The 72,089-nt window shown below is 34.4% G+C and overlaps 1 protein-coding gene and 1 pseudogene across 1 annotated transcript; both read left to right on the forward strand.

The window, feature by feature from the left end:
- Positions 1-10,349: 10,349 nt before the first annotated feature.
- Positions 10,350-12,551, forward strand: LOC144250671 (52 kDa repressor of the inhibitor of the protein kinase pseudogene; annotated as a pseudogene).
- Positions 12,552-40,632: 28,081 nt separating this feature from the next.
- LOC144250672 (endogenous retrovirus group K member 5 Gag polyprotein-like) lies at positions 40,633-42,012 on the forward strand. The gene has a single exon (XM_077793623.1). It carries the CDS (start codon positions 40,633-40,635, stop codon positions 42,010-42,012), a length of 1,380 nt encoding a protein of 459 aa, XP_077649749.1.
- Positions 42,013-72,089: the final 30,077 nt, after the last annotated feature.

Here is a 72,089-nt window from a genome sequence, read left to right on the forward strand (position 1 = left end):
CTGGCATGCATGCAGCCTGGTTTTGATCCTCAGCACCACATACAAACAAAGATGTTGTGTCTGCTAAAAACTAAAAATAAATAAATATTAAAACTCTCTCTCTCTCTCTTTAAAAAATTATATATAGTTAACAATTCTCAGCTGCACCTACTCAAATCTCCTATAGCCTTCTGTCTGTCTAATTTCAAGACCACTAGCTCTTAAAGAAAAAATAAGACATAAATTGTACGTACTGTTTTTTTTTTCTCTCTTCCTAAACAGTGCCCCAGATGATTAATGTAGTGGGATGTTTGAATTTATACTTATGCAACTTTAAGTCCCATGCAACTTGTAAAATGATCCATAAAAATAATGACTTTGAGATTTTTCACTTTACATAGTATTGTCCCTCAAGATGAAATGTTATGATGAAAACAAATGAAAAAATTATACATGCACCAATTTTTGCCTCAAGTGAATATTGCAAATTATTTGTATCAATCCTTCTAGTTCTATTAGGGAATGATGTGAACCTGATACTTTGGTTCATGTTTTGAAACTCAAATTGAAACTACAAATAGTAAGTGGAACCTGAAAAAAAGGGCAAACACTAAATTAGAAAGATTTTGTATTTGAAGCAGTGACAATCCTAATCATGCATCAAGATAAAAATAAATTGTCTTCAGAATGGATCAATCTGTATCATCAACTGAATTCTGAAATAAATTTATTTCTCTACAGAGAATAAGTATATCATTTATGTGCACACAGATAATTAAAAACAGCTAGATATAAACCTCACATTAAAATATTTCATTTAACTGGTATACTAGAAAATAAATGAAAACATTATTTACTCAGGCATTACATAAAATATGATATCTTCTCATGTCTATGTGGCATAGTTTAGAACAAATTTCTCAGCTCACATATTCATGTCATATATATATATATATAAACAAAAAATCAAATACACACAGATAGATACACACACACACAAACATATATACACAGGTTGTATTTATATAATTGTAAAATATCAATTGTTATGAAAAATAATCTTTACTTTGTTAGAAAACTTATATTTTGAGTTCATATCACAAAAATTTAATACAACTTCATGAAATATATTACAAATTTTAAGTACAGTCCCTTATGATTTTTGAAGGTAGAATATACATCTGTATTGAAGGGCTGAGGTACAGAAAAACAAATCCAAGTTCTTCCCAGTCATTGTACATGTGAAACTATATGTGAGATCATAAAATTAATGGTTTATACCACATAGCTAGTAAAGAATAAAATTAAAAATCATAAAACAGGTGAATTTATTTGTTCAAATTCTCATTTAATGTCAATTATTTTATACAAATTATTCTGAGAAGTACTGATAACAGAAAATGAAATGTCATCCTTAATGGTAGAGGATATTTATAAAGAAATATGTACCTCCTTCCAAATGTCCAGTTGGGACTCATTCATGATCCTATGAAAACAACATGTTGCAGTACCCCGGCTAAACCTGGTCATAAAAAATTGAAATTGACAGAAACCAACCAAACAAAAATTCTTTGGATTCTCTCAACTTTAATTATGCCAGCTGTGATTTAGAGGATGAATGTATAGTAAATAAAAATAATCATTATATCTAAGAATTATTCATATTGGACCCTAGGTTATTTTTCATTATTATACTATAAAAAAAATTTTATCCAACACCCTTCGCCTGTAGGGTTAAAGATCAAGAGGATGCTTATAATTAAATGATCTAATATAGGCATAGATCAGCAATTATTTATGGTTATTTTATGTATTCCTCTTACTTCTTCATAACAATTATAAAATATCTTGAAATATGTGAATAACTGTTGGGAGCAGCAAATGGATTACAAGTTTCTTTGAACCATACCAAGGCAGATATGATGCCCTTCTGAAAACTCTCAGTGGAAACACACCAATTGAGACTGCTCAGTCACTGGTGATGCCCTGTTCAAAGGTGTTCTGTGCAGCTCACAGATTTATTGGCTCATGGCCTTTATTTCAAAATCCAATTGCCCAGAAATAGAATAGATTTGGGCACAAGCTGATAAGTTTTAATTGGGCTGTTTTTGCTCACAACTTCATTTTGTTTATCTTTAAGAAGTCTTTTCACAGTAAATCCTTTTGATGTGTAAACTATAAATAAAAGTTGCAGAGCCTGCTCGTGGCCAGTCCATCATGAGTTTGATTGGTCCAACAAATCCTGCTTTCTCTATATTTTATGTTTGTTTGTCTTGTTTCCAATCCTCTTTCTTCCCTGTTTGAGAAACTGAGGAAATGCAGCAACAAATAATATTCAGTTGTTTACTTATATACATTCTTTAATTCAAACAGAATCACTGCGACTTAAAATCAGCATAATTACTTAAAATAAGCCGAGTTCAATTGGTAGAACATGAAAATTCCTGAGACATAGACATAAAAAACTATTTAGCATCTGGTTTATATTTACATACAGTTTTTCTTTTTCTTTGACTTGAACCTAAGAGTGGTCAACCACTAAGTCGCATCTCCAACCCTATTTTATTTTTTGAGACAGGGTCTCACCAACATAGGGCCATGCTAAATTGCTGAGGCTGGCTTTGAAATTGCAATCCTCCTGCCTCAGCTCCCTGAGCTGCTGGGTATAAACCACTGAGCCCAGCTACATCCAGTTTTGAGTCCTCCAATACCTAAATCATTAAATGTGAAAATAGGTGCACATTACAAAATGTTGTCAATTAGTACATATTCAATATATTAAAATTATTGAGATCTACAGCAAGACACTGAATTTCTTTGTGTCATATTTTGAACTAATTTAGATAATTTTCCCCATCATTAAATAATCAATAGCAAAATACAACTTCAATAAGGAAATAAAAAATTAATGGTAGCATTAAGAAAATTAACTATGTATCTACCAAAACTGTTCAACTATAATTATACTTGTATCTTTATATATTTTACAAAGTATAACATAATATTTAAAAAAGGCAAGTGCTTCATCCCCCCCTCTATACACTCACACACACACACACATACACACACACACACACGAGTGTGTGTATGTGTTTGAAATTCTGCTTCTTTAAAGATCTCATTAAAATTTTTAAAATCAAAGCAAATATTATCTTATATAATATTAGCATCCTAAAGAAGAAGTAGTATCCTCAATTTCATTATCTCAGAGCACAATACCAGCACAATAGCATGTTTCTTCTATTTGTTGGAAGAATAAAACTTACCTAGTTTTCAGCCTGTTAACACTGCAAATATTTATCCATGTACGTACATTTTGCTCTGTGACTAAACATTAGTTGCCAGTTAAATTCTGTAATTAAAATATTCTTAATATACAAATACAAGTCTTTTTGTTTCTCATCATAAAATAATACATCACCTGAATGAGGTGTTGTGAAAATTAGTTATGTCAGTAGAAATTTCATGTTATATATCTCAAACATATTAGAAAACGTTGGTAGTAATTTATAGGTCATACTTTGACAAAACAGAGGATACATAATGTTCCAATTATTTTTATATAGAATAAAAATTTCAGAGATATGTTATTAAATGATAAAAATAAAAGACATGGTACAGAATTTTTGCATTAAATAAGTTAGACTTCACAATAAAAACACTAAAAGAATTTAACTTTCAAAGAACATATAAGGTCATCTTTGAATTCATTTCCCAGATCAAAAATGAATGAATACTTCTATTTGCATTTATATTATGCTCCCTGTTTATCTGCAGAGAATCTCAGAAGACTTAAACTTTGCTCATTGAAATCACATTATAACCACTGAAGTGTAGCCCCCTATGATGTGCAATGATATATGCATTTTTTTTTCTTGAGCAAAGATTAGGGAAATAGATATTCATGTCCTGAATTTCAGTGTTGGTTCTGAAGTTATCAGAGAGTTATCTATAATTCACACAGAAAAATATTTGTTTTTTTTTTTAATTTTAATATAAGTTCTGTGGAGTTCAAATGCAAAAAAGAATGAACACATGCAACAGCTGTATAAATAGAAACTCTACATTGAACAGATTATGGACTTTATCATTTGTAAAAAGTTTATTGTATGACTTAAATAATCTCTTTAAAATAAAGCCAATTTGTGATTTATGTATTGAGTAATTTTTATTTTAAGGAATATTCATTCCATGTAAAGTTTTGAAATGCTACAGCCTTATATTAAAGTATGAAATAAAAGAGAAAAACATAAATTTGAATTATTTAAATGTAAGAATCAAGAAATTTTTATGTATTTGGGATCATAGATATACTGTCTAGGATTTCATGTTCCTGACTGGTAAGAATGTGGAAATTTTTTTTCCACATATTTATTGGACATTTGTGTTTCTTCTTTTGAGAAATGTGCATTTAGTTCATTTTTCCATTTATTGATTGTGTTATTTACTTTTTTGTGTTAGGTCTTTTGAGCTCTTTATACATTCAGAATACATAAATGCTCTGTCTGAAGGGTAATTGGTGAAGATTTGTGCCCATTTTATAGGCTCTCTTCATGATTTTAATTATTTCTTTCATTGTGCAGAAATTTTTTAATTTAATACCATCCAAATGACTGACTCTTGATTTAGTTTCTTGAACTTTAGGTGTCTTGTTAAGGATGTCAATGCTTATACTTACATGTTGGATTGTTGACCCTATGTTTTCTTCTAGCAGTTGCAAACATTTTATCTCAACTCATTTTCTTACATTTTTATGCTCTACTATCAAAGGCTATTTTCACTTTAGTAATTTTGATGGAGACAATAGTTTTCCTAAAATTTTCTTTTTTTGTCTACCTATATAATATAAAATGTTTGCATTTTCACCAAATATATATATCATGCTGCCAAGTTGTTTTTTTCTTTTTTCCTCTGCATACATAGGACGAGATCTTTTAAGGTTAAAATTTTGCAATGCAATGTGGGTAAAATTTATATGTGTTATAGATGAACCTAATTCTTGTATATACTGCTGTGTGTCCGTTATATGTAGAATTTTTAGTTCTGTACTTTGGGTACATTTAAAATATATTCCTGTGATATATTCAAAGGTTGAAAATATTTGATTGAAAGGAAGCAATGCTGTCAAAGAGATCCCTTTCTTTTTTCTTTGTACAAGAACATTTCAGTATGACTACATAAAAAAATACCACCCACTTAACTTACAATTTACAGCCAAATAGAGGCTCTCTATCTCTAATTCAAGAAACAAAAAGTGAAGATAAAACCAAGTAATTTGTTACATTCAGATTGCATTTCATTGTTAGAGAATGTTAGATTTTCTTGTTGTATTATTTTGTTCTGTTTGCATTTGTTGTTTTCTGGAAAAAATGTTTTTATTAATCCTTGTGTTTGGGAAAAAATGTCCACATTTTTATTAATATTCCACAAGTCTCAATTTTCTTTTTTGTTGAAAGTTTTAATCTTTTTGGATCATTATACAAATTTACTTGAAAAAATAAACAGACTTCAAGGGGATGCATGTTCTTGAATGTGTATGCTACCCTAATAATATCAACTGGAATTATTTTTATGAAAGAAAAAAGTTGAACTACACCTTTTGGTAGATCAAGTTGACAAAAATTCATGATGAAAGGTTATCATTCAATTTCTGAAAACAATTTTGCAGATATTGAGTGTAGTATGCATAACTCAATGGAAACTTCATAAAAGGAACAATATATCTTTGCAAATTGAATTGTATTCACACCAACTATTTAGTAATAATATATAATACAAATAGTAAAAATAAAATTGTTAATATTTGATCACATGACAGTATTTTGAAAAATAATTCTTGCACTGAAAAATTTTTTAAAATACAGCATATGAAATTATAATTGCTTCATTTTACATTTAATTGGCATATTCAGTTATTTTGATTCTGTACTCCTGTACCCGATGTTTGTTACAAAAGTATAATATATTTTTACAAATATATTGTCAAAACTCTTCAATAATTCATTTGCATTAGCAGCATAAGACCATGCTGACATTTCCCCAGGGTACACTGTGTGAGGTTAAGCAGGATAAATGTCACAGTTAGTAATGTTGTCAAGATAAAGTTCTTCTAGTAAAACTACATATTAGTTTCCTGCTTTACGGCCATTAACAGTAACTTCAGAAATAGCCTTCCATTTTAAATGATGCATTGCATCACTAAGAATAAAATAAAGAGGGAAAATGTGACTCAAATGAACTTTCTTACTGTTGGATAAGAATATTTGAAAGGAGTAGTAATAATACATATGAAATGATAAATATCACCTCCAATATGCTTTCAGGAAGGAGAAAAAATGTGCATAATACAAATCTCATATTGTCTAGTTCAGACAAGGAAATAAATTTGAATGATGAGAACTTTGACATTTGAAATGTTCATTTCCTAAATTGCTTCTAATGGTCTACTTTTTTAATATATGGGAAAGGCTCTCAATGTAATTTTTTTCTTTTATATGAATGTTTGTGAGCTACAAATTTATAGTTTATATCTTATTTAGCAAAATAGCATGTAAAATAAAATAATTAAGACTAAACTGCTTTATTACTAGAATAATATTCTAGAACTGAGGTAGATCTATCAAACAGTGAGAAAAATCTCCTATACTACCAACCAGTTCTTTCTCAGATTATTTGATTAAATCTAGGTATCTAAGTAAAAGAAATGTTAATTAAATAAAAAAGCATAAGAATTTTATTAAATTTATATGTACATGAAAATATTCAGAAGAGAGTAATTTTGAAAAAATAACCTAAGAATAATGTGAAAATAACAACAATTAATTAAGAAAACTATAAAACTATGATGAAATGACATGACAATTGACGATCAGGATTAGGGAACTAAATTATAAGGTGGTTATCAAGAAATATATCAGGGGAGATGTCCAAACTAATAGAAGATAAGGGTTCCTTCAAGGAGTTAATTTTTTTGGTTCATTGCAGTCCCAATTATTGTTCTTTGGTTATCAAAGGTATTTTCCAGCTTTTGTGTGTGATTTACTTTTCTCCCCAAATTTCTTATGGCTTACTGCATGCAGGAAAGCACAGGCCAAATGTCTCTTTCTGATAGCACATTTCCTTAAGTGATTTCTTAGTGATGGATATACCAGCTTGACATATTTTGAGATGGCATGCCCTTAACTATTTTACCAACAAATATATGAACAAAACCTTAAAACTATTTTATGAAACAATAACTTCATACTGTCCCTTCTGCTATCCCAATGATCCAAATATAATCATTTGACTCCTTGATATTGCAATAGCCTGTTAAATGTTGAACCCTATATTTTGCAAGTCTTTGGTGGAACTTGGGTAGGTTTCCCATTTCCCTTATGTCACCACTCTGTGAGGGGCCACACCCTGTCTTATAGGCTTAACTCAGATCCCTGTTTGGGCCCCAGATTTATGGGTTCTCTTGTCCAGCAAGGAGGTTCACAGGACATGGTAGAGGAGAGTGTGGCTGTGGAGGACCTAATCAAGACCTCCGGAGACCAAGCTGGAAGCAGGTCTGATTTTATTGTGCAGTTGCCATGTATAAATACTCAGGCAGTAACTAAGCAGATTATAAGCAGCCACCAATGCAATTCTGCTAACTGGCCTGCAATGACCAATCGAGGAGTGGGCCATGGAGTAAGCACAGGGACTGCAACACATGGCCTCAAGCCCAGGATTGTGCCTACGGGATAAGCAGCCTGCCACTCACATGCCTAGCTTAACACCTTAATGTATAATATGGCATGATGCACTTGTCCACACAATAGGGCATTCTGTGGAAATCGCTAGAGTGAACTTATTAAACAGAAAGTAACTTCATAAAACTGGAAACATTCACTAAAACATTATCATATTATCTTTTTCTTATCAATTATTCTAAATTAATTATAATAAGTACATTTTACTTTTATTTTTAAAAGGGTAAAAAACTGTGCTAATTTTTGTTTAACTTGATAATCTTTGTCATTAAATTATAAAGGTTAATGCCTTAGATTTTTGAGTCCGAATACTATGTTTTAAATCCTAGCTTTGTCATTTACTGACTATGTGATTTTTATGCCAATTTACTAGCAAAATCTTCTTCAGTTTTCTCACTTTCTAAAATGAAGGCAGTTTCATTTTATTAAGATCAACTGTTGTAATGTTGATGAACCAGGTGCAAGAGTAAATAACATATCATAGATATTGTAGATATTATGCCAAAAAGTGAGATTGTTCTGTTCATTGTTGTTTTCAGCCCTTGCAACAATGCCTATGTAGCAAACATCTATTGAATAATGCAATTAAATGTTATCCATTGTATGTTAACTAAACCTGTTTAAAACAGTGGCATTACCTAATCTTGACAAATGGAACCATATAGCAGAACTTTAATTGTATTAATCTACTTCAATGCATAAGCTTCCCAGCTATTCTGAGAAGGCTATTTATTCTGGAAACTAAAAAACATACACATACATTTTGATCAATACATTTTAGGATATTGTAAGTTTGTCACAAAAATAGAAATATCTACATGAAAAGTTAATATATGTTGTCCACATTTACATTTTAGTGACTATCTTTTTACAGAATTGGTTTTAATTTCATTTAAATATTGTCTGAAATCTGCAGATCAATTTTAGAAATCTGCTTGCTAAGCATATGTTATAAATTTTTGGTTGTGTTTCCTCCCTATATTTGTTTTAAATCACAGAATTTCTTTCAAAAATTTGTGAATACAATCATATAAAGTTAAATGCAAAGGACAAGAAAAACAAGAAGTATATAGTGTTAATTTCTTGATACAATTTAAGCATAATTCCAATTTCATATGGTTTTCAAAAATACACAAGTATCTTTTATAAATGAAAGTGACTATATGAGTAAGAAAATTGAGTGAGGATGACTATTGAAACTAAGTGTTTATGAAATATCTTTGCTTGCTTTCTGTTCAAAATTAGGTGATTACAAAGAAAATTTTATATTCTCAGGTTCTTTCAATTTAACAATGGTCAAAGAGATAATTATTTATATTTATGGAATCTATAAATCAACAAATTTATTCAATACTCAGATTGGATAATGAATTTTATCAAACACAAGTTGACATTTAATACACAGTTAAAAACAGCTTGGAAAAAGTTGCTATCTTGCAGAGGAAAACGTGTGTGTATTTTTTTTTTTTTACCCTCCTTTCTAAAATTCTCATATAAGTTTGAGGAAAAAAATGCACATTTCAGTATTTTTTACACCAACATTAATAATAAGCATCAGAACATAGTGGCAATAAGAAGTGCTAATAAATTCAGGCTGCCTATGCAATATACCAGCACATTCAATTAATAGCCAACATGACTTTGGGCAAGTAATTTTATGTTTGTCTCATTGTTCTCATTTACAAATCAGTTCTGCAAATTGACATAATTTATGTTGGAATTTGAGTATTTAACAAGATTATGCATATAAAACACTTGGGACAGAACCTGAAACATATTGGTACTCAATATTTACTACAGTAGCAATATTAAGAAAGAAATTATTTGTTTATAATGAATATTATAAATATTTGCAAAGCTTGCATTTGTATCTTGAGGCTATTTAAGAAAATGAATATTTGATCCTGGTGTGGTGGTACATGTCTGTAATCACAGCTATTCCATAGGTTGAGGCAGAAGGATGGCAAGTTCTGAGAGACCATGTCTCAAAATAAAATAAAAAGTGCTATGATTGTGAATCAATGGTAAAGAGCCTCATGGTTCAATACCCAGGATCAAAGGAGGGAAAAATACATTTAAAATGTTTTGTAGGGATTCTTGGGTGTCTGCCCCACATCAGTGTAATGGCAAGTGTAATGGCAAGTCAGCCAATAGGGCTGGCCCCCCTCACAGGCCAGGATCTGCAGGATCCCACCAGATGCCAGAGTGGTTGGAGAATTTCAGGAGAGCTGACTTGAAAGATAAACATCTATTCAACTAAATAAACATTATAAATTATTTGTGAAACACTTCAAGGCCTCTTTAATCTATAGAAATAGTCAAGAGGACAATTCTTTAAGATAAGGCAATACAAACAATATGTGATGTTCATAATTATATTTACAATCCATCTAGTAGACACAGAAAACAAATTTAAAAAATTGAGTGAAGATGAACTCAGGACACTGAAACAGAAAAAAAGTGACAAAATTTCTGAACAGGAGCAAAAACATTAAGAAACAAACAACAGCAAAGTTCAGAATCACTGTGCAAAAGAAGGGAGTGATAAGCAGGATGAAAACATTTTATGTTTAACCCTTGATGAGAAGGAAAACAAAAAAATCCTTAAAGTCATCATCTGAAGTTTTGATCCTTATGGGAAAATAAAGTATATCTCAGGATAGGTGTGAGGCTGCTGAAATCCCAGAAGGTCTCTTCACTCTTGAAAACTTTCAAGAATTGCAAGAGTGCCAGATAAATTCTTGTGTAAAGGTCTCAAAAGCGCTTTGAGACCTTGGTGTTTAAAACGTTGTTGAGTTCAAAAACAACAGAATCAGATGCTAGAGATCTGTGAGAGCTGCATTCAGGAGAAAACCTTCAAAGAAGTGAGAGACTTATTCTTCTTTTCTGTTATCACTGACAATGCGGTAGACATAGAAAGGAAAGAGCACTTTTCCATGTTTCCCTTAATTGAGAGAAGAATTTGTGGCTTCTTGCTTTATGAAACTGATGCAGAAATTTTGGCTGTAAAATTTCATACTAGGATTGATGTAGGACAGATGATTTTGGACACCTAAGGAATTAGCAGGAAGCGGGTTTATTTTAGCAGTAGCAGTCCAGAGGGGCAATGCCTAAAAATCTCTGGACCCAAAGTCTGGAAATGTTTTGAATTTTATATCCAGTGTGGGGATTTACATGACACTGGGAGTTTACATGAAAGTAATTTTTGTCCCATATTCTTCAGCTGGACAGAGGTTTTCACAAGCTTTTATTATGAGAACAGAAACAGTAACTTTTGTACAGCAATAAGCTTGTTGGCAGAACTAACTTTTACAAGAAAAGGAAACCTGCCTTTTACAGGAAATAAGAAGCTCCAAACCACATAGAACCCTATGCAGAAATCTTGTTGGTATCCTGTTGATGCCCCTCGCATAATTCCATTGATAAGAAGTTTGATTCTGGGCAGGGTCCCTGGAGAAGTTTAAATATGACTTTTTGGTAAAGTGGGGGATGGCTGCTTCAGGATAACTGAAAAGTTGGAGCTTAATATGGAGTATTGTCCTATCCAGGCTTACATTGTGTCTAGATGATCCTCTTCCAAAATGGAATTTGCTTCCAGACATTTAGATATCCCCAAGCTATCTACCCACTCTGCTCTTCCTGTGCCTTACACAAATGGTTGGCAAAATCAGTGCCTGTGACGGGGGTTTCTCTTGCATTAGGAAGAATCAAGGAAGTTCTTTTTTCCATCAACCACCACAACTGCTTTTAGAACTGGACAATGTAATTTCTGTTTTTGGTTTGTTTGTTTGTTTGTTTCATAAAAGTAAGGAAACCAGTAAAGTGCTGAAGGAAATTTTCCATTCTCAGTGGACAGGCAGACATGATACTTTTGAAATGTTAGTGGACCTCCTTCAAGTGCTTGTTTTATGTTTAGATGATATAAATAGTGACACAAATATTAGATGTAATAACTGTATAATAGGTCAGGCATTTGTACTCTGTAGTGTAGTAACAGACTTTGATTTCATTGTTACCATTGTTGTTATTTAAAATGCCTTATGTTCTACAAGAGCTTTTGGGAAAAATATCCAGGACAAACTTCTGATGTCTTCTTTGCCTCCAGTAACTTAACTTTAACCCAATGAAGTCATGGAAAATACTGAAGTTTATCATGAGTTTTGGTTTGAGGAAGTAACAAATTTGGCAACCAAACTTGATATTTAGATGAAAATCCCTGAGAAATTCTGTAGGACTCATGAAGGTAACCTGGAATCTAAACTAACCTCTGAAAGTTACTATAAAGAAACCCTATGTTTTCCAATAGTGGAGCACATCATTCAGCAACTGAAATATAAAATTTCAGAATAGCACCTCCAACTTTTAAATGCTTACCTATGGTGCTCTTAGTCATGGAACAACTCAAATTCAATGCATCAGAGGAGCACCACACTGACATGTGCAGATGTGACTTGACTAATTCTGACATGTTTTTGCGGAGATTTACTGTTGGAGAATCTAATGTAAATAGAGAGGGAAAGATAGAGAGCTTCCATACACCATTTATGAAGCTCTCCATCTGAGCAATACCAAGTTTTATTCCTAATGGTCTTCTGTACTCTTCTTGTCATGAAGGGTGGAAATGAACTCTATGAAAATGGAAAAAGTGTCTCAAAGTATACTTGAAAAATTCTTTGACACCAGAGGTCAAGTGACTTGGTTTTGCTTAACATAAATTTTGATATAAAACATGATCTGCATTTAATGGTATATATATTTATCAAACTATACATGACTAAGTTAGAGCTTCCTACACATAATTCAGAAAATCTTCATATATACATGGCACCTGTTTGAGTTCTCATGCTTTGAAGACTTATCTGGTCTTCTAGAAGACAGCATTGGAAATACTACATTTCACATCTGCATGACCCCAGCTAGTGGCACTCTAGAACTGTTTTAGTTAAGTCTTTTAGATATAATATGAATTATCACCATGGATCCAGTTGTCAGGTATTGTTCAGTTGTCAGGAATTAATAAATAAATTTTGAGAAGATGTAAGAAAAGAATGCACCCTATGAAATGTTTCAAAATGAAGACTACCATTGATCTTTGATAATTAGGAGTTTTAAGTGTGTTAAAAATCTGTAATGGACACTTCAGGGAATTAACCAGAGACTTGTGAGCTCACCAGACAGAATTTAGTATAGATTTCTCTTTATAAAATGAACTTAAAGGAACAAGTTACAGAAAAAAAGTTTGAATGGAAGAGCCTGCCTTGTTGTTCCACATCTGATTTTTCCAGTTTACATTCTCTGTTGAGCATACATCTTCATAAGATTTTAAGGTAAATGTTGAACATTTCTGTTTCATGGTCAAGATAGAATCAAAGAACATTGATATAGGCATCCCACTGTCTATTTTCTTCTGTTTTATTTTTTCCATGACTGTATGTACTGCTTTGTCTTGATTTATAAGCAAAACTTGGGAAACCTATAAAATAAATGTTTTACAGATTATGTAGAATAAAATGTTTTAGAATCCAACTGATTCATTTATAGTTTTTCAAAAACTTCCTGGTATGCAGTACAAAACATATTCATATTCATATGTAAGTTTGCATTTAGATATTGGAAACAAGCTTATATATCTTGTAATATTATTTTAATCCTAAAATATTATTTTAAGTGACTTCAGGACATTTTATTTCATGGATACATCACGATTTGTTCAGCTCATCCTTCATTCTGAGACTTTTAAGTTGTTTAAAATTTAACAGTATTTCAAAAATTATGGAGAACAAAATGTATTTAATGAAATTGACAAGCATTCATTATAATATAAGAAAAATCCCAGATGAGTGCATTGCACTTACGTGTAGACACAGTAACTTCAATAAAAACCAAGAAAAGAAAATTTTATAAATTTGGAAATATTTCCTCAAAAAATTCTGAAACTACTGACATTAAGCATTGTATAACTTCTGTTACATGAAAAATAATACCTTCCTTGCAAGTTTTGTGTGTTAAATCTGTGTGTTCGTGTGTATGCGTATGTGTGTGTATTAGATATTCTTTTTTAAGATATATATAATGAAAGAATTTGGTATAACTTTATATTATTTTTTAGCTGATAGAATACAGCATGAGTTATGTTCTGTTGGTCCTAAGCTTTTCCTTTAAGACTTAAAGAGTGCTTCATATCTCTGGATACCAATTGTCATGTAAAACAAATGACTTCCTGGAGATCATCATGCTATGGAAAACCTAATATATATGGTGAGGCTATGAAACATGAAGTGCTATATATGGGCTGAGGTTGTGTTTCAGTGGTAAAGCGTATGCCTAGCATGTGTAAAGCATTGGGTTCAATATTCAGCACTACATGAAATAAAGAAAAAAAGAAAAGAAGGAAGAAAGAAAGTTATATATTGTATCCAACTAAAACTAAAAAAAAAACATTTTAAAAAATGGTGAGTTGCTATATGAATAGAGATTATAAGGAACATAGAGATGGTGAATTTGTAAGTAACAAAAACAATCCTTTTGGAATTAGATCCAACAATCTCAGTAGCCTAATGTGCAGATGGGGAACTAATATTTACTATGCTTCTACTAAGCTGCACCACATTATGTCAGGAAAATATAAATCAAGCTTAAGTAAAAGGTCATGAGATATTTTATGAAATATGGCTTGTTCTTGATTAGACATTCACTTCATGACTGCAGACAATTAACTGATTTCTAGAGCACTTATAAATTTAATTACACAGATTTAGAATTTTTAAGTGATCTATGAGAATATAAGGGTATTTGAACTTCCCAGTTGGCCATCTTACTTATTTCTCCAAGAGTTTTTATGTTTTTTCATGAAAGATGCTAACATATACCCATTGTTGAGAATCAAGGTAGTCAATAAATACTATCAACATCTGAAAGAGGAAACAGGTTTACTATCACCATTGCCATTTGACATTGAATAAGATGCATTTCCTTATACTTTAGAACATATCGTATTTAAAAATAGGTTTAAAAATTAAAATAAACACAAACTATGAAGGTCTTTTTTTTTTTTTTGGTTATACAACACTTCACATGCAATAGCCAGCATACTAAAAAAAAGTATACTGTAAAAGACGCATGTTCAACAAATATTCTGGATGAAACATCAACTTACAAATAGATGTTTACCCTCTTATACCACTATTACAGATTAGAATGTACATTAGAATTTAAGATAAAAAAGATGAACAGAGAGAGTGAGGAGGGAATGAAAACTGGAAGTACTGGGAATTGAAATGGGGCAAATTATATTTCATGTATGTAAGAATATGCTAAAATGAACTCCACTGTTATATAAAACTATCATTAGCTAATAAAAACATTGAAGTGTGAGCTGGGGTTGTAGCTCAGTGGTAGAGTGCTTGCCTCGCACACATGAGATCCTAGGCTCAATCCTCAACACCATATAAAAATAAATTAATTAATTTAAAAATATAAAAATACATTAAAATGTGATACTTGATACAAATATCAATAAAATTTAATCAAGATATTTTTAAGAATGCTAAATAATTTTAATAATTATAAATAAGAGATTTAAAAACAGGTGCCAAATGCATGAAATCACCTTAAAAGTTACTAAGTCATAGAACCAAACAATTATATATATATATATATATATATATATATATATATATATATATTTGTGTTGTTTGATTTGTATATATAAACCAAATAACACAACCATATTTATATGGTAATATAAAATTTAATGATAGACAAGTTACTTTTTTATGCATCCATATATAAATTACCTTTTAATATCATACAGTAAAACATTTTTCTTACATTGATCTGTGTATTGAGAAATTGGTGCTTCATATATGATTCCAGTATAATTGTATCAATAAATTATAATATTCAAAGGTGGATTTTAGATGAATTAAACCAGGATGTGAAAGTTAAAACCATTTAACAGGAATGAGGGTGAAAACAACAATTATAATCAATGTAATTTTAGTAATACCAGAAAAGATGTTTTCAACATCTAAACTGATTAACAATTAACATCCCAAATATTCAAGAAATTCCTTCAAATCAATAAAAAAATCAAGAAAAATGCAAAGTATATGAGTTATTAAAAAAGGAGTCATCACATTATACATATGCATACATATACACACATATATACAGAGACTCAAATAATATTTAAAAACTTATAAATTAATGCCTCCATGAGTCACAAATATACATTTAATACACTAAAAAATTGTATAAATGAAGATGACACCAAGTATAGCTGAGAATTGTGGGTAAATATGAATATTTGTGAAAATTACATTTCAGTCCTATGTCTATATCTCAGAGAGATTCACAAATGGGTCCATGACACATAAGGGAAGGAATACATTTTGAAATTGTTGGTATAAGCAGAAGGAACAATGTAGGTGGAAATCATTCAGCAGAATAGAACTTTAAAATGTCATGAAATTGATAATAAATGTGGAAAGAAACTGACCAATGACAATTGTGTGCCCAAACTGAAGACTATGACTAAGTTACACTGTCTTTAAGGAATTTGGTAGAAAAAAAAAAATACAAAAGGAAATTAAACATTCTTATTTCAGAATTCAGCCAATGGAAAAAATAAAATGTTTACTAAAATCTAAATTTGAAAAACAAAGTCAAAAATCTCCAATTATTGGACATATATGTGCAAACTCATATAAACAAATATGGAGTCATCCCTCTACCTGTGCATTTCTCATCTTAGTATGAAATTGCCATGGATGTCAAACATTTGAAAAAAGAAAGTTACAGAAAATTTCTGATGGTATTTAATAGATAGTACAGCATAATAATTGTTTATATGACATTTACATTGTAATGTGTATTATAACTAATCAAGAAGTTACTTCAAGTATAAAGAATGATGGGTGGGGATTGTATGCAAATATTATGCCAGTTTTTATACAGAAAATGAGCATAAGCAGTTCTTGATATCTGTAGAGGATCCTGGAGATAATTCTCCACAGATATAAAGGGTTGACTATAAGTGCATGTGGTGTATGTATATACATATTTACATAAACCCATATATATGTATATACACACAGAAAGACACACATTACTAAAACATAAAAAAACTAAAACCTATCAAAATGTATATAAAGATGATAATCATGATTTTTCTAAGAAGATATCTAGGATTTGGCAATTTTTATGGCACCATATTTCTCAGCATTTAAATAGTAAATGTCTATTATTTCTGCTTATAATTTAATAGTTATGAATAAAATGCTTTTGATTCCACTATCACAATTATTATACATTTTAATTCACATTTGTAATTTAATTTTCTAATAAAAAATAGACAGGAGCACTATTAGTGTCTTATGTTCTATGTTTAGAAGAATATTCATAGCTTAATGTTGGATTCATCATCCTGCTTTATAACACCACACCAATAAATATGGAGATTTGTGTTCAAGCTGAACAATGGTACTCAGTTTAATTATGAGTCAATAATTAATCATTTTTTTTCAAACATGGAATATATTTATTTTCTATTATTCTTGCATAACTATGTTTATATGAAATTAACGCATTTTATTATGTTCTGTACCATGCTGAAAATGAAAAGGCTTATCTAAAATATTTTATTATAATCTCTTCATGTATATTTGTAATTCCCTGATAACTATGGAAACTTAAATTGCCAAGAGTTAATTATGAAAAAGCACTGAGTGTATGGCTGTTTGATCAGGGAGGGGAAGCTTCCCTGTGGAATGCTGAAAGAAGGAACCATGAAAATTTCAAAACATGCAGATTCCACTACTGTGCAGGTAGGCTGTCTGAGTTTTAAAGACACTTAAATACTATGTAGCAAGATGGCATTGGAAAAGACATTATGGGCACTTTCCTACAGATTAATGAAGTCTCAGAAGGGACATCCATCTTAAAAGTAAGTTCATTGTCTAGGATGTTTGTGCAGGAGATCAAAAGTTTCTGCAATATTTTTTTCACTCTTATTTTTGGGGTTCCAAAGACACAATGAGTGGTAGGTGTCTGGATCAAAAATGATCCCAGTATCACAAATTATACTGTGGCATGAAATTTTTTGAGAATTCTGGACTATGGCAGGCTCAGTGCAGTTCGTTAAAAATTGGCACTCTAGATTTAGGTGTGTCTACAAACACCCCAGCTACGTTCCAGCACAATTTTCTTTTTCTTAATAGAGGGATTTTAAGTGTTGTGATTCATTAAGATACTTTCAAATATAATTTGGCTTCCCCAGCAAAGGGCAAGATAAGGTATTTACTGTAGTGTCAGGGACACAGGCATGCACACACCTACCACATTCTGGCAGTCTAATTAGACATAATAGAGAAATTTCAAGCTCTGTGATTCTACCAAGAATTATCAGAGCTACCTTGCCAGAAAAGATTAAGTTTATTATATGCACACTTAGCCCTGGAATTATGGGGTTTTCCATGGGGCACACAAAGCTATCCTCCCAGCCAAGGATTGATCTGGCCACAAGGCCACTGACACTCTTAACTCATTCCAATTGTCAATTCTGAGATTTATTAGATATCTGGAAATTCCAGAGAAATACCAGGATATCCAAGAATCAAGTAAGATGTACGCAGTTTTAAGTTGGTGTGGTTAAAGGCAAGAACCTCAGTTTGGGTCAGCTTTTGAAGCAGAATGCAGAATTAGACAGGTGAAGAACTAAATCTTTTCTTTCTCAAATTAGTGCAGATATGATTGATGCTGAAGTCACACAGTTAAGTCTACAGTAATGACTATACCTCACAATACCTGGTGTAATTTAAAACTATAAGGTCCAATCAGAGAGATCCAACTTGGTGGCAGGAGCTGAGAGATCAATTCTGTGACCTCTTCAGATGCACGGGCAAAGGGAGTCTTAAACCCACTGAATGCTGTTTTCTCAGGATAACTTGGCAATGGTGGGCTGAAGTGGACCACACCGAGCCTGGAGTGGGTGAATTCAGGCTCCCCATATGTAGTTTCTGGCTGATTGTCTGCATCTCTCCGACAAACTGCTGTGACTCAGTGCTACAGATGCTTCCGCGGAATAGAGAAACAACTCTTCATTTTCTCTGTGAACCTTTTGAGGTGATACTAACTGAGCCTTCATAGGCAGCGGGTCCAGAATTGAAACATGACCTGGGAGAGCAGGAACGGAACCACCCTTTGCATCGGACACCCGGCAAAGGGAACGAATGGCCGTCCTTGGCATTGGACACCACCATGGCAGACAACTGACGTCACCAGAATTCGGAGGAGGGAATAGCGTTATTGAAACCAGTGACTGCAGCAACTTCTTCCTTCCCCTTCTAATACCTTTCCTCCCAAGTATTACTACGCTGTTTATGTGTAATTTACTAAATGTGTATAGGTAAATATTCCGAGGTATTATATAGTGCTACCAATTGCCTAGCTACCTCCAAATACTCTGGTTCATTCTCCTGTTAATATGCCTCGTCAGTAGAGCAATCTTCCAAGATTGCCAAGATATACCAACCTCTATACCATCACATCACTCCACCTAAATATAAGTCCCAAGACAAAACCGCAGATTGCTATATGCCATCAGAATCCGTATGCATTTTATGAAGCAAATGAATCTGCTTTAAAGTGCAATAAAATTCATCATCTCTAGTCATAGTCTCTGATCACAAAGGAGAGACCCCAGAGATACACAAAACCAAAATAAATTTATAGGAGTAAACAGTCACTCAGCAGTCAAACAGAACCAGAAGTAACATGAGCAGCATGAAAAAGCAAGGAAGAAAAGGAGTACAAACAATGCAGGACAGCCTAAATCTACAGGAGAACCTAGACGCTCAGAAAAATGGTCAAATAAAGAACTCAAGTAATGCCTTATACAGATGGAATGGAATCTTAAAGAGGACATGAGACAACAAATTCAAACAATGAAAGAACACATTGAAAATGAATTACATAAACAGATTCAAGAAGCAAATAAGTAACTTTGCCAGGAGATAGAGATTATAAAAAAAAATCAAACAATAATCCTAGAAATGAAGGAAAACTATCTCAAATTAAAAACTCAAACAAGAGTATCACTAGCAGAGTGGAGCAAGTAGAAGTCAGAACATCAGACAATGAAGACAAAATATATCATCTTGAAAAGAGTCTAGCCAACTTAGAAACGCTGGTAATCAACCACGAGAAAAACATCCAAAAGATATGGGATAACAAAAAAAAACTTAAGAGTCATCCGGATAGAGGAAGGTATAGAGGTCCAAACCAAGGGAATGAGCAATCTATTGAATAAAAAAATTTTAGAAAACCTTCCAGATATAATAAAGGAAATGGATGTACAAATTCTAGATGCATAAGGGACACTGAGCATACAAAATCACAGTAGACCAACACCAAGACACATTGTTATGAAGATATCCAATATACAGAACAAAGAGAAAATATTATATACTGTTAAAAGGAACCATTCACCAACAAGACATAACAATTATCAATATTTATGCACCAAATAATGGTGCTGCGATGTTCATAAAACAAACTCTCCTCAACTTCAAGATTCAAATAGGCCACAACACAATAATTATGGGTGACTTCAACACACCTCTCTCACCATTGGACAGATCCTCCAAACAAAAGTTGAATAAATAAACTATAGAACTCAATAACAAAATCAATAACATAGACTTAACCAACATATATAGAATATATCAACCATCATCAAGTGGATATACTTTTTTCTCAGAATCACATGGATCCTTCTCAAAAAATAGACCATATATTATGCCATAAGGCAGCCCTTAGAAAATATAAAGGTGTGGAGATAATACCATGCATCTTATTTGATCATAATGGAATGCAATTGGAAATCAATGGTAAAAGAAGGAAGGAAAAATCCTACATCACTTGGAAAATGAACAATATATTACTGAATGATTAATGGGTTACAGAAGACAAAAACATATCAAAAAAATTGTGTACCATGATCAAATAAGCTTCATCCCTGGAATGCAAGGCTGGTTCAATATATGGAAATCAATAAATGTTATTCACCACATCAATAGATAAGAACCATATGATCATCTTGATAGATGCAGAAAAAGCATTTGACAAAGTACAGCATCCGTTTATGTTCAAAACACTAGAAAAACTAGGTATAACAGGAACTTACCTCAATATTGTAAAAGCTATCTGTGCTAAGCCCTGAGGCTCATTCTAAATGGCAAAAAATTGAAGGCATTCCCTCTAAAACCTGGAACAAGACAGGGATGCCCTATCTCACCACTTCTATTCAATATATTTCTCAAAATACTGGCCTTAGCAATTAGAGAGATGAAAGAAATTAAAGGCATAAAGATAGGAAAAGAGGAACTTAAATTATCACTATTTGCAGTTGACATGATCCTATACCTACCAGACCCAAAAAGTTCTACAAAGAAACTACTAGAGGTAAAAAATAAATTCAGAAAAGTGGCAGGATATAAAATCAACATGCATAAATCAAAGGCATTCCTGTATATCAGCAACAAATCTTTTGAAATGGATATGAGGACAACCACCCCATTCACAATATCCTCAAAAAAAAAAAAAAAACTTGGGAATCAACCTAAAAAAAGAGGTGAAAGATTTATACAATGAAAACTACAGAACCCTAAAGAGAAAAATAGAAGAATATCTTAGAAGATGGTATAATATAACCTGTTCATGGATAGGCAGAACTATCATCATCAAAATGGCGATATTACCAAAAGTTTTCTATAGGTTTAATGCAATACCAATCAAAATCCCAACGGCATTTCTTGTAGAAATAGAGAAAGCAATCATGAAATTCATATGGAAGAATAAAAGACCCAGAATAGCAAAAACAATACTAAGCAGGATGTGTGAATCAGGTGGTATAGCGATTCCAGATTTCAAACTATACTACAGAGGAATAGTAACAAAAACAGCATGGTATTGGTACCCAAACAGGCAGGTGGACCAATGGTACAGAATAGAGGACACAGAGACCAATCCACAAAATTACAACTATCTTATATTTGACAAAGGTGCTAAAAGCATGCAATGGAGGAAGGATAGCATCTTCAACAAATGGTGCTGGGAAAACTGGAAATCCATATGCATCAAAATGAATCTGAATCCCTTTCTCTCACCATGCACAAAAGTTAACTCATAATGGATCAAGGAGCTTGATATTAAATCAGAGACATGGCATCGGATAGAAGAAAAAGTTGGCTATGATCTACATACTGTGGGGTCGGGCTCCAAATTCCTCAATAGGACACCCATAGCGCAAGAGTTAACAACTAGAATCAACAAATGGGACTTACTCAAACTAAAAAGTTTTTTCTCAGCAAAAGAAACAATAAGAGATTTAAACAGGGAGCCTACATCCTGGGAACAAATCTTTACTCCTCACACTTCAGATAGAGCCCTAATATCCAGAGAATACAAAGAACTCAAAAAATTAAACAATAAGAAAACAAATAACCCAATCAACAAATGGGCCAAGGACCTGAACAGACACTTCTCAGAGGAGGACATACAATCAATCAACAAGTACATGAAAAAATGCTCACCATCTCTAGCAATCAGAGAAATGCAAATTAAAACCACCCTAAGATACCATCTCACTCCAGTAAGAATGGCAGCCATTATGAAGTCAAACAACAACAAGTGCTGGTGAGGATGTGGGGAAAAGGGTACACTTGTTCATTGCTGGTGGGAATGCAAATTGGTGAGACCAATTTGGAAAGCAGTATGGAGATTCCTCAGAACGCTGGGAATGGAACCACCATTTGACCCATCTATTCCCCTTCTTGGACTATTCCTCAAAGACCTTAAAAGAACGTACTATAGGGATACTGCTACATTGATGTTCATAGCAGCAAAATTCACAATAGCTAGACTGTGGAACCAACCTAGATGCCCTTCAATAGATGACTGGATAAAAAAAATGTTGCATTTATACACAATGGAGCATTACTCCGCACTAAAAAATGACAAAATCATGGCATTTGCAGGGAAATGGATGGCATTAGAGCAGATGATGCTAAGTGAAGCTAGCCAATACCTAAAAAACAAATGCCAAATGCCTTGTTATAAGGAGAGCAACTAAGAACAGAGCAGGGAGGAAGAGCATGAGAAGAAGATCACCATTAAACAGGGATGAGAGGTGGGAGGGAAAGGGAGAGAGAAGGGAAATTGCATGGAAATGGAAGGAGACCCTCATTGTTATACAAAATTACATATAAGAGGAAGTGAGGGGAAAGGGAAAAAAACAATGGGGGAAATGAATTACAGTAGATGGGATAGAGAGAGAAAATTGGAGGGGAGGGGAGATAGTAGAAGACAGGAAGGACAGCAGAATACAACATAAACAAGTATGGCAATATGAAAAAAAGTGTATGTGTAACCGATGTGATTCTGCAATCTGTATACGGGGTAAAAATGGGAGTTCATAATCCACTTGAATCAAATGTATGAAATATGATATGTCAAGAACTATGTAATGTTTTGAACAACTAATAAAAAAAATAAGTCCCAATCAGAAATGTCTATATCGCCAATAAAATATTTTGACAATGAGTAACTTTATATTCTTTAATGATAGTATTTTTATTTCACTGGTATTTTCTTCTGTATTGAATTGATAACTGTCCCATGCTATTTAATATTGCATACTTTAATCTAGTTTTTTGTACTTTTTCTCTAATATTGTAATGTGTTGTTTGGAGTTATTCACTCTGTCACTGTCCTTCTATATCCTTTTTTATATTCTTTCTTTTTTCTCTTCCCATTTTTTCTTCTTCTGTTTCTCTTGCAACACCACTCCCTTGATTTGCTGTTTTATTTTTTTAATGTGATAATGTCTTAACTGGATTTATTTATTCTATCTCTTATCTTCTTTTTTTGCCACATTTACTCCTTCTTCTTTTCTCTCATCACATTTTATTCCTAAGTCTCACTTTCCTCCCTCATCCATCTTAATTCTGCTTCTTATATCTTTTTTTATTTTCATCTTATATATAGTTTAATACATACTTTACTTTCTTTAATACACATTTTTCAGCTTAATATAGGTTATTACTCCACTTTTCCACTTCTAGTCTAAGGAAATTATAGAGAATATTTTAATATTTTATAAATAGTTAGTTTGTGGTTTGCTTTCAAGTGGTTGCCCTTATCTCTCAAAGCAGGGCTGGAAATTTTTCATAGATCTATGCACATATTGTGTGAAATTCTTGGCTCTGAGAAAAACTCCTGTTGCATAGCCCATTGAAAAGAGAAAAAAGTTTATAAAAATATCTCTCACATAATAGAGGAAGAGATATATATCTCAGTAGATGCCTGAGTTTCAATGTAGTAAGATCAGAATTGTGAGATAACAGGTGTTATGAAATGGACATGTGGTGTTCCCCAAAGCTCCCATGTTAATGCAGGAGGTTAAATATTTAGATTATGAGAGCTGCAACCTGATTGCTGGGTCAATCATTTGATGGATTACTAATTTGAATGGATTATGTGTGGTAATTATAGGCAGGTAGGGTGTGACTGGTGGAAGTGAGTAGATGGGGGCATGCCTTCTAGATTAGATATTTTGTCCCTGTCTCCTCCTACACATTGCTTCCCAGAAACCATGGCCAGAGCATCTTTCTTCTCTCATGCCTTATGTCATGATATTCTTCCTCAGTTTGGGTCCAGAGGAATGGAGTGAGTCATCCATGAAAAAGATCTCTGAAACCATGAACCCAAAATAAACTTTTCTTCTTCTAAGTTGTACTTGACAAATATTTTATTCACAAAGACAAAAGATGGCTAATGTACCAAGGTAATAAGATAACTCCAACATTCCATAGTTGTCCAATAATTCAATCATTCAATTTTGAATTGAAATATCTCAAAATGAAAAATTTACAATGTGGAGTGTTAAACAGATTAATGAACTAAAATAAGATGTAAAGAAGGAACTAAGAAATTCCAGAATATGAAAGACAATTTCAATAAGAAGATAGAGAGTCTAAAAGAAACACGCACAAATCCTGGTAATGAAAAAAATCAATTGAGTAAATAAAAACACAGTTGTCTTATCAATGGATCAGATCAAGCCGAATTTATTATTTCATAACATGAAGATAAGATATATAAATTAGTACATTCAGACAGTAATAAAATAATAAACAAAGATTAGAATATATGATCTCTGTGACAATATTAACATACCTCAATTAGGACTTGTAAGTCTTAAAGAAGGAGCAAAGGTTATTTTTTCAGAAAATACATTCATAGAAATAATAGCCCAAAGTTTTCTAACCATGTGTAATGCAAAGGACTTTAAGATTCCAAAGGAATTTAAAATTCTCAAAAAAGAAAAAGCCTGAACCTCTCCACAAAACTATAAAATTAAAATGTCAAAAGTCCAGAACAAAGAAAAAAATTAAACCTGCAAGGGAGAAGTACCATGTTACTTATAAAGGGAAATCAAACAGTAAAACAGCACATCTCTTGTAATAAACTTGTAAGATCATGAGGCTATGAAATGATAAATTTTAAGATTTGAAAAAATAAAACAAAATGAAATGAAACAAAACAAACAAACACCACCACCACCAAAAAAAAAAAAAAGCCTCCAACATAGCAAAGCTATTTCTTAGCAAAGGTATCCTTCAGAATAGAAAGAAAAATAAAAATCTTCATATATACACATAAACTAAAATAATTCATGACCACTAAGACATCTTTGAATATTTAATAGCAAAGCCCACTATTATAAAGAATTATAATTCACAAATTAAAAAATAATATACAGAAAACTGAATATACAAAGAGATAACAATATTTAAACTGTAATAAAAAGCCTCCCCAAAAGACAAACCTAAGATCAGATTAAATCACAGCTGAACTTTTATAGATCTTTAAGAAGAATTAACCCTAATGCCCCTAAATTATCCCACAAAATAGGAAGAGAAGAAACACTTCCAAACTCACTCTACAAATGGGGTATCACTCTGACACAAAAAGCTCATAAGAAAATATCAAGGAAAGAAAATTAGAAATCAATTTCCTTGATGAATATGAGTGCCAAATCTTTAACACAATATCTGTAATTAGAATTCAGAAAATCATTAAAAAGTTTACACTTCATGATCAAGTTGGTTTTATGCCTGGAATACAGGAATGATGCAATATTCACAATTAATTAAACAAAATACACCAGATAAATAAAATCAAGAACTAAAATTACACAATCGTCTCAATAGATACAGAAAAAAAATCAACTTTCCTTCTATCATGTGAAAGCTAGAAGAAAAAATGGAAACAAAGAAATCTCCTGAAAGTAGAAGGAAAACAAGGTAGAGAAAGTGGATCATATGGAGAGAGTGGGATAAAGAGAGGTGATGGAGATTGTGATTGATCTAGTTATGGTGTATATTTGTATGTCAGAATGAAATCCACTGTTCTTTATTGTTAATAAGCTCCAGTATAAAACATAGGTATACATATATACACATATAATTTTGACATTTATTAACAACTTTGATATATAGTACCTTCATTATCATACATTTTTAAGTATTTTATAATTTCACTGTGAATGTTTTAATCCTTAAGTAGTTAAGTGTACTGCCAAACATTCTGAGATATTTTATTTAATTTTTTGACTTCTTAACTTGTGCATCCTTTGCACTATGATTATAGTATATATCTGTATTATTTCAATATTATACTGTTTGTAAAAACTTCCTGTATGGTCCAGAATATGGCTTCTTTTCAAAATTTTAACTTTTCAACAAGAAAGGAGCAAGGCAAACAAAAATAGCATCCTTCAAGCTTGGCATAGCTATTAAAATATCCATAGTATGATGTAACCAAACCTGGACCCTTTGTTATATCTCACTTGCAGAAAGGGTTGACTTCCCTGATCTTCAGTACTATGATGGATGGCAGAGTACTGGAGGAGCTCATGCCTCACCCACATGTCTTAACTACTTGCAAAGCCCTTTGTATTATCTGAGTGAAAGAAAATAGGAGTATATAAACTATGTGAATGGTGCACTAACTATCATATGTGATGGAGTTTAGTTGAATGTTGCTGAGTTGTACTCCTTAGCCAGAATATCCATAGAAAAATAATCCAAAACACAGCACATTTGAACAAACTGGCAATCATCATCTTCACAGTTATTATGAACTATTGGGCCATTACCTATAAATTGTCCTTTTTAAATTTAAAATAATATATGCTGTCTCCTTCCTTACAGATAGTCTAACTACAAAATCACATATCTCCACATACATTAACACAACAATATAAGGTTTTGCTAGGATATTCTTTATTTCTTTCAGAGTTGAAGGCATCAGTGATAATAACAAAACCCATGTTTTAGGATAGACAATGCTGAATTCCTAAAAAAGACATTTAAATGAATTTTCTTGTCCTCATAATTCCCTGATAACTAGTTTAACTGATATATAGATAGATAGATAGATAGATAGATAGATAGATAGATAGATATAGACCTCCTCAAACAACATTTTTTCAAATTACAGTCCCAAAGTAAAATCCTTAAAGTTCTTTATCTAGTCATAAGTCTTAACATTTTTATATATACTTTTATATTACCCTCAACTCAAATATGATAGAAATAAGAGAACATAATAACCTGAGACTCATTAACCACACAAGTTGTTCCACAGTCCAGGTAGCCAATTTTATGAAACAGGACTAATTTAAGACAAAAATTTCAACAAAACAAAACAAATAAGAAGATCTTAAGTGAAAGGGTACACCATTTATTTAGCTTTTGGATTAATTAATTTCCTTGACTAATGTGATAAAGTATTTATTTACTATAGTGTGTGTAATTAATTCTCTGGTATGTTCATTTGCTTTTCTGCTGATGATTGCTCAGAGATTTCCTACAAAGCTTTGATACAATAAGTTTCCCACCATTTGATAAGGACCTTTTGTATTTAATAGCATGCCTTTAACACAAGGAACTTAAAATATATATTTTAGACCTCACTTCTTGCATGTGTAGATCATCAGGGTCAATTAGATTGAGGATTGGGGTGAGCATTACATTCCATTAGGCCATTACTTGTCATATAAATTTTCTCCATATACACAGGTTTTTTAGATCTCTGGGATTGTCAGAACTCTTCAAAGACCCCTAAGAACATTAAATCCCTGAAGTTTTCCAGAATGTATTTGGACATAATTTATTTTATTCAATCACACACTTCATCTTCAGGTAGCTGATGTATTAAATAATTGAAACTGTGTCTGAAAAATGCCCTGATTGAAGAGCTGCTATATACAGATATAACATCATGCAAATGAGACATTCCAGGGAGCTACAAGACAGAAAAAATTGTGAAAATGATCTTAGGTTAGGACTAGTTGAACAATCCCAAAACTACTCTACTCCCTGTAATGATTACCAAGCTGATCGTTTACACAGCTACTAAGGTAGGGAAGCTATTCTCCTCACTCATCAAGGCTCATGCAGATCTAAGGAGGGGGATGGGAGTAGCTTAAGATAAAATGAAATAAAACATAAGGTTCTTAGTGAGATCTGGAAATTTTTCCTTAATATATTAATTTAATCTTGCTTCAATTCTTGGTTAATTTCAAGAGTTTTAAAAATGTATATTTTGATATTACTTCTAAAATTTCTTTCATTTAATCAAGCAGATAATTTATGGAAGTTCTCAGCACAGCATTCTGCATGTCATTATCAAATTATCTCTCTATTAATATTGTTTACGTATATATTTCTCATTTTGACATATTTATAAAATTAATTACAGAAATATATGGGTCAATATTCAATAATTTTATTTACCATGTTCTATTTTAATATTAATTTCACTTAGATAAAATTTTACATAATTTTGAAAGGAATACATATTAAAAATCAGGTTTTCTGGTTATTAAATATGTTGCTTTATGGGGGATTTTCTAAATTCACAAAATACATCAAGTTTTTTATACTTTTCTAGGATCTAAGACATCTAGAAAACCCTAAATATTATATTTTCATTCAGATTTTAAAAATATGTTAACAGCAATTTTATTTTGAGTCATTTCACAAAATGTTTTAAATGTATTTTGTTCCATGCTTCTTATTATTTTTAGTTTCCTAATTCATAATAAGTCAAATTTAATCATGCATAATTTTAAATAACAATATTTAATTTTTTAGTTTATGTGTCTTCATTAAACCTATTTCAAGTATTATGTCAGGAAAATAGTAGACTAGGATGAACCAGAACATAATTCATCCTTTACATATTGATCAAACCACAAGATATAGGGCAAAATATCCCTGTAGGAATAATGGAAAATACTTAAAGTGTTTGGAAACAAACTTAGAAATAAGAAGAAGGCACAATTAAATTGTTGGAAAGTTCATGAAATTTTTCCTAATTTTTGCCCCTTTAGCTTCACAGTGTAGATGACTCAAATTGTAGGAAGCAGAGCAGACAGTATATGCAGCATTTTAAATTATATGGAGGCTTTTTGAAGGATTGGACTGTTTAACTTCACTCTAATCACAAGTAACTTTAAGTGACATAGCTCAGATTTAGGATGGTAAAAGACATAAATTTAGTTGTGAGCAGAGTGTGTAAAACTTTTAGGGAGACTACAGATCCACAGATGCATGGGGTAATAGATTATGATTTGAAGAACACAATATAACTTATAAGTTCCCAGGATGTATCTGGAGTGAGATTATTTGAGATAAGGTACTTATAAGAAGCCCTGAATAGTAGAATTTTGAAAACAGTAAGCATTGTATCCCAGTCAAAGTACATGTTCAACAAATAAGAGATTTTCAGCATTTGTCAGAGGGTGATCACAAAGGTTGGACAGTTTTCCCACTGAAAATATTATGAAAGTTGAATGCTTTTCCAAATATTCACTTTTTGAAAAGATATAAAATGGAATAAGGCAATCACAAAAAGAAGATCATGGAATATTCAAATGAATAAAATAAACTGGCAGAAACCATTATTAAATACAAGATCATCAGTTATACTAGAGAAATTATTTAAAACAACAATTAGACATATGTTCAAAGAGCTAAAAGAAAACATGAATAAGGAAAGAAGAGCAATAGGGCGCAATATATGAACAAACTGAAAACATCAACAAAGCACTAGTAATTTTATAAATAAACTAAAAAGAAATTCTGGAGCTGAAAAATATGATTGTATTAAAAAATTTAGAAGAGAGCCTCAAAGCTGAACTTGAATAAGCAGGAAAAAAAGTCTTCCAAATTGAAGAGAGTGAATTTTAAACTATCAAGTTTGAGGAATCCAAACAAAAATATGAAGAAATGTTAAGAAACCTAAGAACTTACCATCATGAGACTTACACTATGGAAGTCTCATAAGCAGAGATTAAAAAAATGGAAAGAGAAGTAATTTTATTAAATAATTATCACAAATTTCTCAAGTTTGATACAATATGTGAATATAAAAATGCAAATTTCTAAAATAACTTCAAGGATAATTAAGCCAAAGAAATTCAGGATGAGACACTTTAAAACCACATATATTTAAAGATAAAGACAAAGAGAATCTTGAAAGCTCCAAGAGAAAAGTAAGTTGTAATATATAAAGAATCCCTAATAAAATTATCAGTGGTTTTTCCAGCATAAATTTTACAGTATAAAAGGCAAATAAATTATATATTTAAAGCAATGTAAGAAGAAGAAAAAGCAACATAAATCAAGACTTTTTTAGCTGGCAAAGTTGAACCTCAAAGTGAGGGGGAAATTGAAACATTCCCAGACAAATGAAAGCTGAGAGTATTCATTGCTACTAAATGTATGCTACAAGAATACTAAAAGGAGTCTTTAAGTTGAAATAAAATAACTCATGGGAGCTTCTTTTTCTCTTCTATTACATGAGAACACAAGATAATACTTTATCTGTGAAAAAGAGAGCTCTCCCCAGAAACCAATTTGGTCAGCTCTTGATGTTAGACTTTCCAGCCTCCAGAACTATAAAAAATAAATTTCTGTTGCTTATAAATTGCTCATTAGAAAGAATTTTCTTATCACAGACTGGAAAAATTAAGATAGAAAAAAAGCAGTCATTGGGGAAGGAAGAAACTCTGGTTTCTACAGCTGTCTACATAATTTGAGGCTAATGTGTTGAAAAAGTTTTGTTTTACATTTGGAAAAAAGTGTACAAATTCATAAATTTGCGACTTCAAAAATTAAAAGATATTATAGTTTAGATCTGTAACATCCTGTTGAGCCCATAATCTGGAAAGTAGCCTATGTTGCCTATGTGAGGATTCTTAGGGCTCGGCACACAAGTCCAGATATCTGTGATCTGGAACACAGACTATGATCAAGCCCCATTACAGTGGTAACCTGGTGACACTCAGGCAAATAGCCTGTTCCTTTTCTTTCTGCTTTTTACCACTGACTTTCCAGCCCATCGGTAACCGCTCTTAAGGGTGTTGGTAGCTCATTGGATTATTAAAGTCCTCAGCTAATTTCCCCAGTAACAGGCTATGCATTAAAAGCTTGCCTATGCAATAATAAAGTAGATTGAGTTCTCTAAAACTGGTCTCCAGAGGTCTCTTTTTGACTGTGTCGCCACACCCTCCTCAGCTATTTGGTGAGCTTCAGCTGGACCCAGTGAGTGCACAATATCCACCAAAGGATCATATGATAAGTGCTTATTTCCCAACTATTTAACACTATCAGAAGGTCATGAAAATTGTACATGATGGGATTTATTTTGGGAAGTAAGTCCCTGGAGTCATGTCCTTGAAGGTTATATTGTGATTCTGGCTCCTTTCTTGCTTGCTCCCATTTTGCCTCCTTGCTACCATGAAATGAGCATCTTTTCTCTGACATAGAATAAGTGCCTCACCACAGATCCAAAAACAATGGAGAGAACTGGCCTTAGACTGAAATAGTAATACAAAATAAATCTTCCCCAGCAGTTCATGAGGCTAAGGCAGGAGGCTTGCTAGTTCAAATCTAGCCTAAGCAATGGTGAGGCATTAACCAACTCAGTGAGACCCTGTCTCTAAATAAATACAAAATAGGGCTGGGGATTTGGCTCAGTGATCAAGTGAATCCTCGCTAGCCCACACAAAATAAATAAAAAATAAATCATTTCTCCTTCAAGTTAATTTTCTCAGGAATTTTGTTACATTGATCAAAGTCTAACAGAAAATTAGTACTGAAAAGTGGTCATTACTTTTGTCTATACTTGACTAGGTGGTTCAGAAGCCCTTGAAACTCACTTATCGGAGCAATTCAGTTTTAGAAAAGTTTGGAGATGCACTATAGAGATACCTTAGCACACTTTAGGCAGAACTTGCTGAACAATACTGGTGGGAGCTCACAAGACCAGAATGCTGATAGGAATGTGTACAGTAAAGTTTGTCCTATTAGGGGTCAAGTGGAAATAGAAATTTTGGGGAAATTGGAATAGGGACCATATGTGTTAAACTCTGACAAAACCAATCAAAACAAAACAAAAATTGTCTTCCTAATATCTATTCTCTGAGACTCTGTATGAGGTTGAGTTTAAAGGTGCCAGAATATACTTTGCCAGAGGTAATATTAAGGAAGCATAACATTCAGGAGATTGCATGTCTATTCAATATTGCTTTTAATCAGATTTATTGTGAGAACCATGAGAAAGAGATAGAGAATAAAATTTGAAAAATTTACAATTTGGTCAGAAAGAAGGTGGGTGTAAAGTTTCAGCATAAGAGTGTGTGGTTGTTGAGAAGATTAGCTTTATTACAAATAAACCAAGTATTTGCACTGGAACAATGGGAAAGAGATGTTGAGGCCATATCAGGAATCAGCATGACCTTACTCCTCACAGGCTCAAAGATATAAAAGTTAAAACCTCTTCTTTGATCCAAAAGATCACTATGGGTGTCATTATTCCAGGATTTTTTTCACCATACTCAGTAATACATATAGTTAATGCTCACTGCAGCTATGGTCCAATTGGGACTGAGTACTATTTCAGATGAAGGCAAAATTTTGCATCATCCATGTGGTGCTTGTTTTGCATGCAAGGAGAACATGAGTTGTGGTGTCATGGACGCTTCAATTTAGATTTTTTTTTAATACCTGGGAGGTTATACAGTGAGTTGTAGGGTTGGGATACCTGAGAATAGTCCCTGAGCAGGTGATGTGCAAAGCTTGGAGAGTGAAGCTAAATCTACAATGGAGATGGTAGGAAGATAGATATGCTAGAAATATGGAAAGTCTTCTGAGGAAAACCATAGACAGCTAGTAGAACCAACCCAAGAAAGTAGCCATATGGGTTGCAGTGAGCAAAGTCATAGGTATAGGGCTGCCCAAGACCTTTGGAGGTCACAGCATTGCATTTTGGCACGGATATTAGAATTGGAGCTATAGGATTCAATGTTCTTCCTACTGGCCCTTAGTATTACTTTAGTCTTATTTCTCATTTTTTATTCTTATATTCTTATATTTCTCCTTTTTGGTTTGCAATGCTTACCACATACCATTTTATGTTGGAGATATGTATTTATAAGGGTTCACAGTTAAAAGATAACCTTAAGTCTCAGAGCAGACTTTTGCCATGGAGGTATGACACTTTCTGATTTAAAAATGTAATAATGTTACAAGAAACATAATAGTGTGGACTGGCACAAAAATAGACATATGCAGCAATTAAATAGAATAAGAAATCCATGAATAAACCTCATATACATAGTCAAATGGTTTTCAAGAAGAATAACAAGATCTTTTAATAGAGAAGAATTATCTTAGGTATTGTGTTAGAAGGAGGAAAATCTAACAGTATAAAAATGCCAACAAGCATACACACATTCACATGCATATATAATATACACATAAACATAATCATACCCATAAACACATGTAGAGAATGAAATTGAAAATTTCTATGATACACAGTAAAGGCAAATATGACTTCATTTCTAATGACATTTAAATGTCCTCTTGCATATCAGTACTGTTTTCAGTCAATAGTGAATCTTATATACAGACATTTTTATGTTGGCATATATTTTTATATTATTATGCTCTTACTTATTCAAACATAAGCAAAGTTATATATACAATTTTATATTGTCTATGTTGAAAAATGTTCCACCTAAAACAAAAAATAGGGGTAAAAATCCTCAATATATAAAATGATATGTGAAATATTTAAGTATGAGCTTGAGTTGAGAAGTGAGAAATCTGGATCCTACAATAATAGAAATGTTATAATCTATTTTCTTCATTTTTTCTTGAAATTTATACAGTATATACAATAATCATTACTTCAGATTTGAATGATAAAATTAAATAATTATTTTGAAAAATCTTTGAAAATTATGATAATGAATTCAAATAAATTATTGAAATTAAGTACTTTGGAAATAAAATTTGCAAGTTACTTCGTTTTACCTTTTGTTCATGAAAATTTTCATCTTGAAGTCTAGTATAGAAGCAGGGCTTTTGATTTGATATTATATATTATAAATGAATTATAAAAAATCTTTGTAGTCTGCTCTAGCAATATGAAATTATTATATGAAAGGTAGAAATACCTTTTCATAAACAACAATATTTTTCTTTTCAGGGTCATGTTTGCAAAATTCTGTTAACAAATAAAAATAAAAAAAATATGACATTTAACGTACACTAATTCAATGCCACATGTGAAAATTGGAAGAATTGCTTTACAATTGTCATGATTTAAGTTGTACATTCTTCATAGGTTAAAATTAAAATACATGTTGCATCACAGTATCATTAAAGGCTTAAATGGTTTATAGAAAATGAAGATAATATATATTAAAATGTACAAAATTACAAACAGAAAAAAAGAGGTGGAAATTTATTTTAATTGGGATGTAATTCAGCATAGAGAAATTGCCTAGCATGCAGAGGCCCTGGATTCTATTCACATAACACCAAGAAAAGAGGAGAAAATACTTAAATAAAAAATAAGAAAGTATAAGTCAATATAAGCAAAATATATTAAATATACTATGCTGAGGGCCATTGCCAAGTAGGAATGACGCATCGAAATTTCCTTGCCAGTGTACCCCATGTTGCTTAGAGGAAGGACTCATGGAAATGGACTTGCCTTGGACATTCGCTATGACATTGCATGTATGTTTGAGAAAGGTGACCCTGCTCAAGGACCAGGGTGGATCTGGGTTTAGGGAGGATCCTACTGGATTAGGGCAGATCCAGGTTTAGGGTGTATCCTGCAGGTTTTAGGGAGTATCCCGCTCCTTGAGTTTAGGGCGTTCCCAGTTTAGGACAATCTGGGTTTAGGGCGGTTCCAGGTTTAAGGTTATTCCTGCTGGGAATAGGGCGTATCCTGCTGCCTGAGTTCCCATTGAGTTCTAGTGGGATTCAGAAAATATTTGGGATTTAAAGCCTGGTGGAGTATGTGAATTTGGGCCCAGAACTTGGATTTCCCCAGAATGTGTGTAGAGGCCGGTGTGAGTTTGGGAACAAAGAATTGCTATTTGAATCTACAAAGCTGTGAGTGGCTCCTGATCTTGTGCCCAGCCAGACTGCGGCATTTGGTGGTCTGTATGCGGAACATCTGAAACTTGGAGGTAAGTGAAATTGCTCACCCCTGAGGGAAGGCAAGAGAATGGGTGACAATTTTAAAAAACAATGTGTTCTTGTTTTGATTTATTTTGTTTTTATTTCAAATTGCCTGTCCCTAGAAATTTCTCAGGCAAACTGGGAAAAATAGTTGGCTCAAGGTTTGAAGTTTGTCGGCCCTGAGGAAGAGAAAATTGATACAACGATTTTTTATTCTATTTTTGTTTCATTCAGTTTCGGTTTTGTTTCGTGTTATCTTATTGGGTTGCGTTATATTTATAGTAGATTAGAAATTAGTAAAAAACAAACCGAAAAGGTGTTAAGTAAATTGTTAGAGGTTCAGACCATGGAGAAAGACATTTTAGATCAAGCAAAAGAGAAGTTCTCTCCAGCTAGTCAGACAGAGGAAGAAAATTGAAAGGAAAAGGGGTTATTAGGAAAAAGGCCACAACAGGAGGCTGGTACTAACTCCGTTTTATTACCAGAGGGCATAATTCAACCAACAGCCCCACCGATGGAGACAGCTGAGTGGCCTTCAAACTCCGTCGTAGATAAATGGGATTATCAAAGATTACCATGCCCTGTACTTGAACAGGTAGGAGGGCATCGAATTCACTGTGCTTTAGATTTTAAAACAGTAAAGCAGTTAAAGGAGGCTGTAACAACCTATGGTCCCCAAGCTCCCTTCACGGTAAGCATGATCGAGTCCATTACTAACTTGGACATGACGCCAGCTGATTGGGCTAGCATGTGTAAATCTGTGCTAAATGGAGGACAATATTTGTTATGGAAGGTTGCCAATGAGGAATTTTGCACGGAGACAGCTAGGAGAAATGCAGCAGCCAGTTATCCTCAAAGAAATCTAGATATGTTGTTAGGAAAAGGACATTATGAGGGTCAACGGCAACAAATTGAATATGATCCTGCTATATATGCACAAATTGCTACAGAAGCAGTTAGGGCATGGAAGACTTTACAAGGACATGGAGATTTACAAGGTCAGCTATCTAAGGTAATATGGAGAACTAATGAACCTTATGCTGACTTTGTAGATAGGCTTATTCAAACAGTTGCCAGAATTTTGGGGGATACAGAACAAACAATGCCATTAATAAAACAACTGGCTTATGACCAAGCAAATCTTTGCTGCAGAGAGGTTATTAGACCATGGAGACATGAAGATTTAAACACATATATTAAATTATGTAGATATATTAATGAACAAGGGCAAGTCTTGACAGCTGCAATACAATAGGCTTTAGATGCCAGGCCAAAAACATGCTATAATTGTGAACAAACAGGACATTTTAAAAGGAGTTGCCCCATAGGAGGAGGGTTTAACAAAACTAGATATCAGGAATAGAATACCTGGTATTTGCCCACGATGCCATAGAGGGAGACATTGGGCTAATGAATGCCGTTCTCAAACCACCATAGAGGGTACTCCGTTATCAAAAAACTGACAAGGACCAGGTATTTACCCACAATATCGTGGAGAAAGGCATCAGGCTCCATTGCCAAAACATGGACTGGGGGGCCCAATGTTCCGGGGCCCACAACCACAAATATATGAGGCAGTGGGAGAACCCAGTAACACCATCACGGTGGTGCCCAGGACACATTGTCCATTAAATCCCTCATCAGACAAACCCGAGGGAGCGCAGGGTTGGACATTTGCGCCTCTGTCAGAGCAGTACTAACTCCAGAGATGGGAGTTCAAATCATTCCCAGAGGAGTAAAAGGACCTCTTCCCCAAGGAACAGTAGGCTTATTATTGGGAAATAGTTCATCTACATTAAAAGGACTTATGATAAGTCCTGGGCTAATTGATCCCGATTATGTAGGTGAAATAAAAATTATAGATAGTTCTCCAAGAGGTATATCAGTAATTTCACCTGGAGATAGAATAGCACAGTTGATAATAATACCCAGCCTACATAATAAATTCTCCAGTCGTAGTGAAAAAAGAGGTTCCAGGGGATTAGGCTCCACAGGTGTAGATTGGGCTATGCTGTCTTTAAATTTAGATTCTCGCCTAATGCTAAAACTAAATATTCAAGGACATGAGTTTAATGGGCTACTGGACACAGGTGCTGACCTTAGCATAATATCTCGTCAAGAATGGCCAAAACATTGGCCATTACAACAAGCCACTCAAACGCTTCGAGGCCTAGGAGTGGCGACTAATCCCCATAGAAGAGCAATGATATTAGATTGGAAGGATCCTGAAGGATGTGAAGGAACAATACAGCCATATGTATTGGATAATCTCCCTATAAATTTATGGGGACAAGATATCCTAGATCAACTAGGTTTGATGTTAACAAATAACATCAATCCTAATGTGCCCACTACTGGAGCTAGACAAGGTTTTAAGAAAGAAAAAAGATTAGGAGAACAAGAACAAGGTATAGCAGCACCAATTCAAATAGATCAAGGAATAAACAGACATGGGTTGGATTTTCAGAAAGGGCCACTGAGACAATCGAAATTACTTGGAAATCAGAAAGACCAGTATGGGTTCCTCAGTGGCCCCTGACTAAAGAAAAGATACAAGTAGCCCATGATCTGGTCAAACAACAATTTGTGGAAGGACATATCCAACCTTCCGTATCTCCCCATAATACTCCCATTTTTGTCATCAAAAAGAAATCTGGTAAATGGAGATTATTGCAAGATTTAAGAGCCATTAATAATGAGATGGTTATTATGGGACCTGCTCAATCAGGGATTCCTCAATTGTCTGCTTTACCAAAAACCTGGCATGTTTTAGCTATAGATATTAAAGATTGTTTTTTTTTCAATTCCAATTCATCCTGAGGATAGTCCACGTTTTGCATTTACTATCCCTGCATTAAATCATGAAGGTCCTGATCAGAGATATGAATGGAAAGTACTCCCTCAAGGGATGGCTAACAGTCCAACTATGTGTCAAATCTATGTTAACAAAGCAATGCAGCCACTTAGAAATCAAAATCCTGAACTAAAAATATTTCACTATATGGATGATGTATTATTAGCACATAAAGTTAAAAACACATTGCTAGAATGTTATGCCATACTTACAAACTTGTTAAAAAATTATAATCTAGAGATAGGAATAGATAAAGTACAATTAAATTTTCCAATTAATTATTTAGGAGTTCTATTATCCTCAGCCATGGTCTGTCCACCAAAAATTCAAATACGAGTAGATCAACTCAAATCACTTAACGACTTTCAAAAGTTATTGGGAGACATAAATTGGATAAGGCCTTATCTAGGCATACCAACAGGAGAGTTGGGACCTTTTTTTGATATTCTTAAAGGTCCATCAGATCCAAATTCACCCCGAATGTTAACTCCTAAAGCTAGAAAGGCATTAAAAATTATTGAAACATATATGGAAAATATACATCTGGATAGAATTGATATAAGTTTACCTTTATTATTTATTGTACTACCAACAAAAAATATTCCTTCAGGAGTATTTTGGCAAGAAGGTCCATTATTGTGGATACATTTATCTTATTCTCCTAACACTGTTCTTACTAGGTATCCTGAGGCTGTAGGACAATTAATACTCAAAGGAATAAAAGCAGCAAAGGGCGTGTTTGGAATTTCTCCCAATAAAATTATTACTCCATATACTATGAATCAAATTGATGAGTTAGCTGATGAGTTAAATACTTGGGCAATAATCATGTGTAAATCTAATGTTTCATTTGATAATCATTTACCATCTAATCCTTTGTTGTCTTTTTGGTCTAAGCATCCTGTAGTTTTTCCTAAACTGACAAGAAAAACACCTCTCATGAATGCTCCAAATATATTCACTGATGGGTCTAATAATGGTACAGCAGCAGTATTTACCCCTGATCAAAGTGTTACATTTTTAGTACCCAAACAATCAGCTCAAAAGGTAGAGCTCAATGCAGTTTTACAAGCTTTTGTGATGTTCAAAGATTCTGTATTTAATTTATTTTCTGATAGTCAATATATAGTTAATGCTATTATATCCCTTGAAGATGCTGGTAGGATTTCCCCTTCTTCTACTGTTTTCTCTTTGTTTTCCACTATACAAAGTCTAATCTGGGACAGAAAAGATCCATTCTTTATAGGACATATTAGGGCACATACAGGATTGCCTGGAGCCCTTAGTTTGGGCAATGATTTAGCAGATAAAACTACACATGGCATACAGATGACATGGCATAAAGAAGATGATTTGACTCAAATCCATAATAGCTGGTATCCAGAGCTCCAGCTTGGCTATTCTTATATCTGCGACAGTGATTAACCAGGGTTGCTTTTTCAATATCTATTTTATTATTGCATTTTTCCCACATCATAAAGTTCTATTTTATTTTTTGAGCTCATACAGACCTAGGTTAATGTTTTTCTGATCAGTTTTACTTTTTGACTGTGGAGTTTTTAATCATTGCAATGGAGATTTCACCTAGGTAAAGCTACAAGGCCTTTACTATTGTCTTATGTGTTGTATGTTATGAGTGCACACTTCTGTTTTGTGTTGTATGTCTGTATGTGTGTATGTCCATATTTCATATATGAGGAGCGCTCATGAAAAAATGGATCCAAATTATTTTTTTATTCACATGATTTAAATGGTTTAATTTAAATTAGGTAAACAGCTGTTAAGGATTGTTTTTAAAATTGGTTAACAAATCTGTTTGTTTACTAATTTAAATTAGGTAAACAGCTGTTAAGGATTGTTTTTAATGGAGGTTAACAGATCTGTTTTGCTGGTAGCAGGCCTTTCCCAGGCCCCTGAGGCCCAGACCCCAGGTAGCAGGCCTTTCCCAGGCCCCTGAGGCCCAGTGCCCAGTTCTTTGTAATGCATGTCAAAGTGGCCAGCTCACTAGGCCATGAAAGCAGGCTTGCGGTTTTCCTGCTTGTCTGCCTGAGACATATGTGTTCCACAGGAACGCCAGGAACGTCTTGATCTTTTTCTGCTCTGGTGGACTCCCTGATAAGAGAAGTTTCAGTGTCTAACAATGGCAGATGTCGTAGGCGAATTTCTCCCCTCTCCCTCCCTTTTCTGAGTAATTTTCCACTCCTGCTGCTTGGGGGATATAAGGGGAGGATGTTAGTAATAAAGAGAGACTCCTGGATGAAGAACCTTGGTGTCCTGTGTATTTCTTAACCTCATCGTCCCTCGCCGGACTCGGTTCCAGTTAGCTGGACGTGGCAGAGTGGAGGTCCCACCGATTCGGAAAGAGGGGTAAGCGAATGAGGCTCACCTTCTAGGAGAAGGGGGAGGATTGGTTAATAAGTATATAAGAAAAAGGGGGGTGCGCACCATGGGTAACTCAACAGCAAAGCTTCGTCTGGCCAACGAGGTTAAAGAGCTGTTAAGCAAGCAAGGAACAGGAATAAAAACCAAAACTGCAACTGAATTTGTTGAAACTATAGCCCAGGCTTGTCCTTGGTTTCTGACAGGGGGATTTCTTAATAATACTGATTGGGACCTGGTAAAACAGGACCTCCAAAAAATTTTGAGAGACAGTGGTCCAGACAGTATACCCATTGCTACCTTCTCCCTATGGAGATTGGTAAAAGATGCTCTATTGACAGATAAAGTCAAGATCAAAGAACAACTTGCTGAGTGTGAACAAGCCCTTAATGAGGTACAGGAAGAACAAGTGGCTGCGTCCTTAAAGGACGAGAATTCTGACCAGGGCTCAAAGAAAAGGACTAAAAAGCGCCTCCGAGTGTCCGCCCCAGAGGGGGAGGAGGGAGACTCTAGTTCTCTTTCCGAAGAGGAGGGAGAACTAGAGAGGCAGATAGAGGAATTGGAGGGTCGCTTAAGTAGATCAAATTGGAAAGATTCCAATACCCCAGGAGCTGCCTCTCTGGCTGCCACCGCTCCCCCTCCTTATAATCCTAATTGGGATCCAGACAATCCCCGAAGACAGGGAGGGGTCCAGTGGCGCGCCAAACATGCCCTGGCTTTTCCGGTGGCAGAAACCCGTGATGAGGATGGGCCACCGGTCAGGACGCATGTTCCCTTAGCTTTTAAAGACATTAAGCAGTTGAAGGAGGCTGTCACTAACTACGGACCTCATGCCCCTTTCACTTTGACACTTTTTGAGGCCTTTTCTGCCAACCAGTTAACTCCTGGTGACTGGCAACAGCTTTGCAGGGCGGTGTTATCGGGAGGAGATTTCTTGCTTTGGAAAAGTGAAAATCAGGAAAGGTGCCGAGAATTGGCTCATATCAATCAAGATGCTAGGTTCCCACAGCGTAATCTGGAGATGTTGACTGGGTCCGGACAGTATGCCTCTCTGAATCAACAAATTAACTATGACCCCGGGGTATACGCCCAGATTGCAACAGCAGCAATCCACGCCTGGAAGGCATTGCCCCTTTCTAATTCTGAGACAAAAATTTCAAAAATTACTCAAGGACCCTCTGAATCTTACTCTGACTTCATTGCCCGATTAATGCAGGTGGCAGGAAAAATATTCCCTAACTTGGAAAAGGCCATGCCAGTTATTAAACAATTGGCTTATGAAAATGAAAATTCCTATTGCCAAACTGCTATTAAGTCTTCTAGGGCAAGGAGTGTTGATGACATGATCCGAGCTTGCAAAGATATTGATGGAGCTCATATTACTGGACAGGTCCTGGCTGCTGCCCTTAAAACAGGATTGTCAGGGTCTGATGGTAAAAGGGCCTGACCCAAAGGTTGCTTCCAATGTGGAAAGGAGGGACATATTAAGCGGAGTTGTCCCGAAGGGAATAGACGGGGCCGAGAAGGCACCCCTGGCCCCTGTCCCAGGTGCGGTAAGGGAAATCATTGGAGCAGTGAGTGTCGTTCTAAGTTTGATGCTCAGGGACACCCCTTGCAGCCGGGAAACGGGAACAGGGGCCCGCCCCGGGCCCCGGAAGCCAGAGTGTACGGGGCAATCCAGGGACGGAATGGGGCTCCGGGGAGTGGGCGACTTCGTCACCTTCCTCAGACCAATCCCTTTCTGTCCGGGAGCTCCCCCGAGGGACACCCAGAAGTGCAGGATTGGACCTCAGTTCCACCTCCCGAGCGGTACTAACTCCACAGATGGGCCCCCAGACCCTGCCAACCGGGACTTTTGGCCCCTTGCCAGAAGGAACTGTAGGATTGATCCTTGGAAGAGGTAGTGCTTTCCATAAAGGACTTAGGATACTCACAGGTGTAGTTGATAGTGATTATCATGGGGAGTTAAAGATTGTTGCTGAGGCAACTCAGGGGATTGTTAACATTCCCCCGGGGAGAGAATAGCACAACTATTATTGTTGCCAGTAGCACCATTGCCCAATCGAGCCTTACAGATAACTCGGGGTGCTGGCAGCTTCGGCTCCACCGGCAGCCCTCAGGCCTTTTGGATAGCGCATTTAGACTCCTGGCCACAATTAACCATTAGGATACAAGATAAAATCTTTAAAGGAATATTAGATACAGGAGCTGATGTCTCTGTTGTCTCTAAAAGACAATGGCCATCTGCTTGGCCTCTCCAAGATCCCTCAGCTGTCTTACAGGGGATCGGGCAAACTAGACCAGAAAAAAGCGCCTCTTTTCTAAAATGGAGAGATGAGGAAGGACACAGTGGTTACTTTCAGCCTTACGTGGTGGCCGGACTCCCCACAAACCTTTGGGGAAGGGACCTGCTTCAACAAATGGGAGCTATTCTTACCACTCAAACCCTAAAAGGGAGTAATAGATTTGTTAATGATATGATGTTAGATATGGGATGGCTTCCCGGAAAAGGACTGGGGAAAAATCATGAGGGAAGGGTCACGCCTGTGGATCCCACGGAGGAAGTCACCCAAAGGGGTGGGGACCGAAAGGGGCTAGGAAATTTTTCCTAGGGGCCACTGAAGTGCGGCCATGTCCTCTATCTATCACTTGGCTATCAGATGACCCTGTGTGGATAGAACAGTGGCCCCTAACCAAGGACAAGTTACAGGCTGCAACCCTTCTAGTTCAAGAACAGCTTAGGATGGGACATGTGGTGCCTTCCACTTCTCCCTGGAACACTCCCATTTTTGTCATTAATAAAAGGAATCTGGGAAATGGAGACTCCTCCAGGATCTTCGGGCTATTAACAACACAATGCAGCCCATGGGACCTTTGCAGCCAGGACTACCCTTCCCCACGGCTATCCCTAAAGATTGGCATCTCATTATTTTGGACCTAAAAGATTGCTTCTTTTCTATTCCCCTGGCACCCCAGGATCGTAAACGTTTTGCTTTTTCTTTACCATCAACAAACTTTAGGGAACCCTACCAGCGATTTGAATGGACAGTCTTACCTCAGGGAATGGCTAATAGTCCTACTATGTGTCAATATTTTATAGCAAAAATTTTGCAACCCTTTAGGCAACAATTCTCAAACTTTTACCTCGTCCATTATATGGATGATATACTGTTGGCAGGCCCTGATAGGAAGGAACTTTTCTGGTCTTATGAAGTCCTCCAGTCCCTATTAAAGGGAGCCGGACTGATTATAGCCCCAGAGAAGGTACAAATTCAATTCCCTTATAACTACCTAGGATACACTATTAACAAGATAGGGATCACTCCCCAGAGGCCTCAATTCCAGGTAAATCAGCTTAGAACCCTGCACCAGTGGCAGACATTTCTGGGGGAAATTCAGTGGCTACGGCCTTCTCTCCATGTCCCTACTGGGGAACTTGAACCCCTGTATGATCTTTTAAAAGGAGACCCCTCACCCACCTCCCCGCGAAAGCCTACTCCAGAAGCCCTAAAAGCGCTTAAATTGATAGAGACAGCCATACAAGAGATGCAGGTGATGCTGGTGGACTATTCCCAGTCTTTGTTATTCATCGTTCTTCCGTCAAAACTCACTCCGACGGGGGTCTTTTGGCAGACTGGTCCTATTTATTGGGTTCACTTACCTGCATCCCCCTCTCGGGTCCTGGTACCCTTCCATGACCTGGTAATACAACTAGTTTGGAAAGCAAAATATCTGGGGGATGCCTTGTTTGGAAAGACCTTTGATATTCTCATATTACCATATAATCAAGACATTCTTTCTAAATTAAGACAGGAACATGATCTCTGGTGTCTCTTCTTCTGTAGTTTCATGGGACAGGTTGACAATCATTACCCTAAAAGCAGACTACTTGAAAGTTTAAAGACATGTCCAATAATTTTCCCCAAGATCCTGAAAAAAAATCCTCTCCCAGGGGCACAAACCGTCTTCACCGACGGAGCTAAAGATGGGTTTGCTGTCGTTTCAGATGGGAACCGGGTCATCCGCAAGAGAGTGACAGATCGCTCGGCCCAAAAGGTGGAGGTTGAGGCCTTAATATTGGCCTTACGGACATATAGTTCGGTGCCCCTTAATATTTTCACAGACAGTCTCTATATCGCCAGGCTTGCCTCCGCGATTGAGACGGCACCTTATATTGGAAAACAATCCACCATTATGGAACAACTACAGACAGTGCAGCTTCTTATATGGGCTAGGACAGATCCTCTTTTCATAGGTCACATTAGAAGTCATTCTGGGCTTCCAGGTCCTCTGGCCGCAGGCAACGCCATGGCAGACGCTGCCACACATGCCACTAACCTTGTATATACAATAACTGAGTATGATAAGGCCCTACAACTTCATAATAAATTCCACCTAAACGCACAAACTTTACGTTTCCGCTCAGGATGTTCCCGGGATCAAGCTTTAAAAATTGTCTCCCTATGTCCTACTTGTGCACCTTTTATCCATTCCCCTTCTCTGGGAGTTAACCCAAGGGGCCTTCAGCCAAATGACATCTGGCAAACTGATGTAACTCATATCCCTAGTTTTGGAAAGTTGTCCTTTGTACATGTCAGTATAGACACATTTTCTAGTTTTATCTCTGCTACTCTACATTCAGGAGAAAAGGCTAAAGATGTGATACAACACTATGTAAAAACCTTTTCCTTTATGGGAACTCCTCGATGCATAAAAACAGATAATGGCCCAGCTTATGTCAGTCAAACATTCCAAAAATTTTGCTCACAGTGGGATATTATACACAAAACAGGACTCCCATATAATCCCCAAGGACAGGCCATTGTTGAACAGGCCCATCAACATCTTAAAACCTATTTGCAAAAAACAAAAGAGGGGGAGATATACCAGAGTTGCCAGGGACCACATGCACTATTAAATATAACCCTATTCATTTTAAATTTTTTGCTCACTGACGCCGATGGCCGTAACGTCACTTTTCCTCTCCCACCATACAAAAGGCACAGATAAGATGGAAGGATCTGGCTACAGGGAAGTGGCAACCTCCTGCTCCACTCTTAGCTAGAGTGAGGGGAGCTGTATGTGTTTTTCCCCCAGGGACTGAGAAGTCCATTTGGGTCCCGGAGCGCTGCACCAGACCGGTGGATGAAAATTCAAGAAAAAATGAAGTTCCCAAGATGGCTGATCCTGCCGCTGATGCTCCCACCCCTTCAAGTGAACGCCAAGACACACCTCATGAGCTGGACCCCGCTTGTGACATTCCTTCTGGACAGGTTTGTTGAAGGAGGACTTGACCCCCCATCTGGGAATATTCATGAGTATCTTTTTGGAGCCCCTTGTGAGTGCAAGGGAGGGCCACGGCACTTGGCCCCCTCTGGTTTTACCCAAAGCGTTGACTGTGGGGCTAAAGTGGCCTATATGGTGGCTGAACTCAATCAAAACATCGGAGGATTTAATCAGCCAAAATGGGTATGTGTTAATAAGCCAAAACTTGTTGTCCCTAGTTCGACTGAGACTCTTGGAAACTGTTCCGCCACTTGTCATTATATCTCGGCGGTGCACATCGCCTGTTATGAATCAGCCTCAATTTGTGTTAATAATCAAGGAAAACAGTATTTTGAGGCCACCCTGACTAAAACCCATGGAGAAGGGGGGGTCACTTATCATTTTACTCCTTTTCTCGGTGACTGGGGAGGAGAAGGCATTGAAACTAAATTACTGGAGGCGGGATGTGAGGGCACCGTGGGCAAACCCTCCTGTTGGCCCATGCAGGCCCCTGTCGGAGTCTCTGATGGAGGAGGACCCACTGATGCTATTAAACATCTTCAGGTGATTAAGCTTTTAAAGCCGGAGATCCCTAAGCTTACATATCATCCCTTGGTATTGCCAAAATCCCAGCTTCCTGATTTGGATGCCAATACATTAGATATCCTAGAAACCACCTTTTCTTTGCTTAACAGTTCTAATCCTACCCTTGCTGGTGATTGCTGGCTCTGCATGACGACGGGGGCAGTTATGCCCGTGGCGGTCTCCATTAATTATACCATAAATGATGATAACACGTGTCAGTCTGGACTACCTTTTAAGGTACAGCCTCTGGGTAGTTTTACGTCATGCCTCCTAGGCATGATGCAAAATAATGCTTATGATGTTGATGTTGGAGTCTCCTCCTTTGGAAACTGCACAACGGTAAAGAATTATTCTTCACCTACTCCATCCATCTGTCCCCCTAATGGCACAGTTTTTATGTGCGGAGGAAACTTAGCTTTTCCCAGGCTTCCAGTAAATTGGACTGGTGGTTGTGTTCTAGCTTTATTGCTTCCTGATATAACAATTATTTCAGGAGATGAACCCTTACCCATTCCTAGCCTAGACACCCTAGTTATAAGACATAAGAGAGCTATCCAGGCCCTGCCGCTCCTTGTTGGCCTTGGGATAGCCGCTGCTGTGGGCACAGGCACGGCAGGATTGGGCACGGCTATACACTCCTACCGCCGCCTATCTCAACAACTTATAGATGATGTACAAGCCCTGTCGGGAACCATTAAGGACTTACAGGACCAAATAGATTCCCTAGCAGAGGTAGTTCTCCAAAACAGGCGGGGCTTAGATTTGCTGACTGCTAACCAAGGGGGCATTTGTTTGGCCCTTGGGGAGAGGTGCTGTTTTTATGTTAACAAATCTGGTATAGTTCGCACAAAAATTAAACAGCTCCAAGAAGACCTAGAAAAGAGAAGGAGGGAATTATTCGAAAACCCTCTCTGGACTGGACTTAATGGATTTTTGCCTTATCTCCTTCCCTTATTGGGACCATTATTGGGCCTCCTTTTATTGATAGCCATAGGACCCTGCATTGTAAATAGGATAGTACAATTCATTAAAGATCAAATTAATATCTTAGTTTCTAAGCCAATACAGGTTCATTATCAGCGCTTGAGGATGGATGATCGCCCTCCTGAGATATATTTCAGGCAGATCCGAAGATAAATACCCTCCTTAAAAGAAGAATTTCTGCCATATCTTTCCTCTGTGCATACCTCTCCTCCCTGCCCTTCTGTGCTAGAATCTTTGCTGCCTAATCTTACGGTCCAACTACATCTGCCATTTGACAGTGATGGTCATGAGTCCTGTACATGGAGGCGGTTGAACGTTCACCATAACAATGTCTTGCTGGCCATAACACCCCGAGCTGATCTTGTAGTACCCAGTGACGGGCAACTTCCACGCTTGCATTGCAACCTAAGCCAGGGGAATGGGGCCTCCCCAGAGACGGGTAAGCAGTGCAGGGGCAGTGGATGACCTAAGACAGGGGCTACTTGATTCCCTTTGACATGCAAAAAACAAAAGAGGGGGACTTGCTGGTAGCAGGCCTTTCCCAGGCCCCTGAGGCCCAGACCCCAGGTAGCAGGCCTTTCCCAGGCCCCTGAGGCCCAGTGCCCAGTTCTTTGTAATGCATGTCAAAGTGGCCAGCTCACTAGGCCATGAAAGCAGGCTTGCGGTTTTCCTGCTTGTCTGCCTGAGACATATGTGTTCCACAGGAACGCCAGGAACGTCTTGATCTTTTTCTGCTCTGGTGGACTCCCTGATAAGAGAAGTTTCAGTGTCTAACAATGGCAGATGTCGTAGGCGAATTTCTCCCCTCTCCCTCCCTTTTCTGAGTAATTTTCCACTCCTGCTGCTTGGGGGATATAAGGGGAGGATGTTAGTAATAAAGAGAGACTCCTGGATGAAGAACCTTGGTGTCCTGTGTATTTCTTAACCTCATCGTCCCTCGCCGGACTCGGTTCCAGTTAGCCGGACGTGGCATGTTTGTTTACTTTCACCTTTCCTTTTCATTATATTTAATAATTCTGTTCGGATAATGTCTCTTTAGCATCATTTCCAGAATTCCCATCTCCATCCCAGTGCCGGTGAAGACTAAAATAAAACCAAACTACAGCTTCTATGATAGCTATTACAGTTAACTGTATAAACTGATGCATCAATGAATATAACTCAACAAGTAATGCTGAATCAAGGACTCGATTTACTTTGGGAGGAAATGGACATATTGATAGACTCCTCCACTTTGAACTACTTGCAGAACTTGCCTGGACTATATATCACTTGTATGCATTGTGAACTATTGTTTGGTGCATTGAATTGTGGTAGTGCTGGCATATCTTTGCTGATGGTGTCACCAGTGATGCAATTTCCTTGCCAGTGCACCCCATGTTAATTGTGGTAGTGCTGGCATATCTTTGCTGATGGTGTCACCAGTGATGCAATTTTTCCAAAGGAGCCGTCAATTGGCTTGGTGTCATGGCATTTCTGTATCCTCCTCCCTTCTACTAGTGATGGTCTAAAATTTGGGGGCCAACAGAGGTGAGGCAAAGAACCTCACCCCCCCATTGGCACCAAGGATAAATTTGGGGGCCAACAGAGGTGAGGCAAGAACCTCACCCCCCCCCCCACTGGTGCATAGGCCTATCCACAAGTATGGCTGTATGCTGGACCGGTAGTCAGTGACGGGTATGATCCAATTGCAGTGGTATCAACCTAAGACAGGAGGCTAAGGCCTAGAGGTCAGTTTTTCCCATCACGGGTAAGAACCATATGTTGAATTGGACAACCTACCAGGCACGGTCCTTAAGCCACATTGCTTGTTGTTTAATTAATCAGAAGGGGGGAGAAGCCACTCACAGCTTTGTAGATTCAAACAGCAATTCTTTATTCCCGAACTCACACCGGCCTCTACACACATTCTGGGGAAATCCAAGTTCTGGGCCCAAATTCACGTACTCCACCAGGCTTTGAATCCCAAATACTTTCTGAATCCCACTAGAACTCAATGGGAACTCAGGCAGCAGGATACGCCCTATTCCCAGCAGGAATAACCTTAAACCTGGAACCGCCCTAAACCCAGATTGTCCTAAACTGGGAACGCCCTAAACTCAAGGAGCGGGATACTCCCTAAAACCTGCAGGATACACCCTAAACCTGGATCTGCCCTAATCCAGTAGGATCCTCCCTAAACCCAGATCCACCCTGGTCCTTGAGCAGGGTCACCTTTCTCAAACATACATGCAATGTCATAGCGAATGTCCAAGGCAAGTCCATTTCCATGAGTCCTTCCTCTAAGCAACATGGGGTACACTGGCAAGGAAATTTCGATGCATCATTCCTACTTGGCAATGGCCCTCAGCATCACTATGTAAAATTTTTGTTACATGCATGATAAATACAAACTAAAGTTTAGAATATTAGTTTTTAAAATTGTGAATATATTCATTTATAATTACATATAAATGTCCATCATCAGAATTTTCTAGGCAATATGATAAGAAAGATTATTTGGGAAAACATTCTTTATCAAATATTATCATATACCAAATTTTTTTCTTTTGTTGTTTAATAATGCATAATAACCATTGAGAAGAAAATTACAAATAATAGTTACCAATGATTACCAGAAGTCAGAATGTAAATTTGTCTCCAAAACTATACAATATGAGCTACCTACGAGAAAATGTTCTTGAAATCACCAGTGGTTCAGTGATAGAGTGCTTACCTAGCATGTGTGAAGCACTGTGTTCAATTCTTAGCACCACATACAAATAATAAAATAAAGGTCCATTGACAACTAAAGTTTTTTTTCTCTTTTAAAGTTTTGAAAAATGAATCTTGAACTAAGCACAATATCAACTACTGAAAATCCTTAGGGAAAAAAATGTAAATATTGCTTGAGAAAATGTCACATCAGTAAATTATCAGCTTAGAATAATATTAGTTAGTTGAGTTTTATTACCTAGCAGAAAACAGTGCCTCTGCAAATGTTTCTTCAAAGTACAATAGTCTAATTTTAATTGGTTTAATTTGAGGTTTCTTCATACATTTTTTCCACATGGAATGACATACCTGTATAGAAACAATTAATCTTACGACCGAAGGAACAAAAAGTGTCATGCATTTTTTTGAACCTTGGGCCAGAGAGTGTAATGGATACAGTGGAAAATCAGTACTGATTCAGAGCAAAGTATCTTTTAGTTTCTCACTCCCTCCTGAGTATGAAAGTCCTGACTGACACACCTGAGAAAACCCATAGCAGGAAACCTAAATAGATTTTCTCAGAGATGAAGGATCTTGGGCTAAGAATTCAGCTATGTTTAAGAACATGACTGCCAAAGGGTTCTGAGTCCTTGATGGAAATTCCTTTCAGAGACTGCAATGCATTGCAACACATCCAGATTGTCATGGGGATGACATCTTTAACTGATAGAGACTTGCCAGCTAAAGACTTTGTAATTGCCACTATTTGGGCTTGAAAATTTTCACATCATTTTAAACCAAGAGGTGGACTCCTCAGATTTTACAAAATTAATACAGAAAATCACTGAAAAATTAAAAAGCAAATAATAGTATCATGCCTCAGAGTGGAGGGCAAAAAAAGGAGAGTTTCTATGATATGTCCTCAAAAATTCCTAATTTTTTATTGGTTCAAATTAGATATATATGACAGTAGGATACATTTTGACACACCATACAGAAATGGAGTATACATTCTCATTCTTCTGGTTGTAAATGATGTAGAATTACAGCAGTTGTGTAATCATATATGCACATAGGGTAAAAATGTCTGATTAATTCTACTTCTTTTGTCCTCCTACACTGCCTTGCTTCCCTCTATTCCTCTCTATCTCCAATCTCTTATTGTGAACTACCATTCACATGTTAGAGAAAATATTCTGCCTTTGGTTCTTTGGGATTGACTTATTTCATTAGCATGATATTCTCCACTCTATCCATTTACTGGCAAATGCCATAATTTCATTCTTCTTTAAGGCTGAGTAATATTACATTGTGTATATAAACCACATTTTCTTTATCCATTCCTCTGCTGAAGGGCATCTGAGTTGGTTTCATAGTTTAGCTGTTGGATCCTGAGTTTAGCTGTTATAAACATTGAGGTGGCTGACTCACTGTAATGTGCTCATTTTAAGTCCTTGGGGCATACACTGAGGAGTGTTGGTTCCATTCCAAGTTTTCTAAAGTATCTCCAAACTTCCATAGTGGTTGTACAAATTTGTAGACCCACCAGCAATGTATGCGTGTCAGTTTTTTCCTCTCAAATCCTCACCAACATTTGTTGTTGCTTGTATTCTTGATAATTGCCATTCTGATTGGAGTGAGATGGAATCTCAGTGTAGGTTTTATTTGCAATTCTTTAATTGCTGGAAATATCAAACACTTTTTCCTATACTTGTTGATCAACTGTATTTCTTCTTCTGTGAAGTGTCTGTTCAGTTCTCAATGGAGACCATCAACCATGGAGTGAAACCTCTGAAACCACAAGCTCAAATAAATATTTCCTCCTTTAAATTGTTTATCTCAAGCATTTTGGTCACAATGATGAAAAGTTGACTAACACAATTTCATTCAATAAACTTGATCTAAAGATCAAGTGTACAATACGTTACCCAAAAACTGTGAAATACAAATGCTCTTCCAGCTAAAAAGAAATCACCAAGACATAATATATAATGAGCCACAAAATATGCCTGAACATGTTTAAAATATGAAAAAAAACATATGAAGTATATTCTCAATCTATGATACAATTATAACAGGTAAAAAAGAATTTAATTGTAAATTAAATTAGACACCATTAAGTAAAACATGAGTCAAAAGGGAAGCTTCAATAAAATTTAAAAATACTTTTAAATCAATAAAATTAAAAATACATCTGATCAAAGTTGCGATGCAGAACAAATTATTGGGGAGAGGAATATTTGTAGCCTTTAATAAATATATTAGAAACATGAAAGATTTAAAATAAGAAAAAAATCTATGCTTCCACCTAAGGAGAGAAAGAATGTAATTTAAGAGTTAAATAAGCAACAAGCAGAATAAAGAAAAAATAACAATTAGAACAGAAATTAATAGAAAAGAGGAAATCAACATAGAATTAGAGACAACCAAAAGTTGAGTCTTTGAAAAGGTAAATAAAAATTAATAAAGCTCTAAGTAGGTATACAAAGAAAACTTAGATTGATACACACATTACCTATATAGAAATGAAATGCCAACATTTCTGATTCCATATACATTACAATGTTAATAATATAATGTTGTTTAGCAACTCTATATCTACAAAATATTTTTAATAGTCTTTATTTTTGGATCTATTTTACATGCAAAACAAAATTTTGCAGAAATTTCAGACAGTGTATATGATAGTATACTCCCTTATTCTGCATATTGAAGTCTTACCTACTATCAATACTTTGTGTCCGTCTGGTCCATTTCTCACAAGACACAAACCTATTTTGATGCTTCATTATTACCCAAAGTCCATAGTTTACTTTATGGCCCACTCTTAATGCCATAAATCAATTCTATGTATGAATATTAATTAATATATAATATATACACCAATGTAATACCATATTTAATAGCTTCATTACCCTAAAAATATTTTGTGCTCTGTTTGGTTCCCATGCCCCAACACCTGACAACTACTTATATTTTTACTGTCTTCATAGTTTGCCTTTGCTAAAGTGTTGGGATCATATGGTGTGAAGTTTCAGATAGACTTACATCATTTAACAATGTCCATTTAAGATTCATTCATGTCTTCACAGCTTCATGGCTTATTTTTAAAAGTACTGAGCAATATTCTATTTTGCAGATATACTAGTTTATCCATTCATCTATGGGAGTATGTCTTGGTTGAATATAAATTTTTGGCAAATATAAATAAAACTACTACAAATGTCATGTCCAGATATGTCTTTTGCAAATATTTCCTCCTTTTCTGTAGTTTATTTTCTTCCTCTGACAGACTTTCACTCAAAAAGTTTTAATCTTAATGCAGTCGAAATTGTTTATTTATTTTCTTCTTGAATGGTGCCTTTTTTATTGTGTCAAAAATAAATCATCACCAAATTCAAGAACATACATATTTTCTTCTAGGAGTTTTAGAGTTTTATGTTTTACATGGATTTGTATGATGCATTTTGAGATACATGTATGTGGGTCTTTTTCTGGGCTTTATTTTCTTCAATTGATCTATTCATCTATTCTTTGAAAATATACTGTCTTTTACTTTATAGTATGCCTCCAAGTCAGGAAGTATCAACTGATTTATGATTCCACTGAAGTTCAACTATGCCCTTAGTGTTTCTATAACTGATGTATTTGTCAATCAATTGGAGAGCTGGTGAAGTGTCCAATTGCAATATTGTATTTATTCTTCCTTACATTTTCATATGTTTGGCCAAGTATTTTTACACAACTTTATTACTATATAATGCCCCTGTTTATTCATGATAATTTTTCTTGATACTATAGCTACTATAGTTTTATTTATTTTTTAATTGATAATCATTATTAGGACAGTTTTAGATTCACAGCAAAATGCAGTTGAAATGACAGTAAGTTCCAATATACATCTTTTAAGTTTTGGAGCAAGGAATACCATCCAAAGACTCATGCATTGAAAGCTTGGTGGTACTAGTAGGAGATACTGGAAACTTTAAGAGGTTGAGCCTATTTGAAAGAGGTAGGTCAAAGGGGGTTATGCCTTGAAGATACATATTTTCCTGTCCCCTAGTATTCTGTCATTTTTCTTGTTTCCTGGCTAACCTGAGGTGAGTAGCCTTGCTTTTCCATTTCCTTCCACCATGATTTGCCTCATCACAAGAATAGAAAAAATTGAGCAAGGTGACCATAAACCACAGCCCTTAAAACAATAAATCAAAATAAATCTTTCCTTCCTTAATTTGTATTTTGTCCCATTGAAAGAAAGATGACTAACAGCTTCTTTGTAAACATGCCTACAGCCTTCCCTACTATCAACATTCCATGCTATGGTAGTATAGTATGCACTTACAATGATACATCATTATCTCCCAATATCACTTGTTTACTTTAGTGTTCACACTTGGAGGTGTATGAAATATGGGTTTTGACAAATAAACATAGTATCATACTGAATATTTTTACTGTTCTAAACATCTTCCTTTTTCTTTTCAACTGCTGATCTGTTTACAGTCTCCTAAGTTTTGTCCTTTCCATAATTTATATCACGGAATTGGAATAATACAATATGTAGATTTTTCATATTTGCTTACTTCACTTAGTGATATGTGGCTAAATTTACTCCATGTCATTTTATGACTTGAAGCTTATTTCTTTATATATGACACTAAAAATATTCCTTTTTCTGAATGTAACATAGTTTATTTATGCATTTGCCTATTGAAGAACACCTTCATTACTCTTGAAATTACTGATTAATAATAAAGCTACTGTAAATATCTGTGAATGTTTTTGTGTGAATACAAGTTTTCAATTCATTGGGAATATGTTTGGAATTTAAGAACCTACAAAAATATTTGCTACATTGGCCACATTGTATTACCATTAGCAAAAAAATAAGCTCTCCCTTTTCCCTAATCCTATTAACATTTGGGATTATTATTATTTTGAATTTTAGCATTCTAATAATTGTTTAGACATTATACATTGCTTTTTAAATTTGCAAATCCCTAATGATAAGTGATGTCAATCATCTTTTCATAGGCTTACTTAATATCTCTACATTTGTTTCGATGAGGTATCTGTTCAAGTTTTTTACCCACCTTTAATTAGTTTCTTCATTTCATTATTGTTGAGTTTTAAGGGTACTTCAATATTTTTCAGATCACATAAATCTTTTGGCATTTTTTTCTTTGTTAGTAACATATCTTCACATTATTTTGATATTGTCTTTCATAGAGGAAAGCATTGCTTTTTAAGAAGTTTAGCTTATCAGTATTTTTTTAAGGATCATGATTTTTACATTGTATCAATAAAATCACTGAAATGCACAAGGTCACCTATATTTTCTCTAATGTTATCTCCTATGGGGTTTTTAGTTTTGCATTTCACATGTAGATCTATGATACACATTGAGATATATTTTGTGAAGTATTTAATGTTGGTATCCAGATTCATTTTTTATGGAGGATGTCTACTTTTCCTACATTGATTGTTTAATTATCTATTGTATTATCTCTGCATTTAAAGATTAATTGGCTATATTTATGTAGGCATATTTCTTTGCTCTCAAATCTATTGTATCAATCTGTTCATTATTTAATTAATCACAAACTGTCTTGTTTATTGTAGCACTATAATAAGTCTCAAAGTTAGATAGTGGCTGACTTTTTAAATTTTCTCTAATATTTTTTTCTTTAATAATGAGTTGAAACTTCTGAGGCTTTTGTTTTTCCACATAAATTTAAAATCAGTGTGCTGACATTCAAAAGGTAGATGATAGGATTTTATTATTTCTCCATTGAATAATAAAATTAAAGTGGGGAATTATGGACATCTTGAATATATTGAGCATTTTTATCTATAAATAGAACTATATTTTAGTTCTTATTCCCTGCCTTTCTTCTGAGATTTTTGTCATCCTCCATCAGATTCATTACATATTTTGTTAGATTTTACAGTAGCATTTTATTTTGTACAAAATGCTAATATAAATAACTATATATTAGATATTAAATTCACATTTTATTTGCTAGTATATAAGAAAATGAATAACTTTTATATTAAACTTGTATCTTGTAATCTTGTTATAATAGCTTCATAGTTCCAGGAGAGTTTGGTGATTCTTTTTTAACTTTATATAGATGATCATATCATCTGTGAGAAAAAGTAGTTGTGTTTTGTCCTTCAGAGTGTTTCTCTTTTATTTACATTTCTCATTATATTGCATTTGGGAGGGCTTCCAATAGCGTTTCTAAAAGCAATGGTAAGAGCTGCCAGCCATCTCTTGATTAATATTAGGATCATAAATGTTCTATCATCCGTTTTTACTTTTAATCTATATGCATTTCTATATTTAAAACATATTACATATAGGTGCATGTAATTAGAAATTATTCTAATTTATTCTGACAATCACTATCTTTTAATTGATTGATTTAGACTCCTGAAAGTTAAAGTGTTTATTCACATATTTGGATAAATATCTAATATATTTGTTATTATTTTCTATTCATTGCCCTTTTCCTTTGTTTATGTTTTGTCTGCCACTCATTTTTTTTTTCCGGGGAGGCAGTTTTTATTGAGCATTTTAAGTAATTCTATTTTCTTTACTTTTTAAAAATTTTTATTGAATATGTGTGTGTGTGTGTGTGTGTGTGTGTGTGTGTATATATATATATATATATATATATATATATATATAAATAATTGTATATGTATATTTATATATATATATATATATATATATATATATATATATATATATAAATAATTGTATATGTACACAATACTTTGTTTATTTTTATGTGGTGTTGAGGATCAAACCCAGTGACTCACACAGCCAAGTACTCTACTGCTTAGCCCCAGTCCCAGCCCCATGCTTCTTTTTATTTATATATGACAGTAGAATCAATTTTGTTCTATTTATACAAGCATGGAATATATCTTATTCTAATTTGGATGCACATAACGGTGAGATTCACTGTGGTGTATACATATACGTACATACAAAAATTAGAAAATACAGTGGAATGATTCCATTTTTTTCCTCTCTTAGCATATAAATTTTACTTCTATCTTTACATTGTTAACGGGTTATTTAAGTGTTAAATATACATTTATAAGTAATTCACATTAAAGTAACACTCAATCACATTATAGACAATGTGATTACTTTAAATTATTCCTTATTTAATTCTCCCATTTCTAATATCACTGTCATCATTCATTTCACTGATCAATAAATTAAAATTTTCAAATACATTGTTTGCATTATTTTTGAACAGTATTTGTTAGATTAAAAATAAGAAAAAAATAAAGTTTTTATTTTATGTTTAAAAAATAATGTAGAATACTATTTTTGTCTGAGAAAGGTTTTATTTCTCTTTACTTTTGAAGTTGATGTTTTTCAGGAGATCTTACTCAGGTATGTAGATTGTTTCACTCAACACTTTAAATATTTTACTGCATTATTTACTTGAACACTGCTTTCTTTCTTTTTATACTATGTTTTGATTTTTTATTCCTTTGGTACCAAGTACTCAGCACTTTTTCTTATTCTGAGACAGCATCTCACTACTTTGCCTAAAACCATGCTAAGTTAATGAGGCTGACTTCAAACTTTAGATCCCCCTGCCTCAGCCTCCTGAGTCACTGGGATTATAGGCATGCACCATGCAGATCACAGGTTTCTAAGGAAGATTCATTGTTCGACTTCAGTATGGTTTATTTTGAGATTTTCTATTTGCCTTAATTTCCTGCAGTTCGGATATAATATGTTTCAGTTAAATTTCTTAGCACTCATGTTGCTTTAGGACTTCCTGAAAATGCATATGGGTTTTATAAATTCTCAGCACTTATTGAATAAAATATTTATTTGATTGTTTACTGTCTTTATTCTCCTTCCAGAATTTCCATCAAATATATATTAAACTCCTTGAAGGTACTCACAATTCTTAATTATTATGTTGCATGGTTTTTCAATCTTTTTTTCTTTTTTTTCAGTTTTTATTCACATCTTGTTGTATTTATTTTACTACACCATATAATATGTTCACATTTCTGAATTTTCCTTCTGCCATGTCAAATCTACTAATGTGATTGCCAAATTATTTGTTATTATTTTAATATTTTTGATTTGTAGCTTTTTATGAAATCATTTTAGAATTTTTATCTTTTTCCATATGTTTCTTATGGTTTTATTTCAACATACTTTCTTTTTTTTTTCAATAGAACTCAGCATATTTATCATTGTGGGTTTAAGTTTCTGTGATTTCAACATCTTCACTGTGAATCTGGTTGTGGTGATTACTCTGTCTTCAAGTTGTGATTTTTACAATTAAATATGCCTTTTAATGATTTTAAATTTGAAAATTAGACATGATGAACTGGGCAAAAGGAACTTCAATAAATTTTCTTTAATCATGTGATGGTAAAGGATGAGAGTTAAGTAAGCATTCTACTTACTTAAAATTCTGTCTTAGTCTCTTTTTTTTTTTGAGAGAGAGAGATTCTGCCATTGTTTATCTCCTTTACTAATGTTACTCAGGTTTACCTCTCCCTTTATGAAAAAGGGAACAGATGGTGAAAGGGAATTATTTATTTGCCTTCATATGAAAGCCTGAGTTCATTAGAGTTGGATATTTCATTTCATCCAAGTTAATTATGCTGTGACAAATCCTAGTAATTTAATGTATGGTAAAATACTTTGTTTTCAGGGCAGGCTTTATTAAGGAAAGGAAAAATGTTCTGCATGTATTTACATATGGCTACTTTCTTTTCCCTACTCCCTGCTGAAAGCAAGAGGGCCTGTTTCTTCAATCGTGTTTCAATCATTTTTTTTTATGAATGCAGGAGTGTTCCTAGAAGTAATATTAATATAAGTAGTCCCTCTCCTTCCACACTGGATTAGCTCATCCTGTATTTCTCACAGGCTTGCCAAACTTAGCATCCAACAATTTGTCATTTGTATAATTATAGTTTAGATTTTCCTAACTTGCTACAACTTCATGAAATATGTTAGCAATAGTGGAATATGTACCTTGAAACAATAAAGAAACTTTAGGGAAATTTTAAAAGATGAAATGTTTTGGGTTGACTAACTCTCCTACTTTGCCCAAGAAGTATTAAATATAACACTGAAAATTCTTCTTCCCTGTAAACTCCAATCACAGGCAAATCATTAGAGTTTTTCATCCTAAGAATAGCCCAATACATAATTATATTTCAGATAACTAGATCTCTGACAGTTTACTTTTTCTAATTCCAAATTAATTCATAATATTTATATATGTTATTAGCCCTAGTATTTCTGGACATTTTGATGATTGCTAAGTTTTTCTAATCATAAATATTTTATATCATTATCTTATAGCTCATGATAGCAACTCTGCCACCATATATGCATATTTAATGGTCACCTAATACAATACTGTCTAATGTTCCAGGTAGATTTTCAGAGAAGAAAATTAGATAAGTAACACAATTATCACACTAAAATCTTATGGTTTGCTAGTATTTTCTTTCAAATCTGTTGAGGTTAAGTGTTTGTTAAACTCCACAAAGGCACATGAACTGTCAACATATATCCATATTTGTGACCATTAGGAGGATAAGCAAATAAATAATAAAACAAACAAACCATGTTTTTAGTTTGTATTTTATGTTATTAAAATATTCTTGCCTATAACACAGCACTTTTTTGTTGTTGTTGCTGTGGAACCAGGGATTGAAATCAGTGGCACTTTACCATTGAGCTTCAATGCCAGTCCTTTCTGTTTCTTATTTTGAAACAGGGTCTTATTAAGTTGATTAGGGCCAGGCCACTTTGCTGAGGCTGGCCTCAAACTTGAAAGCCTTCTATTGCAGCCTCCTGAGTCACCAGGATTACACGCATATGTCACCATGAAAAGCAACCTAGCACTTTTCCATGTAGTTATTTCTTTAATAATTTGTTATTGTGGTCAAATTTAATCAGCTGCATATAACTCTGAAAGCAACAAATATTTCATGGGGTAGGTATTTATTTGTATCACTGTGCCAATTAGTCTACTATATTCAGGTAATACAGAGTGATAATTTCGCTATGAATTTTTTTTAGATGTTTTGTACATGTATATGTATATTTCATTAACACTTAAAATAGTAAGTATTATTAACTTGTGATCTTAATTAACCAGCAAATATTTAGTTACTGCTTAGTACTCTAAATTTGAAACTATAATAATTTACCTGGCTTCTAGTAAATATTTCTAGTTTGCATCTATTTTTCCCAATCTTGATTGCATATTTGTATCACATAGGCATCTTTAAAAAATTTCAAAGTTCAGGCCTTTTCCCAGACCTTAATCTATGGAGGTGTGTCACAGATATCAGTATGTTTTGTAGTAGTCCCACTCCTTCCACAATGGATTAGCTCCAGATAATTTCAGTTAGTAAATAAGTTAAATAATTTCTAGATTACATTTTTATGGAGTTTAGAATAATTTATATAGTTCAAATTGTGTATCAATAAAATAGATGTGGAAATAAGTTTAACACCATTAAAAGACTTTTATTGAGGATCATACAAGTCTTACTATTATTCAACTCTGACATATTTATCATTTTATCATAAAATTTTTGAGGATAGATTCCATGCTATAGAATTCTTTCTGGAATAAAGTGAAAAATTTGCTGTTTTTAATGAAAAATAGTATTCTCTTTCTATTCTTATTCGTATCTCTTTTGTGAGCACTGAACAGACTTTGATATATACCAAGAAACAATCATTTACTAAAACAAACTATTACAAATTAAGAGGTGATATATATATATATATATATATATATATATATATATATATATATATATATAACTGTGTTAAATGTTTTCTTTATCTCAATGTTTAAAAACCCTACTACAGAAGCATCTATGAAATGATAGTATACAATTTTTTGTTCCACAGTGATGGAACCTGTTAGTTACAGGAAAATAAACCATTGCATCCTTTGGAGTTTACAATTAAAAGTTCTATTCCTGGAGGAACTATAAGACAATTAAATGAATACTAACAACAAATTATATACTTTATAGGTCAGTCATCCCATTATGTCTCTTTAGGGAAGCTGTTCTCTTATAAAGCATGCCATAACCTATTTGCATAATGATTCTATCTTAACTGTGCCTTCTGCTCTTTTATGCCATGTTGTTTATCTTGATGCATGGCTAATATAGGAAAGATATAAAAATGTGAAAGTTGTTATTTGTGACAAATAAAATTTGTGGAATTAAAGCATAGCAAACCAAGAATATTAAACGTTTATGTCTTTAAAATGATAAATAATATTTAGTATAAAATCCTTAAGGCTATTCTTTCTAGGGCAAAAACAAAAAAAAAAGAGAAAAAGAAAAAGAAACACCTGAGAGTTGAATATTTAGGTATGTTGTAGAAAAATAAAAGCTCTTATCGATGAAATTGACCTTTGAATGCCTACTTTTCAACATTTTTCATAAACAGAGCCTAAATGAACTATAGAATGTTCAATCTTTCATTTCACTTTACTTACCTGTGCAAAGTGTGATAATAATAGACTTATAAAAAATTTGTCCTAAAATTATAATGCATTATTGGTGAAAATACTTATACACATTAGTATTATATGACCATCATCTATTCTAAAAGGGAAGAAAAGTCATTATCTGAATATCTAGGTAAAGGCCCTGTGCCAATCTCAGCATCCTTCATTTATCTTAGTGCTTCTAATCTCTCACTTACTAAATGAGGTGAGAAATGCTTATCAGCAGACACATTAATCAAAATATAAATCTCTTTTCTTGATAGTCACAACTTTTTTATGTTTATATGTATTATTCATTGATGAAAATAATGTGATTCTGATACTTTGTTTAATATTTCAGTTTTCATTAGTAGCATTTTATGAAATTATTTTAAACAATATTATATTATTGTATAATAAGTATACAGAGTAGTGAATTTCATTATAGCATATTCATATATGTACAACATAACTAGATCAATTTCAATACCCAATATCTCCCCTTACTGTACCCTTATCCCTCCTCCCTTGGCACACTTTATTTTTCCTACTGGTATTCCTTCTACATTTATAAGATCCTTCTTTTCCTTTCCTTCCCCGTCTCTCTAGCTTCCACATACGAGAGAAAATACATGACATTTGACTCTCTGAGTCTGATGTATTTAACTCTGTTAGATAGTAGTTAGTAATGAGCAGTGAAATGCATGGCAACTAAATATATGTATTTAATGTATTCTTCTTTAAACTATTTCCAAGGCAGATGAGTAATCATTTATAGCAAATAACTTGTAGGAAATTATTAGGTACACAGACATTGAGATAAACAAATAGAAACAAAAGGAGTTAATTAGATAAATATGTCAAAAAAGAAGAATTAACGGGACTAACTCTTGACAGGGACCTCAAAGGAAGGTAATAATATAGCTAGGAATTATGGCCGCATGAAAGGTTTCTTTAATAGTGCATGCACACTGAGGTAACTTCTGACTGACCACTGTCTCCAGTACCCAAATTAACATAAGATTGACTTGTAGATAACCCCTCCAAACAAACAGCATTGCCACCATGATGTACAATAGGAGAGGCTGGAAACCTGAAGAATTTTCAGGAAGCATATTTATTTAGCTGCAACAGTCCAGAGCAGCTATTGCCTAAATATGGACCTTGAGTCTGAAAATTCTTTTAGATTTATACTAAGTGGGATGGTTACATGGCAGTGGGTAGGAACAGTTACTCTTTGTTCCATATTCTTAGACTAGACAGAAGTTACACAAGTTTTGTCTGTAAATCTGGCATTTATAAGAAAGAGGAACCTAAAATCCATAATGCCCTCTGCAGAAATTTTTGCTGATATCCTGTTGACACCCTTTGGAAAAATCTTTCTGACAAGAAGAGAAAGGATCTTTTGGGTGAGAGTACCTGGTCTGCTTTACTCCCCTCTTTGATGTTCAGGAATTATTTATTTTTTGAATCAAAGATTATCATCATCTTCTTGGCTTAAAGGCTTATATAATGTCATAACTTTAGTTATTGTCTTTATTTTAACAGCTATTTCTTTAGTAGACCCAATAGTTTTAATGCAAAGGGGAGCCCAAACATGGGATCCATAAATAGGTTAACAACATAATACATATTATGTCAATTAAACTCGAATTTATGAAGAGTAAAAAATCATAGGCGTTCAAAGGCTGTAGCAATTTGATTAGTAATAATTTCCAATACACTTTGTAATAAATAATCCAGATTAGCATATAAACTAGAGTTCTATAGCTCCAACTGCTGTCAAATGCCTAGATAGCAGGACAACAAATGGCACTAATCCTTTGGTGTGGTCAGTCATCTTCACCCTAAGTTTGTTGACCTCTTAGATTAAGTTAATCCCCATTAGACCTCTTAAAAATTTTTGGTTCTAGATCCTCATACAAGGGAATCCATAGGTACTTTTTAGCTCATTCTCTGCCACATGTTGATCAGCCAGCCTCTGAGTCATTGAAGCTGGTCTGTTGTTTCCTCAAGCTTCTGTCCTGCACAGGTTAGTCTGCTTCTGGAATTACTAGAGTGGGGCTGTTGTCCTTCTGTTACTCAAGTTTCTTTGTGTTCCCTTCCTCAGGATGGTCAGCTTAAGGGGTACATCAGAGTCCAGAGTACATTTCCAGTCCTTAGCTGTGGACTTGAGACTGGTGTCTTGAATCTAAGGACCTATTTCTGTAACTTTTACTGCAGTTGGAGTGGAAGATGTAGCAGTGAAAGAACCCTTCCAAAAAGGTTTTAAAGGTTGAATATTCCATTCTTTAATCCATACTGAGTCTGAAGGCTTGAAGGAATGTACATCTGCAGTCAAGCTTACTGGCAATTTTTCTTGACCCATTGGTTGAGAGTCTTCAAGGCTGAGTCCTGAAACTTGAAGCTATTGTCTTAATTTTAATTCTCCTATTTCCTTTAATTCTCCCTGTAATCCTGTTAAGTGGGGGAGGTCTCCCATATACTATTTTATAGGGAGAGAATCTAGTTCTCTTAGTGGGAGTGAATCTAATCTGTAATAATGCAATAGAGAGGATTTTATCCCATGCAGATGAATAAAATTCTATTCATCATTTCTGCTTTACCAGAACTTTGTGGTTTACATACAGTATGAAATTTCCATCTGATATTTAAACTCATATTCAATAATTGCATTACCTTTGCTTTAAAAGCTGGCCTGTTGTCTGAGCCAATGGTTAATGGAATTTCAAATCTGTTAATTTCCTGGAGGAGTATTCTGACTACCCCTTGAGCCTTTTTACTGTGGGTTGCAAAAGCTTCCATCTAACCAGAATAAGAGTACTCAAAACCCAAAAGATATTTATATCCCCCATGAACATGGTAGCTTAGTAAAGTTTATTTCTAGTTTCTTAAAATGTATTCCTCTTATAGTGCAGATTCCCAATGGTGCTATGGCCCCTGGCATGTGTTGTTGTGGGCACAAGTATTGCACTGTTCACAAGTCACCTGGAAAATGCTTGTGAGCTGGGGGGACATAGAAATGCTGACTCAGAACAGTTTCAAGTGCCATTTGACCAATATGTGCTCCCCTGTGGAACTGCCTGATAAAGGCAGGGTTAGAGTCTCCAGGATGGCTATTTGGCCATCAAAAAATCTCTACCACCCTGTTCTGTCTGCTTTTTATAAGCTACAAATCTTACTTCTCAGTCTGTTCTTCAGTTGCCCTGAGCAACCACAATGCTCCCCTTCTGGTGGCCCTAGTAATGAATAACCATAACTTTTCTGAGTGCCCTTATTTTTTCTATAATCTCCATTATTAATTTTGCATCTTCAAAACCAGAGATATACTTAACCCTAAATAAATTATGCAAATAATGTATGCAAATTTTTTAGTAAGGCAAGTTGTTGTCACAGGAAAGCTGGGAGATGAAACACCAAACTTGAGTTCTTGTGTTCCTATGAAAAAAGTCAGACACCAAAAGCCATGCAAGATAACTTTATTATAGGTGAAAGTGAAGTGAAAGTAAAGTGAAAGAAAAGTGAAGCTTCAGCAAAAACACTCTCATGGGACAGAGTGGGCTGTCTTGATAAAGGAGACAATGCTGTCTCCAATTTTATTACTGTTTGATGTTTACTGTGAGAACTGGGGACCACCTTCTGCCACAACACATGACTAAATCAGTCAGGGTCACTCCAGGTGAATTGGGCTGGCACGAAATAATCACATAGAGAGAGATAAAATACCTTTTTTAGTGACAGCTCCTCAGCCTCAGCTCCCACAAGGGAAGCAAGAGAGGCAGATGAGAGAGAGAGAACACCCTGAAGCCCTATTTATTGAGGGGAAGACACTCAAGAAAGTTGTACTCAAATGAGGCAAGGGATTGGGTTTCAGAGGGGTGTATCCCAGTCTCATTGGAAGTGATGCCCACTCCCAGAGCTTTATTCCCCTGCCAAGTGGAGGTGAGATCCACCTGTTTCTAGCAGCAGAAACAAGTCTCACACTTTGTTGGTCAAGCTAACCTAAGATCCATGCTCACTCTTATGTGGCAACTCCTGACAATCTTCTGTACTCTTTGCCAATAAGTTGTTTAACTCCTCTTTCATGTGGGGTAGTAGAATTTCTGAACTTAGTTGGTCTTCTAAGGAACTCTCATGCTGGCCATTCTCTTTATGGGGGCTTTTTTTCTTGGAAAGCTAGGAATGGAACCACCATTTGACTCAGCTATTCCCCTTCTTGGTCTATTCCCTAAAGCCCTAACAAGAGCATGCTACATCGATGTTCATAGCAGCACAATTCACAATAGCAAGACTGTGGAACCAACCTAGATGCCCTTCAATAGATGAATGGATAAAAAAATGTGGCATTTATACACAATGGAGTATTACTCTGCACTAAAAAATGACAAAATCATGGAATTTGCAGGGAAATGAATGGCACTAGAGCAGATTATGCTAAGTGAAGCTAGCCAATCCCTAAAAAACAAATGCCAAATGTCATCTTTGATATAAGGAGAGCAACTAAGAACAGAATAGGGAGGAAGAGCATGAGAAGAAGATCACCATTAAACAGGATCGAGGGGGGGATGGAAAGGGAGAGAGAAGGGAAATTGCATGGTAAAGGAAGGAGACCTTCATTGTTATACAAAATTACATATAAGAGGAAGTGAGGGGAAGGGGGAAAAACAAGAGAGAAATGATTTACAGTAGATGGGGGAGAGAGAGAAGATGGGATGAGAGGGGAGGGGAGGGGAGGGGGGATAGTAGAGGATAGAAAGGGCAGCAGAATACAACAGACACTAGTATGGCAATATGTAAAAAAGTGGATGTGGAACCGATGTGAATCTGCAATATGTATACGGGGTAAAAATGGGAGTTCATATTCTACTTGAATCAAATGTATGAAATATGATATGTCAAGAGCTTTTTAATGTTTTGAGCAATTAATAATAAAAAAATTAAGTAAAAAAAGGACACACTTACATCAAATAAGTATGTGTTTATGGGGAGTAATATTGACCAAATTATATTGTTATATGTATGAATATGTAACAATGAATCCCATCAATATGTACAACTATAATGCACCAATAAAAATGTGGAAAAAAAACCAAATTTATCACCATTTTATATTTACTAGGACAACTGTGGATCACCTTTGGTACTCTTGGCTAATCAGGTGTTCAACTCCTCCTTCATGTCAGGTGGTGGAGTTTCTGAACTTAGTTGGTCCTCTCAGGAACTTTCATGGTGGCCATCCTATTTAGAGGTATTTCATCTACAAGTCAATCCCATGTTAATGTGAGTTACCGGGATCAATAGCTGGTCAGAAGTTTCCTTATTGCACCTGTGATACAAAAGGAATTTTCCTTCATGGACAAATGGAGACACCTACAGCCATAGTTGCTAGTTTCATATCAAAATCAATGGACTCTGTCAAGAGTTAGTTCCATTAATCCATTTTTAAAACATATTTTCTCATTAGCTCTTTTACTTCTGTTTATTTTCTGCAAATTAACTACCACCATTTGATGTCTCATCCACTTTAAAAGTGGTACAAAGAAGACCCGAAAGTAATTTAAAGAACCCTTGTGATCTTGCCATTAATTTCACTGCTCATTGCCAACTAGTGCCTAGCAGTATGATTCAAATATATATGGTTTCCTAATCCAGGGAAGAATGTGTATTTGTAAAATATTCATATTTTTTGATTTTCTTATCATCTCTTTTCTCTTAACATTTTTTTCTCATAAAAGAAATCATTACGGAAATGTTCCTTTATCACTCAAATTATATTCTAATCAGAATGAAAATTATTCAGTATTATTCAGTCTCCCTATTACCTAGGTCCTAATAAACCCATCTTTTTGTTTCATTGGTTGATCCAAAGGGCTGACATGGGACTTAATATGGATAAAACAGTCTTGATTTATGCTTCATAAAAATAGAAACTGGGTCCATTATTGGAGTATGATTTAAGGCTAGAGAAAACTGAGATCATATTCTCTTCAGTTTTCTGACCTCAGCAACTGCTTAAACTCCCTCAACTTTATGAGAAATATCATCGGTCTCATAATGAATTTCTACATATGTGATCATAATATTTATCTTTTTTTTACCTGTGATCTAAATGTCCCTTACTAAATATACCATACCTGACAAATCAGGAAGATTTTGACATTATTTTAGAATATGCCACAAATGTGTACACTCTAGACCAGTTCAGTACATACCAGTGATATGTTTATAAGCCAGCTTTCTGAAAATCAAAGAATAAGAAGAAAAAGATCTATAGAATTAATTTATTTCCATGGTGTAAATACTCCAAAATAGCCAATATGAAGTCACTGAAAATAAGGTTGAAAAAAATGTGAGTAATTACATCCCATAAGCATTAGATCCATATGGTCCATTGTGGGTTTCACTGATTCAGAAATATATTTGAGAGAATAAAAGAGTGATTGATTTGTCCTAGATATTATTGGTCCACATAGTCACTCACATGTGCATCCATTTCTAATATTTAAAATGTAAACTTAAAAAATCACACAAAATATTAGTCTTTAAAATCCTCTCTCAGAATCAGAAGATTCAATCTGCATGTACAGTTAGGAAAAATGACTAGAACTGTGCATGCTCCCCAGATGTCTCGATGACCCATATTATTCTCATAACAATAAAAGTAAATATCAGCTTTGAATTTTGTTCTTATATACAAGCTTATCTACACTGCTTCCATGGCCTTCAAAAGTATTTGAGTTTTAAATCTCTGACCAACACAAATTGTACATTCATAATTTTTGTCATCATCTGTTTTTTCATACTATAACATAATGCTTGATACTGGGTACTTAATAAGTAACAAAAGTTCATTTGGTTCACAGTTCTGTAGGCTGGATAGTCCAAGAATATTATTCTAGCATGCAATGATGAATTTGTTGCTGCTTTATCCCTTGATGGAAGGAACAATGGTAAGAGAGCGGTACACACACACACACATACACACACACACACAAATAATTAGGACAATATTTATTTTTATCAGGAACTCACTCCTATTATAATTAATACACTCTTATAATAGCAGTTAATTGATGTGGGCAGAGCTCTCATTACCAAATGAGCACTTAAATGTTCCATATTTCAACACTGTTACAATGGAAATTACATATCATATGATTTTTAGAGGGAACATTTCCTAGATCAGAATCCAGAATTTAAATTTTAATGGGTTTTCCAAGTTATTTATTAATAGCTGAAAAATAACTGGGTATCTTAGTACATTTCCCTTTTTTATATTTTTAAAAGGAAAAATTCCTATGAGTTGAATAACAAATGAATAAGGAAATACAAACTAAAATATGCACTACTTATCTCTAACTGGTCTGAATGGACCCTTAACCAGGAATTTTTTAAAAATATTTATTTATTTATTAGTTATTGGCAGACACAACATCTTTGTTTGTATGTGGTGCTGGAGGATCGAACCCGGGCCGCACACATGCCAGGCAAGCGTGCTACCGTTTGAGCCACATCCCCAGCCCCTTAACCAGGAATTTTAGACATTACACCACAAATCTCAGATGTGGGCATAACATAGAATTGCATCTTCCTTTTGATCCATTGCTTTATTCTTAATTCAAGGTAGTGGTGATTCAATATTTCTTATTGCTATTTGCTATGTTAAAAATATGTTAAAATTTAAAGTAGTTGTAAATAGGGCAAAAAATTCTTCAAGGTTGGCAGAGCTTATTTGTTTGTAGACAGACCTAACTACAAGGGAGTAAATCCTCATATTTCAACATTTTGTTTGTAAAATTAAAAATGGTGAGCATATAATTGTTTTATAGTGATATAATACTTTGAATTTAGTTATTTGTTCAAGCACCAAATAATTTGAATTTTTTGAGATATCAATATTAGATTAGATAATCTTAAAAAAAATGAACTTAGAAAAATATTCCTCAGATACTATTACGGAGAACACACTTATCCTGTTTGTTGAATATTAATATCAAATGATAGTAAATTTTACTTTGCTAGTGAAGAGTGAAATCAAAAGAGAAAAAGAAAAATGAATCCTAAACTTATATTTTTCACTTAGGTAACTTATTTGTTCCATTAGTTGATATGAGGGTGTAAAGATATAATATATTCAACATTCATATCAGATAATTTGGTAATTGTCACATCTCTACAATATTGTTGTTCATGTAAAATATTGCATTTTTTATTAGATCAACACATGGATTCAAAATCACTTCTATATCAACATATGTTCTTCTTTTTCTATAGGAGCCTTCCTTATTATTCTAAGGTAGTGTTTTTCTACCATGACTGTACATAAGAATGACATGAGAAGCATAAATTGAGTCTCCAGGCCCATTCTTGAGATATTCTGATTTAATTTGTCTGGTGATGAGGCAATATCTTTAAAATTGCTTAAAACTCCCCAGATAATTACAATATTCACTCAAGATTCAGAACCACTGTTCTAAGAAACCAGAAGCCACATATATTATGGACCATAAGCTTATGTAAATTACTGATCATGAGAGTTCAAATATATTTTTGAGTGAAAAGTATATGTTTAATTGCAAACTTAAGTAATTATTAGAGTGGACTCTTCACAGTCAGGATTTAGCAACACAATTCCATCTAACTTGCATTAAAATTTGAAAGCTCCAAGACTGGCACTAATGCATCTGGTATTGGATGGTTAATTGTATCAAGTGGAAATAAAAGCATGTACTAAAACTGAGATAATCATTGAACCTACTAAACATCAACCTTGTCCATAAAAACAAGGCATTACTTTTTAAAATTTTTGTTCATTTATGAATAAATTTAAGTAAAAAGTACACATTTTTATGAAGTGTCATGCTGAGTCATTGTCCTTTAGGCTCAAGAAATGTTACTCAAAGTTCTTATACCACTGAATGGAAAGTCCATTCTATTACACAGGATTTCTCTGAATTCCTACTGGTCTCACACTCTAAGGGTCACTCTAGCTCTGATTTAAGTTCTCAAAATTTTAATTCCTATTTCATGTACTTGGAGATTACCCATTCATTTGCCCTCTTTTGGGTAGAAATGTGGAACTCATTCCTTCAGTTTTAGAATAGAATTCTCCATTTTTATATTTTAATAAAATAAAAGTTCATTTTAAACCATTTCTTAAAACAAAAAAAAAACCATTATCTTTCCAAAAATATGTTGGTAGTATTAAATTAGCAGATTGTTCCAACTTCTATCCACTTACTCTCCAACTACTGGAAATCCACTCTCAGAGAACTCTACTAAAATTCTTCCATTTCCAGAATGTTTACGGTCTATATAAAGGGGTAATTTCTCAAGACAAAAGGAAAAGTCTTTCATCAGAGGGTGCCTTTCTTGAGTCAAGAGTAAGAAACTACTGTTTTTTTTTTTTGTAACAAGTTATCCTATTAACAATAACTATAATGATAAATCTGTTCTCAATTTTTTCTTACACTTTAAATGAAAATATTCTCATTGCTTTTTCAATAACATGAGGATTATTGTTTTCAAACCAATAACAATTTATTGACAGTATTTTAATATTCCAGAAAAAAGTCTTTTGTTAGAAATCCTTGTGTCATACTGAATTCTTTGTTAAAACTTACATTAATCAGTATCAATAGAGGTTCTAGTGTGGCAAAAACCAGTTTTTACTTTTATCATTTCTTAGTTTGACTAAGAAAAAAAAATTGAAGAATATTGAATCCCAATAACTACCTCAAAGTGAGTGTCAGTACAAAAATCGTTGTTCCCATACCCAATAAAAAATGAGACATTTTTATGCTATATATCAACTAGTTATACTTAGTTGGTTATATCTAGTTATATCTAGTTATCTTAGTTGATTCTAACAGGTTATACTTAGTTGATTATTCAATATGTGAAAGTAATACTATATGCTGATAATACCAATTAAATAGAAACATGGAAAAACTAAATGGTCTATATTAGCAGCATATATCAGTTGAAATTTACCTATGAAACTACCTGCAGGTAGGAAAAGAAACTTTGTTATTCCATACCATTTGAATATTCCATGAAATTAACAAGTCTTAGAGCAATTCTTTACATGTGAGTGGTTTTAGTGAGAAATTCAATTACTGGAAATGTATATTTGTGCTGAAAATGTGATTCCTTATTTTTTCAGTGATGTTATCTAGTTCATAAAAGTTCACATAAGCATTCTATAGCAATTTTCATCAATTTCCTTTTAAAGGCAAAAATTTTATATTTACTAAGTACCTAGGCTTGCTGTTTAAAATAATTTCAAGGTAGGTTGTCCATATTAAGAATATATTTCAATAATTGTAGGACAAATATATCTCCTATTTGTTTTTCAATACTGCTGCTATCTTAGGGCAAAAATTAGATCCAACATTCATTTTGTAGTTGTTCATCTCCCTATGTAAACAAAATCATCACACAAAGATTTGTGGATGGCACTTCTTAG

Source organism: Urocitellus parryii, chromosome X (genome assembly GCF_045843805.1).
Source record: "Urocitellus parryii isolate mUroPar1 chromosome X, mUroPar1.hap1, whole genome shotgun sequence".
Lineage (NCBI taxonomy): Eukaryota > Metazoa > Chordata > Mammalia > Rodentia > Sciuridae > Urocitellus > Urocitellus parryii.

Coding starts and splice junctions, on each gene's coding strand:
- LOC144250672 (XM_077793623.1), top strand. CDS start 40,633: ATGGGTAACTCAACAGCAAAGCTTCGTCTGGCCAACGAGGTTAAAGAG.